We start from the raw sequence: 70,078 nt of genomic DNA, 5'->3' as shown, positions 1-70,078 counted from the left end.
TGTTGGGTTGGCACGGATCAAGACTGAGATTTGTCACTCCGTGTGACGGAGAGGTATCTCTGGGCCCACTCGGTAATGCATCATCATAATGAGCTCAATGTGACTAAGGCGTTAGTCACGGGATCATGCATTGCGGTACGAGTAAAGAGACTTGCCGGTAACGAGATTGAACAAGGTATTGGGATACCGACGATCGAATCTCGGGCAAGTAACATACCGATTGACAAAGGGAATTGTATACGGGATTGATTGAATCCTCGACACCGTGGTTCATCCGATGAGATCATCTTGGAACATGTGGGAGCTAACATGGGTATCCAGATCCCGCTGTTGGTTATTGACCGGAGAGGCGTCTCGGTCATGTCTGCATGTCTCCCGAACCCGTAGGGTCTACACACTTAAGGTTCGGTGACGCTAGGGTTGTAGAGATATGTGTATGCGGAAACCCGAAAGTTGTTTGGAGTCCCGGGTGAGATCCCGGACGTCATGAGAGGTTCCAGAATGGTCCGGAGGTGAAGAATTATATATAGGAAGTCAAGTTTCGGCCACCGGGAAAGTTTCGGGGGTTACCGGTATTGTAACGGGACCACCGGAAGGGTCCCGGGGGTCCACCGGGTGGGGCCACCTATCCCGGAGGGCCCCATGGGCTGAAAGTGGAAGGGAACCGCCCCTAGTGGGCTGGGCGCCCCCCCATGGGCCTCCCCCCCCATGCGCCTAGGGTTGCAAACCCTAGGGTGGGGGGGCTTCCCACTTGCCTTGGGGGGCAAGGCACCCCCCTTGGCCGCCGCCCCCACCCTAGATGGGTTTGGCCGGCGCCCCGCCCCCCCTCCCAAGGGGGCCTATATAAAGGGTGGGGGAGGGAGGGCAGTAAGAACACAGCCTTGGGCGCCTCCCTCCTCCCCTGCAACACCTCTCCCTCTCGCAGAAGCTCGGCGAAGCCCTGCCGAGACCCGCTACATCCACCACCACGCCGTCGTGCTGCTGGATCTCCATCAACCTCTCCTTCCCCTTGCTGGATCAAGAAGGAGGAGACGTCGCTGCACCGTACGTGTGTTGAACGCGGAGGTGTCGTCCGTTCGGCACTCGGTCATCGGTGATTTGGATCACGGCGAGTACGACTCCGTCATCCACGTTCATTGGAACGCTTCCGCTCGCGATCTACAAGGGTATGTAGATGCACTCCTTTCCCCTCGTTGCTAGTACACTCCATAGATGCATCTTGGTGAGCGTAGGAAAATTTTAAAATTATGCTACGATTCCCAACACAAAGCACATGGGTAAATATGGCCCCCTGGGAGGCATACTAATGGCGCACCGTGGCCTATACTAATGGCGCACTGCCTGATGCGCCATTAGTATACCAGATACTAATGGCGCACCAGTGGTGCGCCATTAGTAAAAAATACTAGTGGCGTGGTACTAGTGGCGCGCCAGCAGTGCGCCATTAGTAGGCAAAACTGGTGCGCCACTAGTAGGCCTTTTTCTAGTAGTGTGCATGCGTGGCCTCGCTCGATCCCGTGCGCGTGGAGGCGATTGAAGATCGTTCGGGGCGGCGGTGTTAAGGGATCTTGGCCGGTGATGAAGACCAGGACGGACCAGGACGCCGTTGGAGCAACGGGAAGCTGGGACGGCGGATACAACGCGGGCTCCTCGGATCCGTCTGTTCCCTGCCAAATCAGGTGGCAACGATGGCGGTGCAGAGCATCGGGGCGCCGTGGCGGGGAAGACCTGCACTCAATGCACCCGACCGCCGCGGCTAGGCTCATCGACCACAGCCTCGCCAGCGCCTCCAATGGCTTCCACGTCGTCGAGCTCGGGGCCATCGCGGCCGCGTCGCCCTGTCCCCGGTGGCCATGGTGTCCTGTAGTTTGGGAACAGAGAGAGATTAGTGGGGAGAGGGGGAGAAAATGAAGTAGGGCGTTGGGCGCGGTTGATCGGCTGAGGAGGTCAGCGGCGACTTGCAGGAGCGCGGGCGACGACCGGAGGCAGGGTTGACTCGGGGTGGATCGGGGGGAAGTGCACAGAAAGAGGAGAAGCGAGGAGGCACGATTCAGTTGGAATCGGCCCGAAAATTAGGGAGCTGATCAAGGATGCGGTTGTTTTCGCTGTGCGGGCGTGCGCTAGAGTTTTCGTCCGCCCTGAAACATGTTCTCTTGTTTAATAGTAGTGTAGATAGATATAGACTAGAAGAACGCCAGGGCGTTGCAACGGGGCCACATTAACCATCAAATCCTCACATACACTCTCTCCCTCCCTCTTCCTCACTCTCTCCCTCTCTCTCTAACACACACATATATCCATCTTATTGGGTACGGGACCATAATCCATCTATTTCACACACACACACGCTAGTGCATAACAATATAGATTATGTGTATTATATTTGCCACCACAACTGAGGGAATTAATTTCATGTAAATCGGCCAGCCACAGCTCCAAGAATACGCGGAGGAGGTGGCCCGGGTCGGCGTCGGTGCCGTCCGGCGCGGGCCACGGGCCCGCTTCCAAGTGCGTCTGCGCGCCGGCCACCAACGCGCGGGTCCTTCAAGTGCCGCTTCCACCGCACCAACTCCCAGGGCCACGGCCACGGCCAGGGCCAGGGAAGCCGCCCTTCTTTGCCCCCTTCACCGGCCGCGGCCAACGCGGTGTCGCGGCACCCGGCCTCGCCGTCCTCGTCCTCCGGCACTGTCACGACCCAGTGACGCAGCCCAAGCATCGGCCTCGGAATCAAGAATGCTCGACAACGGAGAGGGAAGGGAAGATCATATACATGTCATAAGAAAGGGAGTTTATTTACTGCTCCCTCGATGTATTGTTTCCTTTGTTTGGAGATTGATTACCATCCGTGAGTTAATGTAAGGTTAATGTGATTGAGCGATTTTTCTGAAAATCAAATATTTGTTTTCTAACTAATGTGATTGAGTGATTTAAGGTAAGGTTAATTAATTTAGATTTGATCTTTAGAGATTGTTCGTGATTGATTCTACATTACTAAATAACTTGCGCCAGTATGGAAAATTCTGATCTGTTCAGATTTCATTCGTTATGTGATAGGGTGACGCGAAAATAAACCGATAAAGTGGGGGTAGGGGATGAAAAAAATCTACGAAAAAACCAGCGAAGGTGGGAGGAGGTACCAAAAAAACCATAGGAGATGAGATGAAAAATAACCTGGAAGCGAGACTATCAACTGCTCCATTAGGAGTAGAGATTTATAGGCTATTTTGTTAACTGGTGCACACGCCTGTACAACAGTAGGTAGCAAACGGTTCAGCCCATGTAAGTTCTTTTGTCCGTGGTTTGTCTATCTGTTTTTCTTTTCAATGTGGGTTTTGCTCGGTTTTCATGTTTTCTTTGCTTTTTTTTCAAAAATCTAAATTTCTGAACTTTTTTCCCAATCTGTGAAGTTGTTTCAAGTACCAAAACTCTTTTCCCAATTCGTGAACTTTTTTTCAAATGCGTGAACATTTGTCAAATTCGTGAACTTTTTTTCCAATTCATGATATTTCTCCAAATTCATGAAATTTTTAAAATTCACAAACTTTTCTTAAATTTGCAAACTTTTTTCGTTTCCTTGAACGTTTTCTAATTTCGATGAACCTTTTTCAGATTCCTTAACATTTTTCAAATTCGTTGTTGTTTTCAATAATTCAAAGAATTATTTTCCAAAATATGCTTTTTTCAAATAATTTATAGTGGGTATATAATATATGTTAATGTTGTACTAAAAGAAGGGTCAAATAACATTGTTTCCTCGTTGTAGGAAACTAAGTGAGCTCGACCTAGGGGTTACTAGCTACGACAATTGTCATTGGTGTGCGAAATCACGCTTCTTCGAGATTAACGGGCGGAATAACTTGTTAAAAAAACTGGATTTGCATTTCAAGCGGGTTGTTGGGCCGACCCGCTACAAGTCGCCTGTGCGCACCACTAGCGCTAACCGGAACTAAAAGCGCCTAATTGGAGGTCTCTAGGTGGTGCCCACCTCTCTGTCGCAAGTATAAGGATTAGATGAATGGCCTTATTATTTATGGGCTGTAGAGTACTATTTTTTTCATTTTCGCTGGGGGGTGGGGTGTGATGGCCTAGATTCGTCCCCTTCAAGCTCCGCCAGTGGCTGGCGTCACTGAAATCAGGTGACCTTACACGATTGTTCGAAGATATGAGAAAACTTGTGTAGTGACATTCTCTATTCAATTCAACTAAATTAATTGTCGATAAATAGTGAATAAATGCATGCATACATTCTAGTGGAAGACCCCCCCCCCTCCCCCGTTCAAGGCCTTGTTCGGTTCCATGGGAACCAAACCTCCTACAGCTTAGATCCACCCCGGGATTGGATTATCCCTATCCCTTCACCCAATCCCCACCAATCCCTTAAACCACAATCCCTTCTAATCCATGCTCCAGTCCTCCTGACGCCCCTTCATCGCCGCTAGGAGATTCCTTCCACGAGAGCACAATTGTTGATTTCCCCCCTGTGATTTGGACAGGGATGGGCGGAAGAAATGCTCGCGCGGGGCTTAACAGAATGCACAGAAACAAGTGGCTAGGATTATTCCCTAGCGAGGGCGATCCCCGTGGGTCCGTGGGGTTTCGGCCCCAAACCTCGCGTAGGTGGGCGTAAACGAACAAAGCCTAGGTCATGTTGATGCAATAGTTAGCGGCAAGCCATGCATGTACGAGGTGGCTGTAAATTGTTCCTTGGCTCAGCCTTTGTAACATCATCAAATACTTTCTTTTTAGATAAGATGAGTTTGCCTGGCTTTAGAGAACTGAAGCCCTTACACGTTTACAAATAGAGGTTCAACACGAATAAAGACAAAGACACATAAATTCGATACAAACCGTTGGTTGTTTGATTTTTGCAAAAAAAAACTAAACAATTCGTGAAAAAAAGTTGGATTGGAAAAAACTTCATAAATTTGCAAAAAAAACATGAATTTGGAGAAGAGTTTAAATATGTGAAAAAGGCCATGAATTATGAAACAAATCGTGATTTTTCTTTAAAAAATTGATTTTTTAAGGATTTGAAAACAATCTAAATTTGAAAACATTTTGGGGGATTTGAAAAAGTTCGCAGGGTTTTGTAAAAAAGTTCATGAATTTGAAAAACAATCAAAAAATATAATAATGAATATGGAAAACGTTTTCAAATTGAAAATTTGCACGCATTTGATAACAAAACAGAAAAGGAAAACCAAACAAATCTGGTCCAAATAAACCACAAAAATGAAAAACCGGACAAAAGTTTTCCAAAACCGAGCCAGAAAGCTTATGGGAGCTTCTTGGTGGTGCTTTATATGGGTCGGGGGGCTGTGTGTGTGTGTGTGTGTGTGTGTTGTACGAATTTGCCTTTCAACGGAGCCTAAATTGCCAAATAGCGAAATCGCTATTTAAGGGGCACCCCTAGCAAATGTCACTCCCACCTCTCCAGGAGCTGACATGTGGCAACCTGGAAGTTTTTTTTTCATAGATTCATTTTTTTTCAAAATGTTGTATCTCTGGAACCGTCCGTTTTAACTCGCGTCAAGATCTTGGAAACTAGATCGCATATGAATACGTTTTGATGAACTTTTTTCACGATAAAACCCAGAAAAAAAGGTAAAAAAAACCCGCAGCCGGAGACACTTTTTTTTTGCCTTTTCTCATTTCGAGAAGCACTGGAAGCAAACCTGTGCCTCCATAAGAAGCAAACCCGTACCTCTCGTGAAAGAAAAGAAAAATTATTTTTTCTCTTTCTGAGAGGCACAACTGCCTCTCGTGGAAGCAGACATGTGCATTCACAAGAAGCAAACGTGTGCCTCTCGTGGAAAAAAAAAATGCTTTTTTCCCGTTCCGAGAGGCTGCCTCTCACGGAAGCAAACATGTGCCTCCATGAGAAGCAAATATGTGCCTTTCAGGCCTCTATCTGCATTAAGATTCCTTGTTGAAATTGTTTACACCAACACTACCATTATGGTACATAATGGTCTGGTGACTTTTCAAACATTATAAAAAAATAAGACTTTGTCCAAAAAATAAGATCAACCAGGACTAGCCCTTGGCGGGTTATGTTTATAGAAGAAGCACCTGCGCACACAATGCAGAGTCTGGGGCTCGAACGATGGTGGGCAGCATGCACACTCGCATAGAAACTCCGCCAATGCTCCCTATCGATCTCTCTCAATGGTGTATTGTTGACCTTTTCTTAGCCACATGCAGTATAGCTGGCCAAACAGGCCAGCCCGCGAGCACGGCCCGCTATGGGCCAGGTACGGCACGGGCTAAACGGGTCGTGCCCGGCACGCGGCACGCCTTTGGCCGTGCCTGGGCCTGGAGCCTGGGCACGCCAGCCGGCACGGCACGACCCGTTTATTTTTTATATAATTTTCAGATTTTTTTATATATTTATACCTAAAATATAGCCCAATAGGCCTAAAAACAGCCCAACATGCTGAATATGTGCATCCCAGTGTGCTAAACGGGCCATCGGGCTGGCCCGTTTACTAATCAGGCCGTGCCTGGGCCAAGGAGCAGCGCCCGTGGGCCGGCACGGCACGGCCCGGCTATTAAACGTGCCATTGCGGGCCGTGCCGGGCCAGGCACGATTAGCACAGGCCAGGCCGTGCCGTGCTGGGCCGGCTCGTTTGGTCAGGTATAACATGCGGGTACTACTCCTACTGAAATTGCTCGTACATATCCAGAGGCTCAAACACATGCTAGCAAAGTAAACAATGCTCAGTAAAATAAATTGATTTTTTAAGCATCATTGCTTATTTTTGTAGGAGGGGAGGCATAAGTAAACGTCCTCCCTCTATAAGATCAGACAATGAATAAGAAAATATTTAATTTCATACCTTCTTCCTCTCCAAACACATTGCATTTTACATGGCCAAAGTCAACCAGACAAGCGTCGATCCTCTACGTTGTCCAATCATTGACTCGAACTTACTTTGCATCTCATGGCCCGCGACATTCTCAGAGCAACAAATGCTAGAAAATGAACTTCCCTGACTCCTTGAGTTGACAAGTGCTAGACATCACTATTTTCTACGTCTCTTTCGAAGTGTTCCCGACTTCCCGCAGAAAAAAAGGTTTATTTCGAAGTGAGGAGCCTTACCTCTCATTTAAAAAAATCATGATACGCATTTCTTTATTTCTGGGAAAAGGAAAGAAAAATAAAAATTTAGGGAAAGAAAAATAATAATTGAATTTTGGTGTTCCTAAACTCCCATGTGGCCCATAGTCCAGTTGGGCTACAACTCGCTTTTTTTTAGGGGCTACACCTAGCTTTATGGTCAAAGTAGGAATAATAAGCCTTAGCCCAGCCCACCAGCGCAGCAACGAGGCCCATCCGTGTTCCCACACGTATAAGACCTAGCACGCGGCCTCCATTCCGAGACCTCTCGCCCGCGCCGCCGCCGCCTCCCTGCCCTCTTTGCCGCCGCCGCCGCCGCCGCCGCCCGTTGTCGCGGACGCCTCCTCCTCGCCGAAGAGATGGTACGCTCTCCCCTCACTCCTATCTACGGCGGCTCTGATCCGTGCTCCTCTGGATGCAGAGTTTCAGCCTTCGTGCCTGTCTGTGTGGGGTGCGGGAATCATCTAGGTTTACGGTCGTGTGAGTGGCTTATACTCGGGGATCTAGAAATAAGGATCCGAAATTACTAGTTTTTCTCGTGGTTTTGGTCTGCTTCGCTGAGAAATCATCCTTGAAGCCGTAACATCTGTCAGATCTGGAGTGAATTTGCCGGCGGCCCTTTTCCTGTTCTAGTGTTTCTTGGTACGATTTGTGGCTAGCTCGAATCGTACTGTATTATTATTGCGTTGTCAAAGAGGATGTTAAGATGTTGCTATAGTTAGATTTTCCACTTATGGGACCGGTTTTACTAATGTGATATGCTTAGTGGTGGAGTAATTGCCATAGAATGGAAGTATGGAGCTTTGATGGTATCCTTGATTTGTTACAGTTATTTATCAGTATGTATGCAACTTCTACCGTTTGCTACAATATTTACCAGTAGAAATCCGAGCTTCAGCCTTCATTTTTCCCAAGCTCGATTGGTTAGCATGAGGCCTTGGGCAGCACTAGTTCTCTCCTCACTATTGTGTGCATTCTATGACATACATTGCTAATTTGCGATGATCTACATCATGCTTGTCATACAACTGATAGTATTATCCTGACGTTTTATGTACGACTGGTCATACATTGCTGTTGCCTGTGTCAACTCCATATGTGAAATTTATACATCTTTTCTGATGCTGCCTTTTGTAGATAGCAGCTCATTTTGCTGTTTTACTATACTTGTGGGAAAATGTTTTAATTTCTTAGTGTTTCTGATGTATTTGCAGACGAAGCGCACCAAGAAGGCTGGAATCGTTGGCAAATATGGTAAAAACATTGCGGCTGCCCAGATCATTGTTCAATGATCTCATGAATGTAGCTAACTTTGTGCTCACGTATCCTTTGTTGTGTAGGTACCAGGTACGGTGCCAGTCTGCGTAAGCAGATCAAGAAGATGGAGGTCTCCCAGCACTCCAAGTACTTCTGTGAGTTCTGCGGCAAGGTAAATCTGTCAATGGCTTTATCGATTACTTGCGTTGTTTTTAGAATGGTAAAGTGTCTGCTGGTGGTTCAACTGTGCTGTCTTATGTTGTATGACAAGTGTTTTTGGCATTTGGCCAGATTGAAATTAGCATATTATCTTTCTGTGCATAATGGTATAGGTTATTTGCTCTTGCTTTTCATGATGATGGTTTAGAGGATACCTACTTGGTTTTAATATGCTGAACTGCTGGTTGGCAAAACATAAAGAATGTATATTGTAGGCTGTTGCAACTTGCAACCCTTTGTATTGTCATGAGTTGTTTGGATTTACTTCATGTTGCGTCTTTTAACCACTGTGGCCTTCTAGATAGGGAACAATGAACAACAGCTTTGATTGTTTTGTATGATGAACCTTTATAACTCTCAAATGATTTAGTTTAATATTACCGAACAGCTTTTGATTGACATGTATATGGATTTTGCAACCTCCTAACTTTAATGCTTATTGCTTCTTTTAACAATTGTAGATTTCTAGATATGGAACAGCGCCCGCCAGTTCTCTTTATTCTAGTCACTTTACACAATTCTAGCCATATGGAAATGATGATAACATCAATAGCTCATAGATAGGTCAATAGTGATAAGCTGTTAGTCTCCTCGCATGATTCAATCTTCTTTTTATGTTAACACGTTCTTGATTCACAGTTTGCCGTGAAGAGGAAAGCAGTCGGAATCTGGGGATGCAAGGACTGCGGGAAGGTTAAGGCCGGTGGTGCCTATACCATGAAGTATGTGCTGATGCCAGTTACACACTGTATATTTCCAAATAGCTCATTGTCCTGCTCTACCATATGTGCTCATTTTGTTGTTCTGCATTTCCAGCACTGCAAGTGCGGTCACTGTCAGGAGCACGATCCGTCGCCTGAGGGAGCAGACTGAAGCTTGATCGCGGTCAATCTGACAAAGGAGCCTTTGGATTTTGTAGTTCAGACGAGACTCATTCGACGCAATGTAGCCTAAATTGACAGCATACAATGTTATTTATCGGCTTGTTGGGTTCTGAGAGTATCTGGCTACGTTACAATGTGTATCTCGTTTATGTTGCTTAGATGATCGTCTGACTGTACTCTTTGTGCGTGTCGTTGATTCTTGAATCTTAATGCTATTGTCATCTGTTATTCGATGAACTAGCAGGGCAGCCTGTGCATTTGCGCGTCTATTTGCATAGACTAGCTGTTGTTCATATAAACTGGAAATGTTTTGAAGAGAAAATTTACTTGACTTGACCGTCAGGATTGCCCTCACATAGTTCCTGGCTCTCGAGGGCTCGTAATCTCCCAGATGTCACGTTCACTTTGCTTGTGGGACAATTATGAAGGTCATCATAGACGCACATTGCTTGGGACAAGTATTAACCTTGTGATACAATTACACAGTTGGGACAATTGCTTATGTATCACCAAGTTAGCCGATCTGAATCATCGATGAAGAGATACTTTGCTGATGTGGATATACTTTGGAGAAAGATGATTGATTTTTAAGTACAAGACCCATGATCTGCTGGTGCTTCGCCCCCCCTTTGTAAAGGAGTATCATGGGCTACTAAAGCAGCTAAATTTAAGGAATAGGAAACAAGTAAAGTTTTAGGAGGAATAGTGGCCATTCAGTAAAGTGCCATATACTATATTCTTGCGAATGAACATTCCTGTTTGGAAATTAACTGTACTTTTTTTTCCCGAGGGTGGAAATTAACTGTACTTGATCATGTTTGATTTCATATGTATATTCACATATATTTTTAGTTTTAGTCCTCATGTTTAAATTTCATATTAACATAATAAACATCAATATACCGTAACCAATTCCTGCAGCAAACGTGGTCGTGGTATCATGTACTCCCTCTGTCCCATAATATAAGAGCATTTTTTTTTACTGGTGTTTGATAACCACATATGCTTGAACTAGTAGCGTGCCCTCGTCGAACCAGGGGAAAAAAAACCCAACGCCTCCACTTCCCACCCTGCTGATTTGGGCATCGTCCTGGTCAGACCACCACCACCACCCCACTCCACTCCGCCACCATGGCTCTCCTCCGGCGGCCACCGCTCGCCCCCAGTCCCGCCGCCGCCGCATCCCTCCCCCACCACCGCCTCCACCTCGCCACCCCACACACACACCTCACCAGACCCCCTCCCTCCTGTCCCCGCCTCCGCATCAGCGCGGCCCCCTCGCTCCGCCCCCTCCGCGGCATTCCATCGACCCGGTGCCATGCGGCGGCGGGAGATCCGGCGCCGGCGCCCTCTCAGGCACCCGGCGGCGCGCGGGCCGCGCTGGTGCGCGTCGGGGAGGCGCTGTCGCTCGGGTTCCCGCTGTGGGTCGCGTCGGCCTGCGCGCTCGCGCTCTGGCGGCCGGCGAGCTTCCTCTGGGTCACCCCCACCGCCCAGATGGTCGGCCTGTCCTTCACCATGCTTGGTCCGTGCCCTCCATCCATGGCTCCCTCCCCTGCTTCTCCATTCCTTCCTTCCTCCTCTTCTGCCTGTACATCTTGGTTGAGATGCAGTAATTCAGACTTCCAGAGGTGTCTCGATGGCTGAATTTTTATGATCGAAACATGGTTGTAATCTCTTTGTGCAGGAATGGGGATGACATTGACGCTTGATGATCTGAGAACCGCGCTGTTGATGCCCAAGGAGTTGGCTGCCGGGTTTCTACTTCAATACACTGTTAGTTCTCCAACTTCTTCAGTGTTTCTTTTGATGATGCAATAATCCCTGTAGCCATACTTTCACTTTTCCATGTTAGATGTGGACATGTGGTGTTAAAAATTTCTGTTACAAACTGCATAGGAATATTATATACCCTAGATATTAAACAAGATTGTCATTTTCATTTTGTTATCCAGCTGCAATGTTGTTGTCCATTTGGATGAACCGTAAATATTCCTTATCTGAAATGTTGGACTGGACGGTGCACGTAAACACTTCATGATCCCTCAGAAAGAAAGAAAGAAAAGCCATTGTTTTACCTGTGGTTTTGTTACTTTAGCGTTTGTGATTTACAACTGTTCTGTTTGCTCCAAGAATCCAAAGTGGCTGATTTATGTACAGGTGATGCCCCTGTCAGGATATCTCATCAGCAAGCTATTGAACCTGCCATCCCATTATGCTGCTGGACTCATTTTGGTTTCCTGTTGCCCTGGAGGTATGCTTGCATTTTCCCTTTATTCATTTATTATAGATTGTCAACTAGTTAAACTGAAAGGGAGCTACTCTCTGCAGGCACTGCAAGCAACATTGTTACCTACTTAGCAAGGTAAAGACAAAAACATATAATGTTATCTGAGAATTGAACAACCTGCATATAGTCACAAGCGTACTGGAACAAAGTTCTGGATCTCTAGTTGCAATCCGTTCTGAGCTTGTTCATATAGTTTTATACGTTATATATTGGAATTCTTCAGAGTATTTCTTCGCAAGATTGTTGAATAACCAAATTTTCAAGCTGGCCTGTCTAGTGTTGAGTTGTTGACTGCTAACAGAAATTGGTTGCATGTGACTCATTAATCCTTTTTTGCCAAGGAATCATCTGAAGTCTGCTAGCAATGTTGTAGTCGGCTTTGACTACAGCACTGCAGTTACTGAAGAAGTGTAGTGACTAGTGAGTGAAGAATTTCGGATTAGATATCACTAAAGGGTAGAGGTGAAGCACGGGTAGGGAACGTATGATTCATTGTTTTGCTTTCAGGAGGTTACACAGTGCTCCTTTTATAGAGCATGAGTCATCCTATTTCGAACCAGCCAACATAATCCTTACTAGGACTCCTCTAACTTGCGACTGCTATTATTACTAACTTGTGTGATAGAACCTACTTACTTCTCCTGGATCTGCGAGCTGAGCTGGCTTCCTTCTGGACTGCTAAACAGAATTCGATTCAAGTTTTGCATCAATATTCTATCTCCAACTCAGACTGCTACCAGATTGGTACTTGACAAGTAACCGACTCAGCCATCAGATGTCTGTAATCAGCATGCCTTTGTCTCTGCACTCTTATAGTGCTTTTGCCAATAGGAGTCCACACCAGTTAACAAGCCTATCCCGCCCATACTGGTCCAGCCGACTAGGATCATAAATGTAGTGTAGCCTAATTTGTATAGTGTAGCCTACATGTGCCCTGCAACACAAGGACACAAACAGTTAACCGAAATGAAAACAAAGAGATCATATTTAGTCATGTGGACGTTATGCAATATTGCTGATTAAGTTCACATATAAATTTACAATGTGGTTTGTTTTTGTTAAGACTGCACATTAAGGTGGAAACAGGGTCAGGTTCCATATGGCCATGTGCTCATGCTTGGTTTTATCTTGATATGTTCATAGCTAAAAAGCTACTTTTACTGGCCAGTAATGAATGATCAAGTGACCCATTCGGTGCATCACAATATATTGTTATTATTAATTTATCCCAAGCATCCTAATAATTTTTTTTTTGAGGAAATAATAATATGGTTGAACTGAACACTTGATGCAGAGTTTAAACAGTGAACAAATTGTTTTCTCATTGACTATTTTTTTTATCTTAGTAAATATCTCTAATTCTTCAGTGGGGATCCCTGTCTGTTATGAAAGTGGATCCGAAACTATATGCATTGCTACCTATAACTATGTATAAAAATGAAAGAGAACACAACTCTATATATCTCTTTATTTTATTCATTAGCATCAAAATATAGTGTAGCCTAATTTGTATCCTTGTGTTGCAGGGCAAATGTTGCTCTTTCGGTGCTGATGACAGCAGCAAGCACTTTTGCTGCAGCGGTAATGACTCACTTACACCGATTAATATATTCCAGCAGAGCCAAATAACCTTTTTTTTTCGTAATGCAGTTCATGACTCCTCTTTTGACATCCAAACTGGCCGGGCAATACGTCGCAGTAGACCCTATGGGACTGTTCGTGTCGACATCTCAGGTGCTGCCAGTTTCTGTATTATAACTTTAAGTTCCCTTGTTCGTGGCTAAGGTTGGTATATCTGAATGCAGGTTGTCCTAGCGCCTGTTCTTTTGGGTGCTCTACTTAATCAGTACATGGGCCGTTTGGTTGAGTCAGTTTCTCCCGTGATGCCGTTCATTGCTGTGGCAACAGTAGCCGTTCTATGCGGCAACGCGATTGCACAGAATGCTTCAGCCATCCTAGCATCTGGCCTACAAGTGGTACTGTCTGTCATCTTCTTGCATGGATCCGGCTTCTTCTTTGGCTATGTTCTTTCAAGGATGCTCGGCATCGATATCGCTTCATCACGAACAATCTCGATCGAGGTTGGCATGCAGGTAATTTTCTGCTGTGCGTTTTTTAAACAGATTTTACCATAGAGTGTGGCCCAGATATCTCCAACTGCATTTTCATCAGTGCAACTAAGGAAGGAAGCACATAATCGATGCTGCGCTCTTTCTCCCATTGCATGCAATTTCATTGTGTTTATTAATTATTATCTTTTTATTTTGTACTCCCTCCGTTCCTAAATGTAAGTCTTTCTAGACATTTCAAATGGACTACAACATACGGATGTATGTAGACATATTTTAGAATGTAGATTCATTCATTTTGCTCCGTATGTAGTCACTTGTTGGAATATCTAAAAAGACTTACATTTAGGAACGGAGGGAGTAGAAGTTTCAGTGTGTGTGTGTATAAATCATACTGATTATCTTGTGAATGCAGAACTCGGTGCTGGGTGTGGTTCTCGCGGGCAAGCACTTCGGCAGCCCTCTCACGGCGGTTCCGTGCGCGGTTTCGAGCATCTGCCACTCGGTGTATGGTAGCATCTTGGCCGGGGTCTGGAGGTCCATGCCCCCAAATGACAAGCAGGGAGCATGATGGATCAGACAGATAGATACTTTAGTAGTTGCGGAACTCGAGTTATGAGTTATTCGGAGCTATCTGTGCTTGTGAGAGAAATATTTGACCATGAAAGCCAAGTCAGCAACGTGCCTGCCCCTTATTCATTTCCTTGCCAGCTTTTCACTTCCCAAATGACCATTGGTTTCTACCTCTACTGTTCTATCCCTTGCATAATTTGCCAACACATCTGCACGCGCACAGCAATTTCTATTTTGCTCACGCTCAAGTAAACCAAACAATGAACTCCTTGTCTTCAGCGATCAGAGCACGGAGCTCGGCTACAACAATATGTCTACCAGTACCGTGGCCTTGATCACTGGAGAACGATTAACCGTCGGGGAGTTAACTCTCTGAATAACGGACAAGCAATCCAAGACCGATGATCGCGAGCGAGAACGCTGGCCGATTATAATGGTTTTCCTTCCACGTTGTGCTCCCATGGGCAAATTGGTCTGAAGGTGTTGCGCTCAGTTTATTTGGTAAGATGATAAATGAAGACATGTGAAGGAAAAAAGTTGAGTTGCGAATGACCTTTTTGTGCAATGTATCTAAATCTAAAGCCAAAGAAACAAAACAAAAATGGATGTATGTCTAAACCAAGGTTCGAACTGGGGACCTTTAGTGTGTGAGACTAACGTGATAACCAACTACACCACCCAGACATGTTGATTTAATCCGTGGAACAAAGTTATTTATCCAAGACAGAAGCAGTCCCCATTATCTGTTTCTTCGTCGAAGCGCCACCACCAGCCTACCAAGGTACTATTTCATCTGATTATAGTTTATTTATCAGTCGCGTATTTCCTTCAGTGGAAACGACGAAAAGATGTGCTTATAAACTCAACACAGTGTAGTTTCCTCCAAAACATGCCGCGTCCCCTCCGTCAGGCAGCAGCCCGGCGGCGCCGACGGTGCCGCCAGGAGCCGCCTCAGCTTCTCTTTCGCGGAGCAGAACCAGCCGGAGAGCATCATCGACCCGGCCGCCTCCGTCGTGGCCAGGAAGGACGGCCGGCAGCCGTGTTTTTTGGAACACAAGCTGGTAATCCACGGTGCCAGAAGAAAAGAAACATCATTCCATTCGGGATTTGCTACTTGGAGTGTGGCTTAGGTAAAATGAGATGCACATCCTTCAGAGTTGGAACTCGGCGGGCATCAACTCTCTTGCGCGTCATACTAAACACGAGCAAGAAACTTAAGCATGAGAGAAGAGAGGAAAGTAAAATTCAGATAAGTTGAATTAATTTCGAAAGGCTTATGCATCATATTAATGCTATTAACTCCATATACCAACCATCATGTTGAAACCACAATGAGTACTTACAATAGCTTAGCATTAGAACATTGTACGCAATATCCCATTAATGTTACAATCAGTATAACGGAACAACAGATCCTCGACATTGCCACCAGGCGCGGGTTGTTGCACAAGTTTAAGGGGCGTCGTGCAATTTTCCGTACCTCCCTTTATGCTGATGATGCGGCCGTCTTTATGGCCCCGGTCAAGCAGGACATTGATAACTTCGCCCTCATCCTGAATCACTTTGGGAAGGTTACAGGTTTATGTACAAACTTCCAAAAGAGCTTAGTTGTTCCTATCCGGTGCGGGAACGTAAACTTGGATGAGACCCTCTCCGCGCTTCCCGCTGCTCGGACCTCCTTCCCCATCAAGTATTTGGGGCTGCCACTGTCAATCCGCCACCTGAAGGCGGCGGACTTTCAATTCCTTGAAGACAAGGTGGCTGCCAGGCTGGTGCCGTGGGATGGGCAAAATATTACCTCCATTGGGCGTGGAGCTCTTGTCAAATCTGTCCTCACCTCCCAGGTGATCTACCACATCATCGCTCTCAAACCGCCGGTGAGTACACTACGTAATATTACCAAGATTGAGAGGGCGTTTTTATGGGCTGGCACAAACAAGGTAACAGGGGCGAAATGCAAGGTCAGCTGGAATTTGGTTTGCAGACCGAATGAGTTGGGAGGTTTGGGGATCCTTGATCTTACCAAATTCGCGAGAGCTCTTAGATTGAGATGGTTGTGGTTTGAATGGGCGGAGCCCTCCAAGATGTGGGTGGGCATGGCCAACCCTTGTGATATTCTGGACCGAGATCTCTTCTATGCATCTTCGTACATCACCATAGGCAACGGGGCGCGCGCTCCTTTCTAGGATTCCCCTTGGGTTGATGGGGATAAGCCCGCCAACATCGCCCCTCTCATCTTCGAGGCGTCCAAACGCAAGAATTGGACTGTTAGGGAGGCCATGCATGAGGACAAATGGCTATCGTCAATTAAGCTTCCCGACCATTGGACCATGGAGCACATTCGGCAGATCGTCACCTTGTGGGCTCGATTGCGAGTCATTCCTATATCGGAGGACACGGAGGACACAATTACTTGGAAGCACACTCTTGATGGAGCTTACTCCGCCACTTCTGCGTACAAGGCGCAACTTCTTGGGACGGTTCGTTCGTCCATGCACTTCGCGGTTTGGAAGGCTTGGGCGCCACCCAAGATGAAATTTTTCGCTTGGCTTGCGATTCAAAACCGTATCTGGACGGCGGATAGATTACAGAAAAGGGGGTGGCCCAACTGTGGGCTCTGCCCGCTTTGCAAACAAACGGGCGAGACCGTTCATCACTTATTCTACAAGTGTCGCTTCTCCACTAGAATTTGGGGGATGATCAAGGGATGGCTCAATCTAGACTTCATCAACACCTCGGTTTGGATGACTAGGCGTTCCATCCACGATTGGTGGATCAACATGTCGGGCGTCGGCGTGCCACACCGGAAAGCCATCGCTTCCCTCACCATGTTAACTTGTTGGACTATCTGGTGTGAAAGGAATGCTAGGGTGTTCCAACACAAGTCTACTCTGCCGTCCGTCCTATTACTCAACATTCAGCGGGAGGCTAAGCTTTGGGTCATGGCAGGAGCCAAACATTTGGGTCTCATAATGCCGGGAGAGTAGTGGCTTTGTATTTAAATCTCCTTGCTTTTCGTTGTAAAAGCAACTCTAAACTTCTTCTTAATTAATCGATGAGGCAAATCTTTTGCCTCCGTTTCGAAAAAAAAAGTATAACGGAACAGAAAATCACATCTAATCCCATAAAAGATTACATTTGCTAAGTGCAATGTCTGAACTGATAGCAACATATGATTATTGACGAAAAAGGGGTTTTCCCCACTTTATATATAGAGCAACCATCACCGAACAAACCAATACAAATACAAATACACACCCCACACCAACACAACACACACACCCAAGGCTAGATACAAGGACGCTGAAAACAATAACACCACCCGAAACTACTCCAAGCAAACACCGGATGAAACACTAAGCACTACTATGAAGTCGTCAGGGCCCTCAACCGTGGATGAGCCACCGCGGTGAGGATGCCGTGCATGACCAACAATGGGCTCCAAGACGGTGCCTTCAGGAAGGGAACGACACCGGAGCGCTGCCACCACCCAATTCAAGGATTAGGCTTTCCCCCGGAGCACCACGGCGACAAGTGAGCTACGGCGACGACGCCTTGAAGAATGGGACGATGCTAGAACGCCGCCGGCGGCGGCCTGACAAGTCAGAGCGGGTTTTCACCCAGGCCAACACTAACGTCACCAAAACACCACCCGAAACTACTCCAAGCAAACACTGGATGAAAAACTAAGCACTACTATGAAGTGATACGTCTCCAACGTATCTATAATTTTTGATTGTTCCATGCTGTTATATTATCAATTTTGGATGTTTTATAATCATTTTATAGTCATTTTATATCATTTTTTGGTACTAACCTATTGACATAGTGTCAAGTGCCAGTTGTTGTTTTCTGTATGTTTTTTACATCGCAGGAAATCAATATCAGACGGAGTCCAAATGCAACGAAACTTCACGGAGATTTTTTTTGGACCATAAGGAACATAATGGGCCCTGGCTGCGCCTGGGGGATGCCCTGCGGGGGGCACAACCCACCAGGGCGCGCCCTGGTGGGTTGTGCCCACCTCGGGTGTCCCCCGGACCGCCTCTTTGCTCTATAAATACCCTAATATTCCCAAAACCCTAGGGGAGTCGACGAAATATTCATCCAGCCGCCGCAGAGTCCAGAACCACCGTGGGTGTTTTGCTTATTGGCTTGCCAAGGGCCTAATGTGTTTTTCAATACCGCATTTGACTATTGACAAGATTTATAATACATAAGATGTATAATGTGAAAATAATATCATTGGAAGCTCCTTTTACATACGAATTTGACGGTATGCTTTGTGTAAGCGGGCGCCCCCCCTTCCTCCTCCCGCCTCCGCCGCCGGCCGGGACCGCCAGGGCGAAGCCCCTCACGGTGGCTGGCGGCGGGGGATCTCTCCTCCACGTCTTGGTGCTGGTGGGCGTGGGGCTCCCTCCCTGGGCGGTGGCGTCGGGAGTGCACAGGGCCCGGCGGCAAGGCGGCTCTCTCTTCGGTCGGCGGCGCACTGCGGTGCTGCGGCGGTGGATGGGTGCTTGGCCCGCGGCGGCTGTGCCCCATGGTGGTGGTGGGGGCCCGGCTTCGGTCCTCCGGTGGTGCTGCGGGTGGTCTTCCTTCCCCGTCGCAGCCGTGCGGTGGTGTTCCTCGGGCAGCGGTGGTTCCGGTGGCGGCGCTGCGCCGGATGGTGAGGAGGCGGCGGCGCAGCCACTTAGTTGTGGGCTGGCACAGCGACAGCGGCGGCGCCCTTCTGGCCCAGATCTAGGCCCTTTTGGGTCCCATCTGGGTCTGGGCGGGCCTGGCCGGCGGCACCGACAGACGGAGGAGCGGCTCGGGCGGGGGGTTGCGGAGACGGAGGCACGCGCACTGCAGCGCGGCGACGGGAGCTTCACGAGCCTTGTCTGGCTCGGTCGGGTCATGGGCCAGGTGTGCTCTCCTTGCTGCGTCCGGTCGGTGACCGCCATGGGCGGTGGAGGTTGTCCCCTCCCGCGTGGCTGCCGAATGTGCCGCTCTTCGTTCCCGGTTGTCCCCTCTCGGCCTCGTAGGTTTCCCTTCGCCGCTTGTTCGTCTGCGACGGCTTCGACGGACGGAGGTGCGGCTCGTGCGGGGGGTTGCGGAGACGGCGGCGCTAACTACAACATGGTGACGGGAGCTTCACGAGTCCTTTCTGGCTCGGCTGGGCCGTGGGCCTGGTGTGCTCCTATTGCTGCGTCTGGCCGGTGACCGCCAAGGGCGATGGAGGTTGACCCCTCCCGCATAGCTGCTGATTTTGCCGCTCCTCCTTCCCGGCTGTCCCCTCTCGGATCCGTCGGTCTCGCTTCACTTTCCATGGTGAGACGGCGGTGGTGACCTAAAGACCGTGGTGGCGCATGTTGGTGGGCGGCAAGATTGGTGGAGTGCGACAGAGCGGTCGGGGCGGTGGTTGTGTGGCGGACGGGAGAAATCCCTTTCGGCTTGGCCAGCACCGACGCGGTGACGCCCGCGCCACTGTTCCTTCCTGAAGGGCGTCGGGCTTGCTTCTTCCACACGCCCCTCCGTGTACCGGGGGAAACCCTAGGACCAATCCGGGCAACAGCGTCGGCATCGTCGCGTTCCTTCCTGAAGGTGTTGCTTGGTATGCGGCGGTCCGAAGTGCTAGGAGCGTGGTGGAAATTCTCGGCGGGCGCAACGGTTGCGGGTCACCATCGTTTTCGTCGATCCGACTCTGTTGTCATTAGTTTCTTTTTCTTCCTCTGTTATTTCTTTTGGGCTTGCTTGTGCTGTCTGCCCCAGCATCAGACTATCAGTTGTATCGTGTGGTTGCTATATCTATATAGCGGGGCGAAAGCCTATTTCGAGAACAGTCGGTCAAAATTAGCCTTGAAAAACGCATTAGACCCTATATAGATGGAAGGAGGGAATACTTAAGTTTAAATAAAGCAACTCGACACACCTGCGTGAAATAGAATAATGAACACTTTCGGTGCTCGTATTCTTATGGCATGCGCCTCTTGGTCATATATTGTTGGTTTCATTTATTTCTAGCCCGTGGAACAGATTCTGAGATGACTATGGGCAAATCTGCAGTTAATGTGTCGGGACCCCGATTCCAAGTCACACCGATCTAGCCTGTAACACCTCATATCACTTTGCGGCCTCACGCACGGTACTCCCACGGGTGTCGCCTTACCATGGCCCGGGACCGTTTGCGCCTTTTGGCTCGCGTATATGACAATGTCGCTAGCATCCATATGACAGAGAACCCGGACCGACATGGCTAGTCGTGAACCCAAAGCGGCACTAACATATGGGGACAGGCATACATGAATCAACATCGAACATGTCGGTCAGCAGCGTGCGAATCCGGGCTGTAGCACTGGGCTAACAGGACCCCGGGAACCCGGGCTGTAGCAGGCTAGGCAGGACTCCGGATGTCACCGCGTGACATTTCCCCGAAGGGACAGACACAGGAACGGAGTGAATCACATGCCGGCCAGTCAAGTGTTCCGGAGCAGTAGTGCTGGGCTAGCAGGACTCCGGTGAACCGGGCTGTAGCGGACTACTATGGCTCAAGGAGGCACTAGACTACATTTCCCCATAAGAGAGGCTGCTAAGGATAGACAACTAGATTGTCGGATCCCACACATACCAAGCATTTCAATCATACACACAATATGCTCGATATGTGCAAATACAACATGGCATCACAACAAGACTCTACGACTCAGAGTATTTATTCATTAGGCTCCGAAGAGCCAGATATTACAAACATGGGTCTCATGACCCAACACTCAGAGCATACAAGTCAAAGCACATGCGGAAGCTCAACATGTCTGAGTACAGACATCTACAAATGGAAAAGGCTGAGAAGCCTGACTATTTACTAGATCCTGCCGAGGGCACAAGATCGTAGCTGAGGTATCAAGCTAAACGTCGAAGTCCACACGGAACTACTAGTGAGACTGACGTCTCTCTGCAAAACATAAAATAAGCAAACGTGAGTACAAATGTACTCAGCAAGACTTACATCAGAACTATCTACATATGCATCGGTATCAACAAAGGGGGTGGTGGAGTTTAACTGCAGCAAGCCAGCTTTGACTCAGTGACTAACCTGAACTACGACTGCAAGTAACTCTTTTGAGATGGCGCACACGAGTCCACATATTCACCAAATCAATACTCCACTATGGACCCGCTCCCGTCTCCCTACGAGAACGCCATCCATAGCACTCACGCTTATCTTGCGCATTTTAGAGTATCCACTTTCACTTGTCTATGAACTGTTATAGGCAACCCAGAAGTCCATTTCCGCGGACACGGCTATTCGAATAGATGATGTTAACCCTGCAAGGGTGTACTTCGTCACACACGCTCTCGCCACTTACCACCATGTACACGTCGTGTACCTCGGCAACCTTCAAGCGGAAGCCTGGCGAGGGAGTCGGCCACAGCCTACCTAAGCACTCAAGTCTCTAGTCCAGGTTTATCGCCTATTCAGATTCCATCCGCAGGGAGTCCGGCCGAGGTTTCCACATACGGCCCCGAACGATGTGTGCAGGGTTCCCGAGACACCAAACGGGCGCCCGGTACACCGTGCCACGTGCCTACCGCATCACAGCCCACCCCTCGGTCAGCGCTGTCCACGGCCTCCAGCATACTACAAACACCAGAAACTACTTGCAACTCCTGGACAGAGGACAAGGGTGATTAAGAAGCCGAGAGGGTCCATTGGTTTCGGGCCCAATGCGTGGTAGTAACTGTATCATGGATCACAAACACAGAACTCAGTTCCTGAGGACGGCTTCAATGAGACAACCCACCATGTACTCCTACATGGCCTCTCACCGCTACCTTTACCAAATCGTGTTCACACACTTAGCTCACACACAGTAGGACATGTTCATCACCATTCCAATTCATCCCCGACGAATCAGACCCGACTCAACTCTAAGCAGTAGCAGGCATGACAAACAAGCATGAATGAGTAGGCACACCAGGGCTCAAACAACTCCTACTCATGCTAGTGGGTTTCATCTATTTACTGTGGCAACGACAGGTCATGCAGAGGAAAAGGGGTTCAACTACCGCAACATGTAACAGTTGAATCGATGTTGTCCTAATGCAGTAGAAGAGAGCAGGAGCGAGAGAATGGAATTGTATCGGAATGAACAAGGGGGGTTTTGCTTGCCTGACACTTCCGAAGATAGTATAGTTCTTCATCGGTGTCATCGATCACGTCGTCGGAATCACGGCTATCGAGAGGGGGCAATCACCGGCAACAGAGAAGGAAACACAATCAATGCAATGCTCAATATGATGCATGATCATGACATGGCAATATGACGTGATTTGTCCTAACGCAACTAGCAACAGAAAGGTTTGGGTTGATTTGAACTCAAGGTTCAAATTCAAATTCGAACTATGAATTCAAATAGTGCATTATCATGTTTTCACCTATACAGCAGGTATAACTTAGTTTGACATGCATGAAAATGATACAGATAGATAGATTGCATTTTTCTGATAATTTTTCATATATAAATTATTTCATTCTGAGCTACGGTTGATTTTATATGATTTTTAGAAGTTTATACTATTTTCTGGAATTTCCTGAATAAACTTAAATCCAGATAGTGCTTTACTGCGTCAGCCTGACGTCAGCACTGCGTCAGCGAGTCAATGGCTGGCCAGGGTCAAACCTGACCCGTGGGACCTGCCTGTCAGTCTCTCAGTGCCTACTAAGTTTAGGTTTAAACTAAACTAACTTTTAACAGGGGCTGGCCCCACACGTCAGTGGGTCAGGGGGAAGTCAAAACCCCGGTCAAGCAGGGTCAAACCCACCGGCGTCGTGACGCCGGCGAGGCCAGACGCGGCGGGGCACTCGGGCGCGGGCTGTGGTGCCCCGTTCGCAGCGTGGCTGGGCTCGTTCGAGAGCCCATACCAGCGCGCGTCGGGCGGTGGCGCCAGTCGGGCCTGGGGTGGCCGGAGGCGATGGCGAGGAGCTCGACCGCGGCGGCCGGAGCTCGGGCGCACTCGGGAACGGGGCTGCGGTGGCCGTGGAGTGGCGTGCTTAGCTCCTACGACACCTACGCGGCGCGGTGAGTACGTGGGTGTGCTCGGTTGGGAGCTATGACGACTGTGGCCACGGCGGCGAGAAGCTCGGGCGGCGGCGTGGTTCGGTGCTCGTGGGGAACGGTGCTACGGCAACCAAACGGGGAGCAGGGTTAGGGGGGAAATGACCGGGTGCTCACCGCGGTCACGAAGAGGTTCTTGGCGAGCTCGGGGAGGCACGGACGGTGTCGGAATTTGGCGGCGGCGATGCACGGCCGTGCGCGGAGACGACGGGTCGATGGCGAGGCGACAGGGCGTCCGGCGATGCTCGCGTTGAGGGGGAGCTTCAAGGCGTCGAGGCGGAGCTCGTGGACTCATCGGCGGGGCGAGGGGTGGCCGGTGGCCACGGCAACGGCGACGGTGTCGACGGCTCCGTTCGGTGGTGCTGCGGGGAGAGAGACAAGGGAGGGGAGGGAGTGCAGCGAGTGAGGGAGAAGTGAGAGGGGGTCGGGGAGGTGCCGTGGCACTCGTGGAGGCGTCCAGAAGCGGCGGAAGCAGGAGGTGGCCTCGCGCGCGGCGACCACACGCCCGGCGTCCCTCTGGCGTCCTTCTGGCGCGAGGTGGGAGACGGTGGCGGCTCTGGTGGGCTGGGCCAGCTCCTGGGCCGTGGTGGGGCGCCAGGTATGTCCAGGTGAGGGGCCCAGTGGCCTTCTCTCTCTCTCTTACTTAATTGTTTCTGTTTTCTAGTTTAATTTGTTTTGTTTTGATTTAGTAAAATACTAAACCATTTTATAAAATCCTGGAAATAATTAGGGGTGCTGTCTGAATTATTCCACTGACCCATAACAATTTCCAACATTTTTGGAGCACCTAAAATGTATATAGCATTTAAATAGCTCCAATTCAAATATGTTTGAATTAATTTCAAAGACCATAAATGCCTTGGAAAAATGTGCATGACCTCTGGTAAAGGTTTTAACCTTTTTCCATAAATAATGAACATTTTTGAAGGGCATTTTGGGTTTAATGAAAATATTTTTATTTTGAACCTAGTTGAATTCATTTGGTGCTAGGGTTTGGTCATCCCCAATTCAAATTCATTTGAATTAGACATGATGACATGAATGCTTTCATGCAACTAACTACAAGCAATTCTAGGGCTGTGACATAATGGTAGCTTGGCACTTTAAGGAATTGAAGGTGATACTTGAATTAACTGTATGGAGATATTGCCTAATCAGTGTACATCAAGTGAATAATCATGCAACAAAAATAATAATTACATGATGCATGTTGTGTTTCGGTTAGGCTTTGAATGGCTGAGACTAATTGGTTTTAAAAGCATTCACGAGAAGTTGTGAGCATACATGTGAATTTGGTTAGTGAAAGATAATGTGTTTATCCTCCAGAGAGAACGTAAATTTAGACGAAAGCAATAACCTTGTTGGCCAACGGTGAGCAGTCTTATACTACCTCCTTTCCGGTTTATAGGTCTCAATTCAAAAATCTCATCAACCAAGGTAGATGGTGAGTGGTGGAATAAATTTTGTAGTTTGCAAAAACATTCAATTAATGCACTCGTTTTCCTTAAAAAATTATATTTACCAATGCATTAATTGCAATACATGCATGCATGAAGTCTATGCATTGGTTAATTTTCTCTCAATACTTGCATTCAGTGATTTAATGCACCTTAAAATCTGAACATGTGGTAGGGAACCATCAAATTGAGACTTATAAAATGAGAAATCGAAAATTTCGAGATAAGCCCTATAAACCGAAAAGGAGGGAGTAAGTCCACTTTCCACATTAAGCACATGGGCAAGTTGTTGTTACTCAACAAAAAGTTGTTATTACTCAGATATATTTGTGTTGACATAAAGACATATGAAAGATTTTTTTTGACGGGATATGAAAGAAAATTTGACAGTGAGCCATAACGAGATAGCTCTTTGTGAGACTAACGTGATAACCAACTACATCACCCAGACATGTCGATCGGTACACAATGTCGAGCTCATTTATATATCTGGTACAAGCACTCACACGATCTGTACTATTTTGTCTGATTATTAGCCTGTTAATTGCGTGTTTTGCTTCAGTCTAGTTCCCTCCAGAGAAAACAAATTTTGGCAAGGTGACCATGTTACAGGACTTTTGCAAAGAAAAAAAAACATGGTACAGGAAATTGACTTCAGTGTCATTGAGGTCGGTTGGCCTCAAGAACGAGGAAAATAATATGGAGTAGGGGTGCTAACTATCCAGGCACAACTGGGGCATTTCTGATGTGAAGTTAGCATCCGCAGTTGGAGCAGGAGACGCTAAGGTGTTTTTTATTATTCTACAACATTTATTGTATTTTTTTATGAGAAACTTCAAATTTATTCATCTTCAATCATGACAGTACAAAAACTAATAAAGATAATAAAAAATACAACCATGACCGTGGACCACCTAGCGACGACTACAAGTACTGGACCAACTAGCCTCGTCATCGCCCTTCCATCACTGTAGGGAAGAAACTAGTAGATAGCCGAGCAGTCGGCGTGCTAAGTCCTCAGTGCACGAGAGCAGCAAGTATCGCCGATGAAGAACGTCGTAGATCAGAAGGATCAAACATGTAAACACTCAAACGAAGACGAATGAAGACCGGATGAAACAGATCCACTGAAGACCAACACCGACGGAATCTTGTAAGATCCAACGAAAACACACCTCCACACGCCTTCCAACAATGCTAGACACGCCATCGTGACGGCGATAGAATGTGGGAGACATTATTCCTACTAAGGGACATCGTTGCCGCCACACAGGCCCAACCAAGATGCTGAATCTAATGAGAACGGAAATTACGTCCCTTCCGCCAGCGGGGGACCGAGATCCTCCGCATCTCCATGGCCCGAAGGCTATCGGAGATGGGGCGGACCGCAGTGGCGATTCCATGTGTAACCTGTGGGGTCAGCTGACCCCACAGGTTTTTTAATTGCAAGCCTAGTTCTACTCATATTTGTGAAAAAAATAGAAGATTTTAGAGAGATTAGTGCATTTGAACCCACAGCCTTTTGGTGTTGGCACCGCCGCTGGCGGACCGGGGGTTTGGCTAAGCACTCGTAGAAGCGTCCCGTTGAAGAGTTCAAGGTTCAATCCCAGTGAGCCATATGAGTTTGCGTTTATTTTAGACTTTTCCCTCGATACCGATTTATGATAGTACCACACCGTGAGGGGTTTAAACACACCATTAAGCATGCAGTCCAACTGTTGAGACGGTCCTTGAGCTGCTGGTGCGCGTGCGCCAATTGTGTGGTGGGAGGGGAGAGGAGAAGAGTCGGGTTCAATGGTTCAATGCACGGCAAGAACCGACCGATCGCGACGAGGAATCCAGAAGCAGACAGGAGGACCAAGTCATCTCCCTCCCGTGGGCCCCCGCCCGGTCCATCGAAGCTCATTCCTTTCCTCCCGGTCCAATTTGGCCGCCGGCTGCCCTCCCCCGAAGATTCCTCCCACCAACACTGTTCACAAAATTTTCTATTTACACGGCTCCGTGAATGGCGACCGCCCGGCCCCAGATGCCGCCCCCGCCGGCTCGCCTTTACATGCCGTGAAGCCGCAGCGATCCATCGCCCCTTCGTCTCCCGCACGACACTAGGCAGGCAGGCAGGCGGGCAGCCAGCCATGAGCGCGAAGGACAACCATAAGCAGCAGCAGCGTGCCGTGGCGCAGATGGTTGTGGCGGCCATGGCGACTCCCTGCCCCACCAAGCCCCTGCTCGTCGCCCTCGGCTTCGCGCTCGGCATCGTCGCCACGCTCTCCCTGATGGGCTCCACGGCGTCGTCGGCCCTCCCCGGCGCCGCCCTCGAGCTCTTCTTCCCGTCGCCCCCCGTCAACGTGTCCACCGAGGTGCGGCGCCGGCAGCCACCACGGACGGTGCAGCCACATGCGGCACCAGCAGCCATCGTCTCGTCCATGCCACCGGTGCCCGTGGCCGACGCTGGCGTTAATAAGCGTGCGGCTCTGCCAGTACAACCACAGGCGGCACCAGCAGCCGGCGTCTCGTCTCCGCCGTCGCCGCCGGTGGCTGATGCCGGCAGCGACAGCAAGCGTCCGGCTCTGCCTGTGCATGCGACCACTGGTGATGAGGACGGCGAGCGGGCGGTGGTCGACGACGACGACCGGCTGATGGCGCTGGCGGCGGCGGCGCCGAGGGCGGTGCGCGTGGGGGCGGGGGCCGCGCCCAAGGTGGCGTTCCTGTTCCTGGCCAAGTGGGACCTGCCGATGGCGCCGCTGTGGGAGCGCTTCTTCGAGGGCCACCGCGGGCTCTACTCCGTCTACGTCCACACCGACCCGGCCTTCAACGCCTCCGCCGCCGCCCCGGACAGCGGCTCCGCCTTCCACCGCCGACACATCCCCAGCAAGGTACGTGCGTGCACATCGTCATCACGATCACATGCACGCCCACTGGATCGATGCCTAGCTTATTTCCCTGCTCACTTCTTGGTAGTAAAACAACAACCAGTGGTAGTAGTCGATTTCTTGGATGCATGAATTTGCACGGCGGCATTCCTCACTCCACGGCATTGACGCGCCTCCCACATGCATGCATGCTAGGCTTTCAAGATGCGTGCATCATGCATGCATGCATGCATGACTTGACCCGCTAATTCGGTCCTGATTTTACACGAAAAGTGAGACGTCTAGTTTGACACGAGATGGAGTGTCGTCGTCGTCCTTGGAGAAGGATAGGAAAGTCCATCGGAGCCAGCTAGGTGTCACGAGGAGACGGTTAACTTGGACTACTAGTGGTACGTATGGTATCACTGTGTATGCTCCGCCGTGTGTCTTGGCTGCGCACGCGATGTGCCAGTAGTTGATTGGCTCCATCGACGCGGCCACATGGGGAGGAAGAGGAAGCGCGGAGTTCCACACGGGGCGCGAGATCGCGCGATGCATTCCAAGATGCTGGAGAACGACGCTTTCGTTTCTGTCTTTCCCTTTTGTTTTTCTTGTGAAAATTGTTATTTCAAATTACACGCCGCTCTCGTTCTTCTCGAGGATGGAAAACGCATCTCTTTTTTTCTTTTACAATTATATGTTACACTATTGTATTTTTCAGAGCTGTTAATTACAACGTAGATGCACACACTCACTCACGCCACCACACACACACACTCACATAATGCTTACTGAAAACCGGATCGAAGCCGCGGACCTTGAAGATTGATGAAATCATCACAGACACCTCACTATGTCGTTAATAGTCAATATTCAATTGATTTACACCATTATGTCCTCTACTATTACCCAAGCTAAAATTATATCTGCTGCTTTGCTTAATTATGTCGTTAGTCCCCAGAACCCCTCCACTATGCCACATCACGTGCACGACGTCCCTCGATCGCCTCGTCGGCCGACCTCGATTATCACCCAGCCAACAACAACAACAACACGTAAAGCACCAGCGCTAGCGAGCGCACGCAGCGGCCTCACGGCACTCACGTGGGCCTGACTTCATCGCCATCAACCTCTCCGACAACCCCACAGTTGCACAGACAGAATCACTTGGACGGACGGACATTTATTTTTTGACAAACCTCTTTCGCTTGGTACGTTCTCTCATTTTCAATGTGCACATGTTGCAATGGTCTCGCCACACGTCCATAGTGGCCCATGTACCACGGCTCCATCATTGATGCAAACGAAGCCAAAATTGTAGGAAAGTGGGTGGTCGTTGTCCCAATGCTCTCCATCGAAGCCGTGCCTTTCTTGCATGGCATGCCTCGTGATCATCGACCTCCCTATCGCCATCAGCGCACAGGGCACCAGCTACTTCAGGGCAATTCACGCGGCCTTCCAAGTTGTCATCAGACTCGAGCTCGTCAAAGGCGAAACAGGAAGGGGATTGATCGACAATATACCATGTGTTAGACAGTTAGAGCATCTGATTAGCTGAATCACGTCCCTCCCGTCCCTCGCGTCGCCCCTAGGGCGACTCGGGGGAGTCTAGGGTTTTCCCCCGCCGCCTTCCCCCACCTCCCCCACCCCCCTCGCCGCCACCGGAGACGACCGCCGGGAAAGGTGGCGGCGGGGTCTTCGGCGCTTCTTCACGGAGGCTATCGGATCCAGGGCGGCGGTCCCTGCTGGCGTGACGTGCAGCGTGCCTGAGGGTTCGGCCGTGAGGACGGCGAGCCGCAGGCGTGCCAGATCTGGAGGTATTGCCCCCTTCCCTTCCATGCATCCCTTCCCAGTCCCCGGTTTGGTTTGGATCTTGCCGGATCCACCTCTGGTGTGTTCTGGTGGAGCAGATCGTTGTCCGGGGGAAACCTTGGCCGCCTTGGTTGGCCGGCAGCGGCGACGCCGCTTTTTGGCGCCGCTTTCCTCCTTGGGGGACGCTGCTGAGGGCACCATCTCTCCACTCCGACCCATGTCCGGGTGAAAGCCCAAGATCCGATGCGGATCGGGCGTCGGCGGCGCCCCGTGCACCGTAACCTTCCTGGAGGCGACGCCAAGGACATTGGGATCGGATGGAAGGGTCTGCAGGTGAGGGGTGGGGATGTGCTGCCTCCCTTTCGGTGGAGCGGTGTTTCTTTCTATATATTCTTGGCGGCGGCTCTTGGCGGCATGGAGCAGCGGAGGCTTGGCGTCAGATGTGTGGTGATGGACACGCGCAGGAGGTCGACGTTGTCTGGCGTCGTGGTGGCGTCGGCGGCAGCGAGACCGGGCAAGGCCGATGCAACAGTAAAGCTCTGAAGATGGATATGTGGCAGGTGGCTGTGGCGGCCTCATACCCGGCAGGCGTCCTGGTTGAGGAGCACGTCGGACTGGTGGGTGCCCATACCCGGCAGGCGTCCTGCTTGGGACCTTAGGTCTTAGATGTTAGGTTTGGTTGCGAGGTCTGTTTGGTATTAGGCCCAGACCATCAGCGCCCCTTCATCAGTTAGATAGGAGTAGCGACAGAGGTTGCGAAGATGGTGGCTTTGGTCTTACTGTTGTACGACTTTGTAAGGTCTTGTGTTAATAATTAATAAATTGGCTGTATGCATCGTCCAGATCCAGAGGCTAGGGGTATTGCTCCTTTTCTAAAAAAAGACAGTTAGAGCATCTACTACAACCGTGCGTCTCGAACACCCCTCAAAGCGTTCGGGCGAACGGCCTGTTCGCTAACCGGTCAAAAAAAAAACTATCTAGATGAACGCCTCAGACTGGCTTTAAATATCTGGGTTAACCGGCACCTCTCATATCTAACTCAAATCTAGGGGGAGGATATGGGGTGGCCCGGGCGCGACCGGATGAGTACGTCACATAGGATCCGACTCACATTTATCCATTCCCATCTGCTCCTTGGACCAAATCCTAGTCTTTCAACTCCACTTCACCGTCAAGCTCCTGTCTGGCGAGCTTAGTACTTCTCCAGCATGGCGTGCAGCGAATCCGAGTCCTACACCTTTCGATTCGTTGACTCGGAACTCATCCCATGTGGCTCCAAGGAGGAGATGGCCATCTCCAGTGCGCTCCACGCGCCTACGAGGAGAGCGCCCGACAGTGGTCGGACTCGCTCCGGCGGGAGCTCATCACGTCCGCCCAAGTGGGACTTGGATCCGGTGAGATGTGCGTCGCCACTGGCGGTGCGTTCCGTCTGGCATCCGAACATCGTGGCAGAGGCGCAACCGCTTGCTTGGCGCTCTGACTCGATGGCTATCATCGATGGCACGGCGTGCCTGCCGTGGGAGGCAGAGGGCGCGGGAGGCCACGGCAGCCCTTCGTGGCGGATGTTGCCAAGCCGGAGTCGCACTCTCTGGCTTTGACCATGATGGATCCATCACCGATCTCATGTCGACAGGCAACATGCAGGCGACGCTCTCTGACGATAAGAATAGGGCATGGGAGACGGCGGCGCTTGAGTCCCGTGAGCCGTTTTGTCTCTCATGTTCTACTCTACCTCGCCGGCGATCGGAGCAATACTTTGAGGGGCGCAGCCGGCTGTCGGACATGGATAAGTGGAGTCGGACGATCCGTTTAGAATAGGTTTCACGTGTATGTAATTGTATGGATTTGAGATTTCTTACTTAAGGTATCCAGTTATGAAAATGAAAATTTGAAGTCTAATTGATCACTGCGTGCGAACCGCTCCATGGGTGTTTGAGGGCCGGATTTGTGTATCCGGCTGTAGATGCTCTTATGCGGTGAACTGACCCAAAGATGCCTGACATAAAAATTAACTGTACTACCAGTAAACATGCAAACCTAGACGCATAGCATAGATCCCGAGAAGAATTATCTTGGGCACTTTGCGTATGGGAACAGTGACAATGCATACGTACCCTTTTCTAGTAAATCTTTCCTCCTGAAAGAAAAGAATATCTTGGGCACTTTGCGTGCGTATGCATGCACGTGTACTTGGGCCTTGAGAATCTTCTTAGTTAATTACTCTCATCTCCCGTAGCTCACGTATGCATGTGTACAAAAAAACCGTATGCATTTGTACACGGGCCTAGAGAATCACCTTAATTTTGCACGATAAATGTTCACAGGGGTTATAACATAGAACTATGTTGGACTTATACACCGTCCACACTGAAAAAATTACTTTGTTTTTCACATGAATGTGCCAATAAAATCTTGTGAAATTACGATACTCCCTCCGGTCTTTTTTAGTTCGCATATAAGATTTGTCTGAAATCAAACCTCGTAAGCTTTGACCAAGTTTATAGGAAAAAATACCAACATTCAAAATGTGAAATCAACAACATTAGATGCGTCATAACTTTAGTTTTCATATTGTATAAATTTAGCATTGTAGATGTTAATATTTTTTCATATAAATATGGTCAAACTTTACGAAGTTTGACTTTAGACAATCCTTATATGCAAAGTAAAAAGGACCGGAGGGAGTATTTGTTAAAATATTACTACAAATATTGTGGTATTGATCTCACATGTTGAAGCATAGCAACAAAGTTTGATTGCGCGTATTCTAGGACATCATCTAGTATTTTAAAAAGGGCTTCCTGTTCTATTTCATTTAACTGAAACCATTGTCTTTTTTGTGTGTGACTAAACTGGAACCATTGTCTTTGCCTACATTGCCACAGAAAAGACTCTTTGCCTACAGAACCAGAAAAATAGAACTACCAAACTAGCTACAAATTACAAGAGTCATACATCATACCTTTAAGAAAAAAAGAGTCATACATCGTATAGTGTATGAAGTTATTTTGACTACAGATCATCGTATCATGATATATTGTTAAAGAGAGCTTATAGCATTTATAATCATACAATTTCACTAAACATGCTGCCATTGTTACACAAACAGGAGGTAAAATGGGGCCACATAAGCATGGTGGAAGCCGAACGGCGTCTCCTGGCGCACGCACTGTTGGACCACTCCAACGCCCGCTTCATCCTCCTGTCGGAGTCGCACGTCCCACTCTTTGACTTCCCCACCGTCTACTCCTACCTCACCAACTCCACCAAGGTGTACATGGAGTCCTACGACGAGCCCGGCGGGACGGGCCGGGGCCGGTACAAGCGTGGCATGGCACCCACCATCACCCCTTGGCAGTGGCGCAAGGGCTCACAGTGGTTCGAGATGGACCGGGCCCTTGCCATTGACGTCGTTGCCGACAACGTCTACTTCCCGGTCTTCAAAAAGTTCTGCAAGCGCAACTGCTACGCCGACGAGCACTACCTTCCGACATTCCTCCACATCCGCCACCCTGAGGTGGCCGCCGGACGAACTGTGACGTGGGTTGACTGGTCCCATGGCGGGCCCCACCCGTCAAGGTTCACGAGGATGGAGGTCACGGTGGACTTCCTGCGGTGGCTCAGGGGCGGGACGACATGTGAGTACAATGGAAAGACCACCACCGTCTGCTTCCTATTCGCGAGGAAGTTCCTGCCCAACTCGCTCACCCGCTTCTTGAGATTCGCGCCAAAGGTGATGGGCTTTGGCTGAAGGACCGATGCATATACGGGACTAGACAAAGAACAATTCAACTTTTAATTTTTTTAGTAGGATACATTATCACACAATTCTTTGACTGATGTTCATGTTTCTGTAAAGCAGCTCTCTGTACTATGTATACTTAAGGATATACGTTCATTTTCTCTAATCCATCCTTTTAGAATTCATTTTGTAATAGCCAATGTACATAACCGTCTCTACGAATTTGGGCCCTCGGGCAAAATGTAAAGCGGGGCTCTGAAAATTGAAAAAATTCATATGACTATAAATCATACCCTCTCTTAATAACATAACTTCAAAATGTGTTACTTCATGCAATGTTCATAAATACATCAAATATTAATGCTAAATTAGTAAAGGCCAGTACTAAACCAATAAATTGACCTCCTGTTCTACCGGAAAACACAATCCGTCTAGTATTTCTGGAAATGAAATCTTCAATTATAAGTTTATAACTCTGTAATTAATCTTCTCCCACACATCATTTTCACGTGCCATTGTCACCAATCCATATAGTATTTCTTGTAGGTGGTGTGGTGGATATTGGTTTGAGGTTGTATGTCTTCCTGTGATTTGTGTACCTTTTCTCCCATCTTAATGAATGACGCGCAATTTTCTTGCGCCTTCAGTAAAAAGTAGAACTTGCCATGAGACGTCATAATTAGGCATATGACCACCTCCTCCTCCGGCGGACCCTAACCTGGAAGAGCTTGGGTTCCTATGTCATACGGAATAAAGTAATGGTTGAAGTTGTTATCAATTCATTTTGAGGCGGCCCTTCCTGCTAGGATGCTTAATGTGGATAACCGCGTAAGGCAAAGCAAAGTGATACATTTTTATGTTTTGATTTCTCTTACTCCCTCCATTCCTAAATATAAGTCTTTTTAGAGATTTTAACAAGGACTACATACGGATGTATATAGACATATTTTAGAGTGTAGATTCACTCATTTTACTTCGTATGTAGTCCGCATTGGAATATCTAGAAAGACTTATATTTAGGAACGGAGGAAGTAATGTCAATGCTCAAGTCACGTGTGCATTATTTTTGTAGCAAGTTAAATGTCAAAGTGCTCTATGCTGGTTCTTCTAGTCATGTATCTCTAATTATGTTCCCGCACAATGCTAGCACAGCTTTTATCCTAAAATTCATGGCTTTGCGCTGTAATTTGGTAGTAGTGCTGCGAAACAGCAAGTGCACATAAAGTTTATACTCTTTCCAGAAGAAGCCCATTTGTTGCTAGTATCGTGCATCACCTTTTGGATTCGCGAGACTCAATTGAACAACATATAAATCGTAGTTGAAAACATCAAAGATGTGTCTGCGCTAATAACATGGCAGTATTTCTCTCTCGAAATCTTGAGCTTACGGACCTCTGTCCAGTTGAGGCCTCGGCATGTTTCTTGTGGAGCTATGTTCAGTGTATATTTGCGACTCAACAAGAACTAGCAAGGGAAAGTCTGTTTTGCACTTTGGATGGACGGTCCACTTCCAAAGAAAAGTCAGGCTGGTCACTGACGACTTCGTCAGGTCGGTCTCATCATGACCTGACAAAGTCGTGAATCTTTGTAATTCTGATGGTAGCATTGCTACGTGAGTAAGAACATCTCTAGCATCTCTAACATACCCCTTAAACCATGGAAATGAAAGCGTGTTTTTCAGTTCGCGGAAAGCACATTTTATGGGTCGATTTGAGCTGCGGCCGAACAGACCCTTCAAACTTTATAAACCGGACCACGGCTGAAACTGCCAGGCACGGACTAAAAGCTTTTATCAGGGATTCCCGAGTCAAACGACAAAAACCGAATATTCACTTATATTTATTTTCCCACGCCTTCTTCTTCCTCTCGCCCGTGTCCACGGTTAGCTAGAGATGCTCTGAACACGCATACATACATCTGATTTTGAGAAATTGAACTGTGGGACGCGCGGGTCGCTGCACAGCATAGACCCAGGCTCAAGCCTTCCATGCGCCGCATCGGCTGGTACTGCTGGTGCGTGCGCTCTGACGCCGTCGTGGCCATGGCGAGCTCAGGCGGTGGAGGCCAAGGGAGACAACGATAAGGCTTTGATCTGGCGAGCAGAGGCGGGGACGCGTGGGGCGGCTGCAGCCCGGACGGGTGGGGCTGCTTCCCGGATGAGCACGGCGGCGGCCGGGGATGGACGGGCGGCGGCCCGGACGGGTGGGGCGGCTTCCCGGATGAGCAGGGCGGTGACTGGGTTCGGTGGGGATGTTTTCCGCGCCCCATCAATTTTTTTTACATGTCGGAGTCGTTTAGGGGTTCTATTCGGGTCGCTTTTTCCGCCTAAAACTGTAAACTGGCGGTTATTTTATAGTTTCATGCATTTTAAGGGGTCTGCTAGAGATGCCTAATACATTCCCTAAAGAAACATGACAGTATTTTTTTATTATTCTAAGAAGAATTACACAATTTGGTGACAAAACCGACACAAGTAACAAAACCGAAATTGGCAGAGGGTGGACGACAACTAAAACTAACATGAAACAGAAGTTATGGTTTCTTTTGCTGCTCTATCTACAGATCGGTAGGAAGCACCCAGAATGCTCTATCTGACGCCGGAGCTTCATCAAGTTTCTGCAGCTCTATACTTCCATCCTTTACGTCAAACACCTGCAATGTTTTCCGGTGACGGTCCGGGAAATAGACGCAATCCTGCCGCAAACCACAACTGCCGTCACCGGAGAACGAGGCGCCAAATTCATAGATGGACAAGAGGAACGTGCAGCCGCCGAGGTCGTCCACTTCGCACCATTGCCGCTTCGAGAAATCCATCATGTGAACGGTGGCGCCATGGTACGGCTCCGAGGCATTGACGCCGAACAGGCGTACCATATAGAGCTGGTCACTAGATTCCACCAAGAAAACGCTCCCATGACACATACCAATGGTATCCTCGACGGCGATCGAGCTGAAGACCGGGGCAGCAAGGCCGCCGCAGAAGTCGATCACATCGAGGCTGGTCGACGTGCTGTTGAAGTAGAACTTGCCGCGGCACGCCGCGATCGGGCATATCACCACCTTCTCCTCCGGCGGATCCCAGTCCGGAAGAGCCATGGTTCCTATGTCGTACTCATACTTCTCCCACTGGCTATCCCCGACGTGACAGAACCATATGAGGGGGGCGTCGGGCTGGGCCCAGGAGCACGACGCATCCGGGAGCGGTGGGCTTGTCGGACAGCAGGCAGTTGCACTCTATTGGCAGGTCGTCGTCCACGTCGAGTCCCAGGGGCGGGAGCCTGATCTTGAGGCGGCTCTGGGAGCTCCACAGGAAAGTGGACAGGGAGGTCGGGTCCCGGGCCAACATGAAGCCACGGGCGGTCGGACATATGATCATGTTCTCCAGCGCGCCGATGTCACCGCCGGCGGCGATGGGCTTCTTGTCCGACAAGCTGAAGAGTACCGTGGATCGATCATCCACGCTTTGGAATGCGAGGCACGGCAGCGGCATCGGGCTCGTCGACATCGGCGGGATTCAAAGATGTGTATCGCCCGGTGTGAAGAAATCCTTGTGGCTTTGGCGGAGCAAGTGCCAAGTGGTGGGTTAAATAGATCGAGTTTGGAAAATCCCGTATAGAGGAGGCTGGATACGAATCATGATCGAGATCGAAATAGGAACGGATTTGCTATTTTACAGTCGAGTGAATTACAATTCGCTGGCCGTTCGATCTTGCGCGCGATTCGTGCTGAGAGCTGGGTTTTGTTGGGCGGTTTCTACTTGTCGGGCACGGTTTTCATTTTGGGTCGGCCCGTTACCGCCCGGACGCTGTCTTTTCCCTTTTATTCTTCTGACGATGAATTGGCATTTTGCTTTCTCATTTCCTTAGGCGTCACTGTTTGAAATGGGCAAGGCAGAGAGAGAGTGAGCGCTACAGCAGCGGAGAGGAAGAGGCGATTTTGATCGTATTCCATTGCGATTCCAAGCTGCACCTCTCCTCGAGCTTGAGTTCCGCTCCGGTGATTCACCTCCCCTCCCCCCCCCCCCCCCCCCCCCCCCCCGCGTTCAATTTCATGTTTCTGTGCCCCTTCGAGATTCCCCCGGATCTAACGCAGGCGGTCAATTCGTTGGTTCCCATTGATTGCTTCAGATGTAGCAGTGGATCCCCTTGACCCTTTTGATATTTTACTGCTGTTCGATTTTGATATCATCCCACTACAGTGGTTGTTGATTGATCCCCGTGGGCATCTAATAGTGCGCTAGATCCCCCATGATCATTTAATTTTTGGCTGGCCCATTTGATGTAGATGTATGTGAAGTTTTCTCAGTCTCCCGATTGATTTAGATGTCTCATGATCTCTTTTGTGGATGTAGGTGTTAGATCCTACTTGCTCTGAATTTTTCTGTTTCAGTTTTGTACTGAGTTACTTTAAGGTTCCAATGTATGTGATTCGTGGTACTTTAGTTGCTTACAGTGTATTGGTTCTGTATTTTCAGTTTGGTGCTATGTAACTAGTGTTGTTCACTGTATTTGCAGTATGACTTCATTTCTGCATGAACATTTGCTAGCTATCTTGTGCAGGGTAGGTAGGTAGTATTTTCACTACATTTGTAGTATCTTTTTTCTTCATTGCATTTGCAATATATGTCGGGTACAGTTCTGTTTTGTGCAGTTCCATCCTCGTAGAAATGATGGTCAAGCCTTTTTGACCATTAGCTTAGTACCATGTTTATTTCTGTCATTCTCCTGGTGGCGAGTTCAGAAATTTGCAGTATCTTTTAAAATTGTATTACCCCAATGAGTTCCATAATTTTTCATTAGTGCAATTTCCATAATCAAGCAGGTTAAGTTCCATAGTATTCAGTTGTTTCTCTTATTTCTTTTTATGCATAATTTGCTTTTCCTTTTGTTTTCTAGCTCATCCAGTAAGTGTTGTTGACCTTTGTGTATCATGTTTATGTAATCTGTCTGAAACCTCAGATTCTTTGGATTAATGTTTTTGTGCCCAATGACTCCGCGGAAGATGATTCGTTCATATGTCGCCGGTAGTTATTTTTGTCTAGCTTTTCTTTTCTTTTTCAGTTCTCTCTTTCAGTTTATTTAAAATTACACTAGGATCTTTAGTGCAATTACGGTGCACATTGCAGAGTAATCCTAGTGTTGTTACAGTGTAATTTTCATGGTAATTACAGTTCAATATTCAGTGTAATTAAAGACAGATTCTGAGTGTACATTACAATGAAATTATAGTGTATTTTCACTGTAACTGAAGTTTCTTTTCCACACTGTAGCTCTTAGTGGTTTTTTTCTAGTTCGTCTATGTTAACCTTTTGTTAGGGGTTTGTCTATGGTTGGCCTGCAAGCATTGCAGAACCTTTTCTTTGGGGTTTGTCTTCTTGTTGGGGTTGGTCTTGTTGCGTATTATTTCATCCATTTTTAGCACCATTTTAGAACTTTATCTTATTTTTAGTGTGTTGGCAATAAAAATACTGAAATTTCAGTGGTTGTTAATGTTTGACGTTTTGTGGAAGAAATCTGACCGTGCACAGGTTTTTGTACTTGGTCAGTGTCATTAGTCAGTGCACTAGTTTTTTAGTGCAATTACAGTTTAGTAAGTCAGTGCAATCTTCATTGTAGTTTACTAAGCAGTGTAATTACAGAAAATGCATCTGTGGTTACACTGAATTTCAGTGTTCTTTTGGATAGTAGTTACACTGAATTTACTGTGCATTTGTACTGTAATTACGCTGAATTTTATAGTGTTGTTACAGCGTAATTTACATGCTAGTTTACGCTGGATTTTACAGTATAATTTCAGTGTGATTCACTGTAATTACACTGAATTTTTTAGTGTTGTTACAGTGTAATTTACATGGTAATTACAGTAGAATTTCAGTGCAAAATTTAATTGGTGTTTTTAGCTCCTGTAATTTTTTCACTGAAACAATGGAAACTGAATTTCACAAGATCGCACTGTAAACTGAATATTCTAGTGTAATTTGTAATTTTAGCTATTGTAATTTCAATATTGTAGGTGCAGGTGTTTTTTGGTCCAAGAACCGGTTCCAGTGAAACCAATGCGTTATGGGTTTTGGTTTATTCTCTGTCAAGGTTTTAGACTTCACATCAGTTGTAGATTTGATTTAAAGATGTGTGTAAATTTAATCTCCTTTGCAATATATGTTCTCTTATTCTAACATTCTCTTATAATACTCATGTTTGTTTCCTTTGCAGGCGGACGATACTAACTGAAGAAGACATGTTTCCAGGAGTAGCTCATCTGCGTTGCCGTGATCCGAGTAGTTGTTTCCTGTCTATGTTTAACAGTGATGTGTTCTTCAATTAGTGGGTGTTTATGTTGTTAGGAAGATGGAGGTGCATGTCAGTTGAAATTTCTAGTGACATTTACAGTAGAATTACTTGTGAAATTAAACTGTAAATCAATGTAATTCAACTGCAATACTACGGTATTTACACCGTAAAAATGTTACTGGAACTCAACTGTAGTATTTATGGTGTAATTGTACTGTAAATCTACTGCAATCATACTGTAAAAATCTGTATTTACATTGAAGTTCTACTGTAAAATACACTTTGATTATAGTAGAATTACACTGAAAACTCTGTATTTTGCACTGAAGTTCTATCGTAAAATACAATTGTATTTAGACTGTAGTTCCACTGACATTTACAGTAGAATTACTTGTAAATTACACTGTAACTCAACTGCAACACTACTGTATTTACACTGTAAATCTACTGTAAAATCTCACTGGAACATGTAGTATTTACAGTGTAATTCTACTATAAATTACAATGTAAATCTACTGCAATTACACTGTAAAGCTCACTGTCATTTGCACTGTTATTCTACTGTATTTTTACAAGAAATAGCCTAAAAATAGATGGTTCTACTGTTATTTGATCATTGTTGAATTACTGTTGTTTGTAAGCAATGCCTGAACTTTGTATTTTAAAACTACTGTTGCTGCTGTCAAACTACTGGTGTTTGACATTATACTGAAATTTCCTCTGATCTAGTGCTGAATTCCTGAATTTCTGTTTTATGTTCTGTCTACTTTCTTTCAGACGATTTCACACACTGTTGATGTTCGTGTGTACTGTGTTTTCCAGACTCAGCCCATATTAGAACAAGTTCATATGAGAAGAATACTGGAACGGTAATGCACGGCAGTTTTTTTTTTTTGATGAACGCAAAAGAGGTCGTGAGGAGGAATTTTCGAACATATGTCCCCTGAGGTTCATCTAGCAGTTTTTCTTCCATGTGAGTGTCTCTGAACTTGGTGATTTTGACCTCCTGCTTGCTTCTTCCTTGGTGATTAGATCGATTGACACGAGATCCCTCCTTCCCGCATGTTTCTGTTTTATTTGGCTTATTATAATTCCCTCGCAAGTTCAGGTGCTACGAGATCCCTCCAGTGTAATCGGGCCGGCTTTGGTGGATGGACAAACCCGTTAGGCTGGTAGCAAATTTTGACATGGACATACAGGTGACAGGGACAGACAACCGTTAGGTTCCTATTGGCCTAAAAATCTGACTGAAAACGAATTGATTTTCAGTCGACTGTCAATTAGACAGTCCCAATAGGAATTCACGTCGGTCACGCCAATCCCTAGCCTCCCAAGCGTGATGATGTGTTTCAGCCGGTACACAATGCATGGCCGGTGTCAATTTTGGCCCATGGGCCTAAGCAGGAGCAAGCACACCGTCGACTAAACCAGAATAAACGGGCCAATGGTCCACTTCAGGTCTCTGTCTCTCTCTCTTGGAAAACTCTTGCTTTCAACCGGCTGATCTCTCTCTCTCCCACAAATCGTTTCCTACGTTTGACACATGCCACCTAACGACCGAGACGGCACCCCGTTCGCCTTGCTCCTGCGGTGGTGGAGGCGGCGAGGTTCAATTGTGACGAAGTGTAACCCTTTGCTCTAAGTGGACGTTCAGCCTTAACCAGTGTCCACTAAAACTATCAGCATATCAAAGCAATTTTTTAGAACAAAGGACAACATAATGTGCCTCCGAGATCTGATGGGGCATTGTTGAATTATAGATAGGCTTTGGTCCCATATAAACAATAATTCATGGTTGGTCTATAAGGCTCATGTGGGGTGCATGACATGGTGAGAAATTTAGTACCCTACTGCGAGTGGAAGAGAGTTGAGACCTCTTTACAAGGTATTCTCTTTCACATGCTATTGCCGCTTGAAAAGAGGAATGATACACGCGCTCCTCCTCTGTCGCCCGTCTTGCCATGCCATGCATCATACGCGCTTCGTGTTTCATGAATGAGCCGAGCCGAGCTTAGACCTATGTCATGCATGCACTTTATTTTTGCCGGTCAGGAACAGTTAATTAATCAAAGATATCCGAGAGGTTGGACCGTGAGTTGTTGCCTACTTAGTCGTGGGCCTAAGCCCTGGCCCACAACTCCCTACCCAACAACCTATATACTGGAGGCGTTGGCAACGCTAGCCGATACACACTCTCTGCCTCCTCGCGCATAACCCTAGCCGCCACTACCGTCCCACTTAGTGTTGATGCTTCCGGCAATCCCATCCTGTCGACCATATGGCATGTAATGATATGTACATTTACTTGGATATTAGAATGCTATTTTACTGTGACATACATTTATAACTAGGGTGGAAAGTGAAACTAAAAGTTATCAACATAGGAACTCTTATGGGCCTCTCTATGCGCTGGGGTCAAAGGTAGTCTCTAAGAGAAGTTCCCAAGAACCTATTGCAAAAATCACATTATGTAGTTTGCCATTTTTTTTCCAAAAAAATTGCATTTTGTTTCTTTTTCCGGTTTCCTTTTTTCTTTTGATTGTTATTCTACATTTTTTTTTGTATATGTCAACAACATTTTTCTAATACACATCTACATTTATTCAAATTCTTGATTACATTTTCTAAATGCATTATTAACATTTTTAACACATGGTCAGCATTTTTCTATACACATTTAACATTTTCCAAATGCTTGATTAACATTTTTAAATACTTGTTTAACATTTTTCAACTGCTCAATAAACATTTTTTTATATACATGATCAATATTTCTTGATTTTTTAATATATGATCAACTTTTTTCTATGCACATTTAACATTGTTCAAATATTTGATCAACATTATGTAAATACTTGTTCAAGTTTTTTAATAAGAGATCAACATTTTTTATATACACGTTCAACATTGTCCGAACGCTTGTTCAGCATTTTTTAAACACCTTCTCAACATTTTTAATACTTATTAAACATTTCTTAATACTTGTTCAACATTTCTCAAATACTCGCTCAACATTTTTTAAATACTTGTTGAACATTTTTTTAGATGGTTGATTAACATTTTTATATACATGATCAAGAAATTTTATCATTTTTTATTACATGGTCAGCATGTTTTTATACACATTCAACATTTTTCAAAGTGTAAAGAAAAGTAAAAAATGGAATCAAAAAATTTAATAAAAACATGGAAAAAACAGAAAAGAGAACGATGCAGTGTACCTACCGCGAACTGGGCCGGCCCATATCCTCGCGCTCTTCAGTGAGTCAGAAGACTCGACTCGCTGAACGCGAGACATAGCAGCCCCCCCCCCCCCCCCCCCCAAGCGATACATATCAATTAATGCTCTTAGCAAGCACCCCATTAGTCACCTACGTCTTCCACGTCTAGAATAACTAGCACACCACTTCTTCTAAAAAAAACTAGCACACCACACCGAAAATCAAAAACGAAATACTGACCCTAAAAAAAGTTAGTAACACACCACACTTTTTTTAATGGCATACCACACAGTGTTGGTTACGAAAAATCACACCACATGTGTGTTTGCGTGTGCCCGATAAATAAACATGTATGTAAAAGAACTTATCTCCCATATATTGAAAAGGTAAAAAGTGAAAAAAAGCCATGCATCACAAGAACATAAACGATGACGTATTTATAAAATATACTATGATATTTTTATAAATACTCGATAACCATTTTTTAAAAGTATGATGAATATTTTCAAAGTACACTCTGGAAAATTTATGTATATTTTGTTAATATAGATATGAATACTTTTCATTACACCAAAACTTTCTGAAAGTACACGATGATCACTTTTTAATACACGCCAATTTTTTTGATACATGATAAACATTTTTAAACACAAGAAAAAACACTTTTTTAAAATATACAGTGTACATTGTTTAAAACATGATGAAAAAAGAACCGAGAAAAAAAAATAAAAAATAAAGAAACGAGATAATAAAAATAAAATAAAAAGGAAATGAGAGAGAGAGAGAGAGAGAGAGAGAGAGAGAGAGAGAGAGCCCTCATTCTGGTTAACATGGCCAGGTGTATTGTATTATTTTTCCAAGATATAAAAGAATATTAAACTAGGGAAATCAACATGGCTCAAAAATCCAAGGAAGGAATAAACCCTGATAGACCTGTTTAAAATCAACAACACGACTGAATAGAACCTTGTGCAAATAGGTATTTCAACACCGCCTTCTCCCCCTATACTACTGGGCTGGCCCGGATCGAGGGCTCTATAAGCGAGCGCTCGCTATATCTTGCAGTGAGAGAGATATAGCTTTACACTTTTAGCCTTCGAAGGACACTTTTATTTGATTTTCGGCCGATAGCTCAATGGCGAACTAATAGAAACCTTTCTGGTTTGGTGAATTGGGTCTTCGGAAGTTCCTATAGAGAGGACGTATCCAATGCATCAAACCTGAAAAAACACACTTTAATCTACAATTAATATAAAATTAGATTCAAATTTGAGCCACAACTCAAGAAAGAAAAACAACAAATTCAACTTACATTTTTAATGAGATCAATTCACGGCTTCCGAATAACTAGTGTTCCTTACATGATTTCACTTTTCTTATTGTAGAATTGTGGATTGAATTTAGACTTGTTATTTCATGGCATTGTAAATATATTTTTGTATCTCTGTACTAAATTAAATTAAACCTAAGGAGACATTGTTTATAATTTTCAATGTTTGTTTTTCATATTAGGTCGTTGGTCCATTAAACTTGTCAACTGCCAATTTACCCCTTCCAATGAATATATAATTTATAAACTGCATTTATTTAGGAACAGTACTCCCAAGATTATTTTAATAAATGAAATACGTTCTATTGTCTATGTAAATGTCCATGTTAGTCAAATAGTGTTCATGGGTGCTTAATAAAATGTACTTATGTGAAAGAAGTTAATGTCCACTCACATCATGAAAATCATTTCAACATAAAAACTTTGTGTAAGGACAGAAATCATTTTTTATATGTTTCACCTCACATTGGAAACTTTTCATGTATGTCAAACAAAATCTTCACGTAAATTAAAAAATGTTCAACTCTTTAAAGTGTCCGACAGATAAAAACTTCTGATGGATAAATACTTTATTTTCCCATAGAATATGTGCACATGACTCATCTACCATTCTTAAGAAGTTGCTCCCCACTACAAGGCATTCTCTCAACATGCAGGTTGTCCACCTCAGCTTTGTGCCATGTCAGCAATTTTTCACCCACTCATGCATTCCATCTGAGCTCTCTCTTTCTTTCAGATGTGACCCGATTTTTCTATCCATCGGCAGAATAGGAACGATCTTTCCCATGCATCCACGTTGGCCACTAGGCGTCTATCAATGCAACCATTTTAATACCGACCATTACGTGTGTTTATTGGAGTCATTTCCCTTTCCATTGGAAGCATGTCTTCTCCTCTTCCAATCTCTCCTTGATATAACTGTGGATCAACCTGATCGAGCCGAGCGCCCGCTGCCCCATGTGCGTCAAGTTGTTTGCGTCCATCATCTTGGGAAGCTCCCAGGGACCTTCACACCTAACTGACGACTGGCGCTTAATCCTTGCCGATGTAGACGGCCTCAAGCTCGTGGCGGTCGGATTTGTTCTTCCCAATTGCAGCCAAGCACCGCGATGTTTATCTGATGTGCCGCTGACACGAGTTTTTTTTTTTTTGTGTGTGTGTGTGTGTGTTCCGTAGTCCCCGTTGTCTTCCTGCCGAGGTTCTGCCGGCGTCCGGTACAGGGACGCGCACACTCCTGTCCAAGAAGTGGAAGAACCAGGCCTAGCGGAAAGGAAAACACCGATACACCTATGTTCTTTTCTCCTTGAGTATGTGGCAGGCGCCGGAGAGCACTTTGCAGACGGGGCGGCCGTAGAGGCCAGGCTCCGACTCATCACCGCCGCCAAAGCACTCGAGGAGGACGCCGACGCGAGTGGCATGCATGACGTGGTCGTCGAAGAGGCTGGCGAGGCCTGGACGAAGGAGCCGATCAAGGAACGGCCGGGGCAGAGCACCTACAGCGGCACGTGGACGAAGCACGAGCCAGGCGGACCTTCCGAACCGTGGCGCTGCTCCCGGACGAGGAAGCCGAAAGGGAAAGGGAGGAGCATTGGCAGGCACCCCCTAGCCAGCGGCAGAGAAGGAAGGACGGCTCGGTGGCAAGGGCGCGTCAGCACTTGCGCGCGGCGGCGCAAGAGGTCGCAACGCTCGCCAGGATCTCCATCACGACGATCTCCGGCAGCCTCACCAGCGAGAGCGCCGCGCTTGCTTGCATGCCACTACTATTACACGTCTGTGTATGTCGTCGCTGGTACTAGCATGCGCACGCATGCATGACTAGTTCCTTGCTAATTACCCTAAGCTACGTAGCCAATGGACCCTAGCTAGCTAAGAGATACATGCATATCATACAAACTTAGCTACGAATCTAATTGGTATACTCAAGAAAAATATGTGAAATTCTTTGCCTCCTCTAACCAAGAAATGTTAAGCAATCTAACTAAGACATGTTTCAATTTCTTTTGTCATGAATTTTCCTTCATTGGTTTATTTCCATTTGTACTGAATTTTCTTTCTTCCTTGCCAAAATAAAACTTCTTTACTACTATCTATTTTTTGGTTATTACTACTATTAAATATTTGTACCACAATTTTATTGAATTTAACTTCTACCATTGCGTGCTAAAAAAATCCCGCAGCAACGCGCGGGGTATCATCTAGTTAAAAATATGTTGTGCAAACAAAAGATACTCCCTCCCTTCCTTTATATAAGGTGTGTTTGTTTTTTCAAAAGTCAAACGAAGTTATGTTTGACCGAGTTTTTTTAGAAAAATACCAATATCCATAATATAAAATTTATATCATTTGATTCATCATGAAAAGTGGTTTCATATTTTATCTATTTGGTATTTTAGATGTAGTTAGTTTATTCTATAATGTTGGTCAAACATTCAAATGGTTGACTTGCACGGAAAATAATACACCTTATATTCTGGAATGGAGGGAGTAGTAAATTACTCCATTGTGTTAGATTCTATTTTATTTTTATTCAAGAAACATGGCATAGTTTTCTGTACATAGGCTCGTAAGCATAAAAGAATGTCTTACATGGATATTTTTGTAAATGGCAGCAACAAAATCTAGTTTAGGACTAGACAAATATAATAAGAAAAGAGTGAAAAGGAAAAAAGAAACATTACATTGTGTTATGTGTTAGATGCATCATGCATGTGCCCCGTTACTTGACGCTTTGGGCAATCATGGACAGCTTAATCAGCCACGCTGATACTTGCAAGGTATGTATGCGAGTTTACGCGCTGCCGTGCACACTCCGCACGGATTCATCATCCACCAGCTCGATTAGATAAGTCTTGCAAGCCAACAAGCAACATTTTTTGCAAGGTCTATATATGACCATCGCTTGATCGATGCCCCCAACACTCCAGCAGTTCAGTTTTTCAGTGTCGATCAGTTGAAAAGAAGGAGAAAACCGAAGAACAGTTGATCCGCTGGACATGTCTCCTGCCAGCTCGTTCGCGTCGCTCTGCCGGCACAGGCTGATCCACATCCACTGCACCACCCGCCTCGGCTGCGACAACCCGCCTGCCACGGCGGCGCATTTTCTGGCGTTGGATCGGCGGAGATCGTTTTCGTCCTCTGGCCTGCGCCGTGGCATCAGAGGAACCAGGAGCAGCGGCGGCGGCGCAGGTGGCACAGGACGACCTGCTGCAGGTTTCTCCACCTGGTAATCCAACCAATTTTCTATGATCTTGGTCCGGTTTTTGTAATGGTCGTAGTACAGCTTACATTCGTAAACTGCCCTTGCAACTCTCTGTTCTTCTTTTGTCAGGGCAAGACTGGCAATTGGCTCCACTGTTGCTGTCGCGGCGCCGTTCCTGCACTCCAAATCGGCGTCGATTCTGCGGATCGGAAGTAAGCACGTCAACCAATTAACCAAGTACTCCCTCTGTAAACTAATATAAAAGCGTTTAGATCACTACTTTAGTATTCTAAACACTCTTATATTAGTTTACGGAGGGAGTAACTAGGAAGATAGAATCCATGGATATTAACATTTGTCATGGACTGGTTCCGTTAAGATGAGGTGGAGATGGTGAAGGACGCCGCCGAGACCGCGGCGGAGGTCGTGGAGGAGGTGGCCACGGTGGCCGAGAAGGTGTCGTCCGAGGTGGCCGGGCATCTGCCGGAGGACGGCAGGCTGAGACGCGCCGCGGTGGTGGTCGAGCACGCCTCCAAGGAAGTCGCGGAGGAGGCTCATCTTGCACGAGACATCATCCACAAGGTAGTCCGATTGCTTTTTTGAGTTCTCTTGCAATCTTAAGCAACTGCTTTTGGTCGACTGGAAATGAAGTGATAGTGATCGCGTCGGTGACTTGAAGCAACATCCCAGTGCTGTTTTGTTGTTTCGTAGGGTGCTTAGTTACCACCCTTATAAAGCATAAGAAAACTCTAAGATTACAATGGCGGCTGTATTACTATTACTACTCTCCTTCATCACCAAGCTAAATGTTTATGTAGGTTGACGAAATTGAGGAGGACGTCAAGGCAATTATTGAACCGATTATGGATCATGGGAAGCACCAAAGGAAGCATTTAGAAAAGTAGATTTTTTTTTCTTTGTAGCCTAGATTCATCCGGGCCGCTCATGGGACCGCGGAGACAACAGAGAAGCATTCTATAAAACTGCATTATTCATGTCAAATTCATTTTCACAATAAAAATAAGTATATGGAGTTATGGACATTGAAAAATCATGGGTATCCATATCGTTGCTTGTACGGAGATCTTATCTTAGGAGTCGAGAAATATTTTTTCCTGTGCTCGTAGTATGCCCGAACTCTCGAGGCCATGGTTTGCAGTGTCATTGTAATGTAGTGATGGAATATATCAACCCACTCCTATCCCACAAACTCTTGCAAATGGTAGTTGCAACAATGACAACACATTTACCAAAATAACAAATATAATGTAAAAAAAACTAATTACACATTGAACCTACAACTGATCATTAGATCTTTGTTGAAAAACTAATTATTAGATCAACTAACGCCAATAATCTAACTAGGTAGCATGGACACTAATATAACCAAACGATATACATAACACAATATTCTAGGCAACACGACCGATGCCACATCTTTGTGTTGTATAATTTTTATCTATATTATTAAATACTTTGTGAAACATTTTTAATGCAAACTAATTTATTTATTTTCACCTGCATTCATGTGATTTTTGTTGCCAATCAAAAAGAACTCTTGCAAAAGCATATATAATGATACCAATGCCAATTCTCCATCTAACCTAATAAACAACAAGAACACCACTAAACAATGCCAATTTTCCATTTTGTGGTGGAGGAGGGGCTGGAGGTCCAATGGATAGGCTGGATCAATTGTAGCAGAGCTGCCACAGTTGGAGGAGTTTGCAGTGGAGGAGGTCGGTGAGGTGGATGAGTGTGGCTGCTAGGGTTTGGAATGGATAAGGGGGAGGGACGGGGCGGGGCCGGGGGGTGGGTGGGTATGCAATGGAGGATAACTCAAGGGCACGATTTCATTCAATGAATCGTCATGGGTAAAGGCTTCCTAAAAGTCTTCGCGTACGCATACACGGCGATTTTTGCACACAAAAAAAGGTCACGTATGTGGCAGTCATCCACGGTGATTTCTTTCAGGCCTAGCCATCTGCCAATCATCCCATGCGGCTTAATTTGTGAAACTGTCGTGAATGCATCATTTGTGACACAGTTCCTTAAATCATTGTGGATGGAGTTTCGTATTTGACCTGACTTGCGCTCGAGTTGCGCTCAAGTCCTATTTGGCGCTTAAGATGCTACTTATAGGCTTATTTGCTAACTAGCGCATTGCAGCACGAACATAGCACATGGGCCAACCCATGTAAGTTCACTTTTTCGTTTATGGAAGCATGTGCACCATACTATTTTATCTCAAAAAAATGTGGACCATACTGTTTTGTGAAGCATCTAGAAGCTTCCAAACCATGCTTTATGGTTTTCTGTATTGCTTTTAAATTTTGATTTTATTTCCCCCTCCTTTTTTACTTTTTCAAATTTGCAAAGTTTTTCAAATTCATGAATATTTTTTATTTTTTTAATCATGTCTTTTAAGTATTCATGAATTGTTTATCAAATTCTGGAATACTTTTCCAAATTAATACACCTTTTCAAGTTATGTGAACTTTTCTAAATTTTATATATTTTGTAATTATAAAATTCTAACAAATTTTCAAATTCATGAACATTTTTGAATTTTGAATTCGTTGAAATTCATGAACTTTTTTTAGAGTTCATGAACTTGTTCTCAAATTCGTGAATTTTTTCAAGATTTGTGAACTTTTAAAATTTGCAAACTTTTTTCAAACTAGAAAAACTTTTAAAATACATGAATATTTTTTGAATTCATGAACTTTTATAAAATTCATGATTTGTTTTCGGAATTTGTGACTTTTCCGCAAATTCGTGAATCTTTTTCAAATTCATGCACTTTTCCAGTTTTGTTAACTTTTAAAAAATTGGTGAACTTTTCCAAATACGAAGTTTCTTTTTCAAATTCAAGAACTTTGTAAATTTCATTAAATTTTTTTAGAATTCGTGATTTTTTTCTCAAAATCACATTTATTTTAAATCATAAAGTTTTTGAAGTTTTCTCAAATTCTTGTACTTTTTGAATTATTTTCAACTTTCATCAAATTTATGAGTTTTTTCAGAAAATTAAGAAAATTAAAAAAAAAATGATTTTTTGAACTCTTTTTCAAATTTATGTACTTTTTATTGAAACCCATGAACTTTTTTATATCATGAAAGTATTCATAATAACAAAACTGGTGGCCGGACCTTTTCCTCAAGCAACAACACAACACAACCGAGAAAAAAATACAGGACCGAGAAAGGCGGGTTGATTGAGCGAACAAACATCGAGCAAGGCGAGGGAGCGAAGCTTAATGGGCCTCTGCCCACTCCCGCTCACATGAGCGCCACTTTCTCGGTTCGACGCTATAGGCGCTAACATGGCGCTCCCAGAGTTTCACACAATTTACATGAAAGTTGGATGTGTTGGAGTGCAAGGTTCAGCCCTCTCGCATCAGTTTGAAATTTTGGAGCAAATGGCTGGTGCATGAATTCATTATGGTATCCGAGCCAAAACGTCTTGAGTTCAAGACTCTACCAACACAATATTAAAATAAAAAGATTCTGCGGCCTACATCGATCACACATCTAAGGAATAAAATAGCCTAGACTTGCAACCAAGAGGTTCCAGGTTCAAAATCCAGTAAATGCACTAAATAATTGCGGCCTACCCCCGCTTCCGCTGCCCACGTTATAACTCCAAAGTGGCATAGAAGTGAGGAGGAGTGTTGGAGTTTAATGTCCAACCCTCTCCCATAGTTCGAACTTTTGAAGTAACTGGCTGGAGCATGAATTCAATAGGCTTAGCTCCTGCAGCGGGCTACCTCCAGCCTCTGGCGGTGCATGGGCCGAGGAGGTGGTACGATATACCGTGGCTTTGGAGCCCACTACCCTCTCATAGCTCGCCCTCATATACATCACCTCCTCCTTGATTCAATGTAGAGTTGCACTCAACTTACATGAAACTTGGTTCAACGTAATTAATGGTCCTTCCAAAAAGATTTACCTCAAAATACTACTTGACTTCTAAATGCAAAGGTTTATCATTACATTACATATATTATTCCCTCCGTCCAATAACATAAGAGTGTTTTTACACTAGTATAGTGTGAAAAACGTTGAATATCCATTTCTGAGTCCATACTCATCTGCACCCGGTGAAGAGCAAATTCACAAGAACTACTAAAAAAAATTATTTTTGCATGGAAAATAATTTGATGCGTGAGGTGTGCTCCAAATTTCAGATCATTTGGACATATGAGTAGCTCTCAGCAAAAAAGACAAATTGGGTCAGAACAATACATGAACAGTAAACTTTTTCACAGACCCAAGATTTGTCTTTTTTGCCAAGAGCTACTCAGATGTCCAAATGATATGAAATTTGGAGCGCATCTCACGCATCAAATTATCTTCCATAAAAATTAGGGATTTTTTTTAAAAAAATCTAGTATTTGCTTTGAATTTTCTGATCATCACGGGTTCAGTTGAGCCTGGGCACCTCATCTGGAAAACATTCTTATATTATGGGACGGAGGGAGGGAAATGCACTGGAGCACCCGGGTGCCACGCACCCCTATATGGAAATAGCATTATAAAAATATCTGGAAATTTCAAAAAATTCTGAAATTTTAGGATATGAAACCTAGGTGCCCACTGTACACTCGTGTTCATTTTCATGGGGAATGGGTGCATGTGGTATCTGTGATGCAGGAATTACGGTCCTAAATACGTTATATCCAGTTTTTTTCTATATGCATACAATGTTTTTGTCTTTTATATTGACAGTACTACGAGCATTCATTCCGCACGAAATTGGATACAGATGTACAACGGGCACCCAGATTTCATATCTAAAAATTTCAGAAACTTTCAAAAATTTCAAAAATGTTTTTATTGCTATATTATAGGGATGTGTGGCACCCGAAAGCCACACATCCTCATCCGGGGGAGTAGTTCTAAAAAGAAAGACACTACGTGCATAACATACCAGACAACCATATAGAAAGGCGCATATATTCCCCTTTCTTACAAATATTTTACTGAAACTATTTGTTTTTTATTCTTAGAAAAAGACACTACATGCATAACATACCAGATAACCATCCAGCAAGGCGCATATATTCCCCTTTCTTACAAATATTTTATTGAAACTATGCTAGAACTATACACATGAGTACATTGCCACAACACAGTTTACTCTCAAGTCTCAACTCTCCCAAGGCTCCAACTGCAAGCACGGTTCAATATGAGTGTGGCTAGATCTCACTCAAGTGATAGAATATATAAAAATGAAGAAAAAAATTAAAAGAAATTTTTACATGAATCTTCACGAAGGTCGAACAATCCTTTATCAGTATATATACTACTCCCTTGTACTCCCTCCGTTCCATATCACTTGTCGCTGATTTAGTACAACATGTGTGGCACCCGAAAGTAATATGGAACGGAGAGTTAGACAATAGAATGATTGCCCTTGATCTCTGGTTACAGTACAACAGTCATTACATATAGAAAGCCCAAGGAAGTAGGCACGCAGGCCAGGGCATTAGTTGAGATCCTAAATTCTAGGGCTGGACGTGCCAGACTATTACAACAGAAATATTTACATGTTAACACCCCCCCTCAGCTGGTACGCCGTTGGGTAGGACGTTCAAGCTGGACCTAAACTCCGTGTAGATCGGCGAGGGCAGACCCTTGGTGAAGATATCCGCAAACTGCGAGCTCGATGGGACGTGAAGAACCCAGGCTTCACCAAGAGCAACTCGATCGCGAACAAAGTGAAGGTCGATCTCAACATGTTTGGTGTGCTGATGTTGTACTGGATTGGTTGAGAGATATGAGGCACTGACATTGTCGCAGTAGACAATGGTGGCACGAGAGGGCGGACGCCAAAGTTCATAGAGGAGTTGGCGGATCCAACAGGATTCAGCAACGCAGTTAGCGACCCCGCGATATTCAGCTTCAGCGCTAGAACGAGACACTGTGGGCTGACGTTTGGAAGACCAGGAGATCATGTTCTGCCCAAGGTAAACACAAAAACCCGAAGTGGATCGCCGTGTGTCGGGACAGCCGGCCCAATCAGCATCCGTGTAGGCAACAAGATCGAGCGAGGAGGCTTTGTATAACTGAAGACCGAAGTGGGATGTACCACGCAAGTAGCGAAGGACTCGCTTGACGAGTTGCATGTGAGACGCTCGAGGCTCATGCATGAAGAGACAGATCTGTTGCACGGCATAGGAAATATCCGGTCGAGTAAGGGTGAGATACTGTAAAGCGCCGGCGATGCTGCGGTAAGTGGTGGGGTTGGGAAGTGGATCACCGGAGCTAGAGGATAGCTTGGCGGTGGTGTCGACGGGGGTGGAAACAGGCTTGCAATGGAGCATGTTGGCGCGGTCAAGTATCTCTAGTGTGTATTGTTGTTGGCTGAGGAAGAGACCGGATGCATTTGGGTTGACATTAATGCCGAGAAAGTGATGAAGCTCACCCATGTCAGTCATGGAAAACCCCCGTTTGAGAGAGTTAATGATGTGGTGGAGAGTGTGTGGCGTGCTGGCTGTGAGAATGATGTCGTCCACATAAACCAAGAGATATGCAAGAGACGTGCCGTGGGTGAGTATGAAAAGAGAGGAGTCGCTCTTGGAAGCACGGAAACTCAGTGTCAAGAGAAAAGCCTGGAAGCGATGAAACCACGTACGGGGAGCCTGCTTTAAGCCATAGAGAGACTTGCGGAGGAGGCACACATGATCCAGTCGCGACGAGTCGAGGAAGCCGGATGGTTGAGCACAATAGACCGTTTCCTTGAGATCGCCATGAAGGAAGGCATTTTTGATGTCAAGTTGATGAATGGGCCATGCACTTGACTTGGCAATGCTCAACACAATACGGATGGTTGCAGGCTTGACCACAGGGCTGAAAGTTTCACCATAATCCACACCTTCCTGTTGTGTGAACCCCCGGACAACCCACCTCGCTTTGTAGCGTGCCAAGGATCCGTCGGGATTGAACTTGTGACGAAAGATCCATTTGCCAGTCACCACGTTGACACCTGCAGGCTTTGGAACCAAAGACCAAGTCGAATTCATAATCAAAGCATTAAATTCATCACGCATTGCTTGCAACCAATTTGGATCTTTTAGGGCAGAACGATAGGTAGGTGGTATGGGAGATATGGCGGAAGAAGAGGTGGTGGCTAAAAAAAGTCGCTTGGGCAAACAAAACCCAGATTTGGCTCTAGTGCGCATTTTGTGTGAGTTTTGCGGTGGTGCAATTGGTATTGCATGCTTGGGGTGACGTGGTGGCGTGGTATAGGCTGGATCAGAATCAGAGGCAAATTTGGTGGGGCTATCGGGCGGTAGGTGGGAGACAGGCGCATGATCCGAGGAGGATTCGGTGGGAGTGTGCACGGGCGTGGGATCCAAGGCTGGGCTGCCGCTGGGTGGGGAGGCAGGTGCGTCAGAGGCGGGATCCCGAGAAGATCGCGGCTGACTGGTTGGCGCGTGCGACGAGGGCGAGCTGGTGGGTGCGTGGGAGGTGGGGCCACTCGTGGACTGTGGCGCGGTGGGGGTGGAGGGGCCGGCGCGGGGATTGGTTGCATTGGTTGGTTGGCGGGGCCGCGCGGCGGGGGGGATTTGGTGGGGCCCGTCCGAGGTTGTTGGGTCGGTGGGATCCGGGACGGAGCGCTGCAGCTGGATCGCGGGGACCGGATCTTCTGCGGAAGGGTTAGCGGAGGGCGAGGGTGTGGGAGGCTCATATGGAAACGTGTGCTCGTCAAAAACAATGTGGCGAGACACGATAACGCGCCGGGAAAGGGGGTCGTAGCACCTGTAACCCATATGTTCGAGAGGATAGCCGAGGAAAATGCAGCGTGTGGACCGTGGAGCAAGCTTGTGTGGCGTGGTAGCGGAGAGGTTGGGGAAACAAAGGCAGCCGAAAACGCGAAGGTGATCATATGTGGGGTGAAGACCATGAAGGCGGTAATATGGTGTTTGGTTGTTAATGGCACGCGAGGGACGTCGATTGAGAAGGTAGGTGGCGGTGTGGAGGGCTTCGACCCAAAAGGGAGGGGTGAGTTTGGCTTGGATTAGGAGTGTGCGAACTATATCATTGGTGGTGCGAAGTAAACGCTCGGCCTTGCCATTTTGGGGAGACGTGTGAGGGCATGAGAAACGGTAGACTATGCCGTTGGTAGAGAAGAAAGAGCGTAAATCGGAGTTAATGAACTCGCCACCGTTGTCGCATTGTAACGCTTTGATGATCACATTGTATTGCGTTTTGACATAAGCAAAGAAACGTTGTAGGGTAGTGGATGTGTCGGATTTGTGGCGTAGAGGAAACGTCCATGAAAAATGAGAGTAATCATCAAGCACAACGAGATAATATTGGTAACCAGAAAAACTCACAACCGGAGAGGTTCATAAATCACAATGGATTAAATCAAAAGGAGCAAACGTGCGACTAGTGGAAGAGGGAAAAGGTAAACGTGGTTGGCGCCCAAGTTGGCATGCACTACAAGGAACATGAGGAGATTTATTACATGAGGTAAGAAAAGCATTGTCTAAAGAGCGAAGGGTATGAGGACTAGGATGGCCGAGCCGACGGTGCCACACATCACCATCGGAGACAGTAGTGGAAAAGGCAGTGCGCCAAGCCTTGTTGCTGCCGTGAAAGGGGTAGAGGTCGCCGAAGCTAGCGTAGATCAGGATGACTTTCCGTGTGCAAAGGTCCTTCACAAGAAAACCAAACGGGTAAAACTCTATAGAGCAAGAATTATCCTTGGTAAATTAACGAACGGAAATAAGGCTGGTAGTGACATGAGGTGAGAAAAGAACATCACGTAAATGAAAGTTATGAGGGGAAAGGCGTGTGGAGCCAGTGGCATGTATGGGGAGATGAGATCCATTGCCTACAATAATGCTTGATAAATTATGCTTAGAAGGAGAATTCGAGAAGGTGAGGTTACCAGAGTTGCCGGTCACGTGGTTGGAGGCGCCGCTGTCGAGGTACCATTCGTTGGAGGAGGGCCCGGGGTTGGAGAAGCCGTGGGAGCTGTAGGCGGCGTGAAGCATGGCGAGGTGATCCCAAGACGGCGGCTGGTGTGGCGAGGGCGCGTGGTACGGCGAATACTGCACCGGATAGGCGTGGGCGTGGGATCCCGGACGTGGCCCAAGCACGCCAGCAGAATTGGAAGGAACCCAGACGGGGCGTGGAGGAGGGATCGCCATCCCATAGGGGGCGAAGAAGCCCATGTAGGGGTTGTAGGCCGGCAGGGCGTGGCCACGACCGCCCGAGTCGCCGCGCCCATGGCCGCGCCCGCGGCCACGCTCGCCACCATCGCCTTGACGAGAAGGGCCATTGCCACGACCGTGCTGCAGGTTGGAGCCCCGATCCGAAGACCGATCCGCGCGCTCACCGGAGCGGGGGCCGGATCCGCCGTTGTTGGGGAAGCAGGAAGGCCCGGAGGAGCCGCCAGTTTCGGGGGTGCCGCCGCTCCCGTGGACAGCGAGCACAGTGGCGCTGGTGTCGGAGGCGCGCTGAGCCTGGTTCTCCTCGGCGAGTTTGACGCGCGAGAAGACGGTCTCGAAGGGTGGCAAGGGACGGTGTCCCCCAGAACCACACGGATGGTGTCGAAGCGCCCGTCGAGGCCGTGTAGAAACTGCGTGGTGAGGTCGACCTCGGTGACGGCATGATCAATGTCCGCGAGACCGGCGGTGAGAAGCTTCATGCGGCGCGCGTACTCGTCGACGGAAAGGTCACCCTGCTTGAGATTGCGGTACTGCCGGTTCAGAATCATGTAGCGGGCCGCACGATTGGCAAGGAAGTAGTCTTGGATCCGAGTCCAGAGAGCATAGGTGGTGGTGGCGCCGATCACATGATCGATGATCTGATCTGTAAGGGTGGCGTACATGGCGAGGACGACATGGGTGTCAAGCTCGAGGTAGTGGCTGTCGGCGTTGGGAGGTGGTGGATGCTGGATGAGGTAGGTGACGCCGTAACGAAGAAGGACCATCAGGAAGAAAGATTTCCACTTGTGGTAATTGTTTTCAGCAGGGTTCAGGAGGAACTTGATGTGGCTAGTGAGATCCACGTTGAGGATGGGGTGGCGAGCGGGTGGTGCCGGCGGCGGCGGCTGTGGGTTGGTGGAGGAAAAGAGAGGAGCAAACTGGGAATTAGGGTTGGGAGAGGTGCCGATGAGGTGGGCAGAGGCAGTGCCGAAGACGAACGGCGGCGTGGATGTGCCGGCGGCGGTGGCCGAGGACGAGCCGGAGGAGGCCGTCGAGGAGAGGGAGGCCGGCGAGGAGGCGGGCATGGTGGCCGCGGAGGAGGAAGAGGAGTGTTCGGCCATGGAGAGACCTGGAGACACTGATACCAAATTAGACAATAGAATGATTGCCCTTGATTTCTGGTTACAGTACAACAGTCATTACATATAGAAAGCCCAAGGAAGTAGGCACGCAGGCCAGGGCATTAGTTGAGATCCTAAATTCTAGGGCTGGACGTGCCAGACTATTACAACAGAAATATTTACATGTTAACACGGAGGGAGTAGCACATGCACGTTACACGCATGTCAGTGAATGTCACTGCGTACACACAGACAGTGAATCTCAATCCCCTCTGGTTCTCAGCAGGAAGAGGCTGAGCTCCTGCGGCGGGCTATCGCCGGCGGTGCGTGGGCTGATGAGATGGTACGACACCGCGTCCTTGGAGCCCACCACCCTCTCGTAGGTCGCCCTCATATACATCACCTCCTCGCTGATCCCTTCTTGCGGCTCGGCTGCCGGCAGCGCCCCGACGCCGGCCGTCATCGTCCGCATGCTCTCCAGCACGCCCCGCTCCCACTCCGTCGGCGGCCGCCGCACGGCATGTCCGGCGTCCCGGCCGTTGCAGGACGCCGTCCAGACGTTTCTCGGGCGGGAGCTGCCGCCGGCAGCAGCAGCATTTTCGCCGGCCGCACCGGGCGCGGACGACCTGCCGCTGGAGCGGTGGCACTCGAGCGCGATGCGGAGAAGGCCGGACGCCATCTCGGCGGCGAGGGACTGCATGGGCACGGAGAGCTCGAAGAGGAACGGGGGCGGCACGGCCGGGTCGCGCTGCACGCAGAAGGTCACGCGGCCGCTGCGGCTCCCGAAGATGGTGCCGACGATGACGGCGCAGTGCTGCGGCTGCTGCTGGTGCCGGCCGTCCTTCCTGGCCACGACCGAGGCGGCCGGGTCGATGATGCTCTCGGGCTGGCTCTGCTCCGCGAACGAGAAGCTGAGGCGGCTCCTGGCGGCATCGTCGTCGCCGCCGGGCTGCTGCCTGGCGGAGGGGACGCAGGCGGCGAAGATTGGCGCGAGGCAGCCCGTCGTCTTCTTCTTCTCCTTCTTCTTCATGCTGCCCCGAGTTTCTTCAGATGCCGACATCCGCTTCTTGTGTGCTTCAGATGCTGGCGGGCAAGCGAAGATCGATCTTATTGTGAGCTGGTGCCAAATGAGTGAGTGAGGCGATGATATATGTGCAGCGTCGGCGTGAAGAGCCATGCATGTAGATGTGGACGCACGGCACAAGAACATTGGGATCCTAACTTAATGCAACGTGCGTTGTTATAGATGTGTCTTTTTGGACAGACGCGTCATGCCAAAATTTGTGTTCTTTGGAGGAAACTACACTGTGTTGAGTTTATAAGCACATCTTTTCGTCGTTTCCACTGAAGGAAATACGCGACTGATAAATAAACTATAATCAGATGAAATAGTACCTTGGTAGGCTGGTGGTGGCGCTTCGACGAAGAAACAGATAATGGGGACTGCTTCTGTCTTGGATAAATAACTTTGTTCCACGGATTAAATCAACATGTCTGGGTGGTGTAGTTGGTTATCACGTTAGTCTCACACACTAAAGGTCCCCAGTTCGAACCTGGGCTTAGACATATATCCTTTTTTGGTTTCTTTTGCATTAATTATTACGTTGCGCAGAACGGTCGTTTGCAAGAGCTATCTCGTTAGTTTATTTTATTTTTTGCGCAACGAGCTATCTCGTTATGGCTCACTGTCAACTTTTGCTTTCATATGTCTTTTATGTTAACACAAATATATTGAGTAATAACAACTTTTTTTTAGTAACAACAACTTGCCCATGTGCATAAAATGGAAAGTGAACTTATAAGACTACTCGCAGTTGGCCAGCAAGATTATTGGTTTCATCTAAATTCATGTTATCTACGACGACGCATCCGGTAGCCTCCTCGTCATTGCGTCCTCGTCCAGTCACGCCGTCCAGTTGCGTCCTCGTCCAGTCGCGCCGTCGCCATGCCGCCATTCGGTAGGCCTCTACTGGACGTACTTCAGGGGCTGACAAGGCCGAAGCCAAACACCGACAATGCCTCTGAGGATAGGTTCATGAGTGAGCCCAAGAAGAAGAAGATGAAGAAGAAGAAGAAGAAGAAGACCATGAGGTGGCCAAAGGCAGGGGGCGCGCCCGGGGGTAGGGCGTGCCACCCTGGCTTGTGGGCCCCTCGTGACTCCATTTGTCCTAATTCTTGGCCTATAAATTCTCATATATTCAGAAACCCCCGAAGCAAGACCCGAAACAATTGTTCCGCCACCGCAAGCCTCTGTTCTTCCGTGATCCCATCTGGAGCCCTGTTCCGGTATTCTGCGGAGGGGAAAACCATTGGGAAGGAAACCTTCATCAACCTTGCTGCCTCCATGATGATGTGTGAGTAGTTCCTTCGGGACCTACGGGTCCATAGTAGTAGCTAGATGATTTCTTCTCTCTCTTTTGACCTTCAATACAATGATCTCCTCTGAGATCAATCCGATGTAATTTTTGCGGCGTGTTTGTTGAAATTCAGTGAATTGTGGGTTTATGATCAGATTATTCATTGATATTATTTGAGTCATTTGAGATCTCTTTGATTGTGTAACTTTATAGTCTTGTTTTTCTCTCCGGTCTATTTGTCTTCTTTGGCCAAGTAGATTGATTTATTTTCAGCGGGAGAGGTGCTTCTTAGTAGGTTTAATTTGGCGGTGACCTTGCTCTCTGACAGGAGGGGTGACAAGGCACGTATTGTATTGTTGCTACTTAGAATAAAACGATGGGGTTTGGTCATATTAGTTGATCTTATTTTGTGTACATTATGTCATCTTGCTTAATGCATTACTCTGTTTGTTATGAACTTAATACTTTGAGATGCATGTGATACGTCTTCAACGTATCTATAATTTTTAATTGTTTTATGCTATTATATTATCAATCTTGTATGTTTTGTATGCAATTTTATATCATTTTTGGAACTAGCCTATTAACCTAGTGCCCGGTACTAGTTCCTGTTTTTTTGCCTATTTTATTGTTTCGTAGAAAATTAGTACCAAACGATGTCCAAACGTGATGAAACTTTACGAAGATTTTTTGTGAACCAGAAGGGACCCTTGAAGCTTCGGGAGGAGGCCAGAAGATATATGAGTGGGCCGCAAGCTCACACGGCGTGCCCCAGGGGGGCGCCACCTTAGCTTGTCGGCCCTCGTGGCTCTATTTGACCTAATTCCACTTCCATAAATCCCCAAAACCACCAGAGCGAGACCCGCAACTATTCCGCTATAACAAGCTTCTGTTCTTCCGCGATCCCATCTGGAGGCCTTCACCCGTACTCTGCCAGAGGGGGAATCGACCACGGAGGGCTTCTACATCAACCTTGATGCACCTCACATGATGTGTGAATAGTTACCACAGACCTACGGGTCCATAATGATTAGTAGATCTCTCTCTCTCTCTCTCTCACATCTTCAATACAATGTTCTCCTCGGAGTTCTACTTGATGTAATCTTCTTTTGCGGTGTTTGTTGGGATCCGATGAATTGTGGGTTTATGATCAGATTATTCACTGAAAGTAATTGATGCTTTTTTGAACTTTATTATGTGTGATTGTTATAGCTACGTAATGTTTTCCAATCTATGAGTTTTCTTTGGCCAAGTTGATGATTAGATCCAACTTTCAAAAAGTGTTTAGTATATTAAAATTGTTTCGTTTTTAAAGATGTTTAAAAAATCAAAAGTTCTCCTTCATTTTTACAGATGTTCTAAAAGTTCAAAAAATGATTATATTTTCAAATAAATATATAAATATTCTTGTTTTTTCAAAATCAAATGAAAAACCCAGTCAAAAATAAATGAACCAAAGGAAGCCAAAAAACGCACTAGAGAAACCAACCATGCTTTGCTACCATGCACAACCCTAAATTGGCCGGCCAGTTGTGGCCTCTGTGCGAAAGGGAAACATCTTGTTACATCCTATAAAACTTAATAAGGCCTTATCTATACTACTATATAGTGTACCAGTTTTCAAAATGGATCTAGAGCATCAATCATAACCGTTGGCCTCCAAAATCCAAGGGCCAAGATCAGCAGGATTCTCCATGAACAGTAGAGTGATGTTACCTTTGTTGTATTCTATAACAGACATGTGGCCCTTCTAGAAAAAAGTCCCATATGTGGTGCCTCATGGGCTATATTACCACTTGAGCGAATGACAACTTGAGCCCAGAAAAGATGGTTTGGGAAGAGAAAGTGGGGAAAGAGAAAATAGAATAACATAAAGTTTTTTAAATGAACCTACAGTTTTTTAGATGTGAATGTATATTTTATTCATATGAATATTAAAAACAATTGCAGGAGGAATGAATAGTAATTCCTACTAATTAATATCTGGATTAGTATATTACTATATTTCTTTTTGCTCGATCTATTTGCAAATCTTTGACCTTTTTTATTCCATTTATCAAAATCACGCCATTATACTTTTTTTGAGTCACATTCCAAAATCCTTCCGTTATATTAAGACACGCATTGCACGTGCATACATACTAGTAGTGATATATACTCCGATATTGGAAAAAAAACACACACCCCTCTGCCCGTTCAGTTTCTTTAGTGGGCGGGCCCAAGTAGGCATTTTTAATCTATTTTGCAAAGCTTCTAGAAGCTTTTTGATATGATTTTTTTCTTTTTCTATTATGTATTTTCTTACTCGAGTTTTATCTAGAATTTTTTATTTTTTCTTCATTTGTTTTTTACTAACTATGAATACGTTTTTAAATCCGTGACCATGTTTAAAATTCATTACTATTGTTTGATTCGCAAATAACTTTTTAGATTCGTGAAGATTTTTTTAGTTCATGATCATTTAGCAAATTCACTGACATTTTTTTGGACATATATTAAATTTGTGAGAATTTTTTAAAACAATTGAACATTTTAAATATCCACGAATATATTTTGAATGTACGGTTTTGTTTTTAGAAAAACTATAATCGGTTTTTCCACAAGCTAGATGCATGTTTTTCACTAAAGTGAGTGAAAGAATAAAAAGAACGAACCAATCGAACTGGTAAGTCTAGCAGCTAGTGCTATTTGGTGCTTAACCCGTCAAGTACAGCGCAATTCGTATGCAGTGCCCATTTACTTTTCCGCTAACGTGGTTCAGCCCATATTTCTTCCTGAAATCTTAAACGCGCAGCTGCGCTCGTTCGTCATGGCGGGCGCACGCGCTACACGACAAGAAATTCTATGCTCCTGTCTCCCGCCTCTTTCTCGCACGTGGTTCCAATACCAGCCCACAGAAAGGAATTAACGCACAGAAAAAGGAGTTGGTCCACCGTGTCTCAGTGCGCCCATCCATGTCGTGATTTCCCAACAAGATCTCACGTTGCATGCATTTAATTTGCGTTTTCAAAATTTCAAAAAGCTATAATTTTTGAACCGATCATCGAAACTCAAATTTGTTTTCACGGCTGGGTTCCACGCGACGAGCTCTTCAAAACTAGATCCCATATGAGTATGTTTTGACTAACTTTTTTTATGAGCAACTTTGGGTGAAACGGAAGCAACTTCAGTGCTATAGGAAAGCAACTTACTGCCAGTCTGCGTAGGATGACTGTGTATCATCGAAAATCCCTTTGAAGTTAGCTAGCTTCACCTCTAAGTTTCCTACCATAACTAGTTTAGTTTTGCCTCTAAGTTGATAGTATTGTAGGCAATTTAGTTTTCGAGCTAGGCTAATATTTATCCTAAGCTGCCTGCCATGACTAGCGAATAGTTTAACATTATCCTTAGTTGCATAAAATACTTTTTGGTATGGTAAGCAACTTAGTTTCATAGATATGCAACTTAGTAACACTTATAGACAACTTTTCAATGTATTGTAGGCAACTGAAAAAGTAATGTCAGGCAACTAAGCATCACTGTTAGGCAACTTCAGAGTGTTTGTAGGCAACTTAGGAAAACAATAATAAGCAAGGGCACAATATTTACGTGCCGTGACTAACGAGTAGCTTGACATCATCCTAAGTTGCCCATATATGGAAAGATTCATCTACTATAGTATGTTGATCTTTCATAAACTCGTCTGACCAACCATATGAACCCAACGATGACATAACATGCATTAATTTCAGTACAAGAAAATTCCAAAATATAACTTTCAAACTGCATGTTGGAATTATGACCCGTTTTCATCATTGGGTTCCTCGTGATGAACTCTTCAAAACTAGATCCCATATGAATATGTTTTGATGCTTTTTTAAAGCAACTTTGATGCTAGATGAGGCAACTCTAGTGCTAAACTGGAGCAACTTTAATGCTAGATGAAGTGCATTGTGTGTGTTAGTGATTCACCTACTAGCCTACTAATAGTTGTGTGCAATAGTCTAATGGATGGTTATCATGGTTGTTGAGTTGCATACATCAAAAACTAAGTTGTCGATAGTTTAGTTGCCTATGATACTGCGAAAGTTGCTTACCGCAGAGTGGAAAGTTGTCTAACACGGCTTCTAAGTTGCCTGCCTCAGAAACCAGGTTGCCTATATTGCTACGAAGTTGCCTACACACCCCAATTGCCTAAAATAGTATGAAAGTTGTCCATCAAGGGACCTAACTTGCCTACAATGTTGAAAAGTTTTTGTGGGATATAAGTTGTCTATCATGATTTCAAATTTCGAAACTATGTGGAGATGGATGGTGTGATAGCATTATTCTTTCCTTTTTTGGGGGAGTCTATCGGCCAACGCTACCGAGCACGTGGGTGTTAGCTAGCAATGTCATGGGTGTTGACTGGTTGCATAAGTAGGGACAGATGATAATTTGCATAGGGGGTGATGAGAAGTTTCATAGGGGGCGGATCAGACAGTTGCCCACAAGCCTACACAAGTTGTTCATAATTTTTGCATGAGTTGCCCGTGAAAATTATTGAAATCTCCAGATATAATGATGGAAAACACACATGAGTTGCTTGTTGAATGCACTGGAGTTGCACAAAAACACCCCAAAAGTAGCTAACTTTTTTGTGTGATACTCAGGTTTCATAACGATCTAAAAATGCCAGTCATCTGAGCATCACCGATAGGTAACTTCATAGTGTTTTAGGCAACTTAGGAAAAACACAATGATAAGCAGATAATTGTAGGCAACTAATTTGCCAAGTTAGACAACTAAGCAGTAATGATAGGTAACTAATTATCAATAGCAGGTAACTGGACATCAATGGTAGGTCAATTTCATAGTATTGTAGGCAAGTGGGCATCACTGATAGGCAACTGAATATCCATGGTAGGCAACTGAGCAACCATGGTAGGTCAGTTGTGATTATTTTAGCATTTTTACACAAACCAACCTAATAGACAGTCCTCTAGGCAAAAAATGAAGTTGCTTTCCTGTAGCACTAAAGTTGCCTCTATCGTACCCAAAGTTGCCTCAAAAAAAAGTTCGACGAAACCTATCTATATGAGATCTAGTTTTGAAGAACTCGTCGCGAGAAATCCAGCTGTGAAAACGAAATTAGATTTCGATGCTTAAATCAAAAGTTATAGCTTTTTAAACTTTTTGGACCTCCAAATAAATGCACGTGAGACAAGATTCCTTTTTTATGGGCTACGTCGGGCGCACCAGCAGGTCTTTCCATATTTGAAAGAGCGCTCGATCCCACCAACGAGCGCTCGCGCGCCTGCTAGCCACGTCCTGAAATTAATCCTTACTTGTAGTATCATACAATAATTGTTTGACATATTCATAACAGAAAGGGTGATCATTTGGTAGCTTATAAAGCGAAGCTTTCATGCACTTCAGTACAAAAAAAAAAGAAACTTTTTATCGGAGCACACGAAATGCCCCAAATATATGCTTGTATCATTTAGTGAAGTGGAAGGCATTTTTTACTTTTATATGAAAAGAGTGACAATAGTATATTAGATCATAACACCTGCCATTTCATGTTACAAAATGAAAATCAATTTTCTAATTTATAGGCATGATACCGCGTATCTATATTCGAACCTATACAGAAGTGAAAGGCATATATATCCATTTTGGATGTAGTAAGAACGATGGTACTTTTAGCATAAAAATCAATCTTAATGGCTACCAATATTAGAGATGCTATTACATGCATGGTTGCCACTTTGGTTGGAAGCACATGTATAGATAGGTAAGCATTTGTTTTTTGCTGGTATATAGATAGATAAGCATGCATTAATTAGTCTAAAACCAACGGCGCTTATCCACCCAGTGCGACGTCAGGTGTTGATGGGTCACGTGAGCGCGGGGATCGTCACGCTCACGCCTCAGGGGAAGCTTCGCGCACGGGGACAATTGTGGGTGTGCATTAGCCGAGGCCCTAGCTAGCAGCATTCCGTTAATCACATACCTGTGGAGGCTAGAGAGCACGAGGACAAGGCAGAGAGTGGGAGGGGAGAGTGAAACGGCAGCCAAGGAGACAAGGAGGGGGCTGAGACGCTGCTCCCGACGCCCCTCCAAACCCAGCCCCGCCGAAATGGACGTCAATCACATGATGAGGTAGCCCTCTTGCCGCCGCGATTTTGCTAGCTCTTGGGGTTCTTCCTTCCGGTGCCGTGTTCTGGGTTGTTCGTTCCTTCCTGCGGAGAGATCGGGTCCGGGTTTATGTTTTCTTTCTTCTGATCGAGTCCGGATTCTTTCTTTCGCCCGACTGTTTCTGTTTGTGCTCTTTTGTGCGGATTTCCAGATCTTCGAATGCTCGGGGTCCGCACTTCAGTTTTGCAGTTTGTAAACACGTTTTATTTTTTCTTGTACTGATTTTGGTTTACAAATCCTGGCCTCGCGTTTCCTTGCTCGGGGAACAAGTTTTGTTTGCTCTTCGTTTCCTGCTGCATCCAAATGTTCAATGGTTCATTTGGTGTTGTTTCGTGTGCAGGTCCCAGAGAATCAACCCGGATTCCCTCGCTGATGGCGGAGTCAGCGGCGCGAGCAGGAACCCAGCGGCGCCGGCGCCGGCCCCCAAACCGAGCAAGGACGAGCGCGCTCCGGACGTCGTCGTCGACACCTCACGCCTCGCGCCTTACTTCCCCCGCACCTCGCTCGAGAATCGTCCGGCGTCCTCATCCGCTGCCCTCCTGAGCCACTATCGCTACAACGTCGCCATGGACACGTCCCACTCCCAGGGACCCGACCTCGGCGGCGGCGGTGGCGGCGGCATCGCCTTGTCGGACTGTCCCTTGCCGCTCCAGTGGTGGGGCCACGGGAAGCGGTCGCGCAGCCGTCGCGAGACGCCGGTGCCCGAACCCGAGCTGACGCGCGCCGAGGTGCGCCGTCAGAAATCCCTCAACTACAGGAGCCGCAGGGCGGCGAAGGCGAAGGCGCGAGCGGCTATGGCGCCGCCGGGCGCCCGCGGTCCCAACCTCAGCGCATCCCCATCGCCTCCTCCTCGCGCCGGCACCCTCTGGCTCCACGGGTACGACGCACGCCCCTCCCCTTGGGCTATACTATCTGTTTTGTCGCAGTTCTATCTGGCTCGTGTTGCATGCAGTTCTATCTTTCTTTACAGCATCACTCTATTGCACTTTTTTGGACTCATCCAGCACCATGTTTTGTTTCCATGCTAAGCACTGGCATCCATCACATTAATCATCAATGCATCACATTAAACAGTGACATTAATAGTTTTCGTTGTCCTTGTTGGTGCCTACTCAGGATAGATAGATCCATGTACACATACATATATGATGTTCACAGCCATCTACTCCTACTGGGCATGCAGGCTCTAGACACTTACAAATATATTGTTCGGTTGCTAGTAACCCACAAAGAGGGAAAGTAGTTTTTTTATGTTCATTTCATGTTATATCCAAAAGTTCGACTTGGTTTTGTTGCAATCCAAATATAGCTCGCTAACATCGTCTCTCGAACGTTTGTTTGATTTTGTTTTCTGTGCAGGTACCCGGGAATCAACTCGGATTCCCTCCCTCTCGCTGATGGCGGTGGTGGCAGCATGATCCTTAGGCCAGTGTCACCAACGCCGGACCCCACACAGAGCAAGCTCGAGCGCACCCCACTCGTCGTCGCTGACACCTCATGCCTCACGCCGTACTTCGGCCGCACCACGCTGGAGAACCACATGACACGAGGGCGCCCGGCATCCTCATCCGCTGCCCTCGTAAGCCACCATATCTACAACATCGGCATGCACACATACCAAGGACCCAACGTCGGTGGCGGCCTTAGCAGCGACATCGTCCGCACCTCACTTGAGCAACACAAATTGTGGGGTCACGCTCCGTACCCGCCCCAACCGGCGTACTCACCAATTGCCCCTGTGAGCCACCATCTCTTGAACAACGCCATGCACACCTCCCAGGGATCCAACGTCACTGGCGGTGGCGGCAACACCATCGCCTCACCGAATGCCCATGTGCCGCTTCAGTGGGGCCAAAGGAAGCGCCCGCGTAGCCGCCGGGAGGCGCCTGCACGCACTCCCGCGCCTAAACCGGAGTTGACGCCCGCCAAGGCGCATGTGAAGCCGATGGTGTCATCGGGCGCCTGCGAGCCCAACCTCATCACCTACCTGTCACTCCCTCCTCCCGCTCTCACCCTCTCTCTCCGCAGGTACACAAATCCCTCCGCCTCGCTATATTGTCCATACTCATCATCATTACTGGCATGTTTGTCGCAGTTCCCTACTGGTTTGTGTCGCATGCAGTTGTATCTTCCTTTACAACTTCACTCAGATAATTTTTTTTGACTCATCGAGCACATTAAATGGGGCCCGCATGTAAGAGGTGGAGAGAGTGTGTGTGTGTGTGTCACTCAATTACATTTTTTGGACTCATCCAGCACATTGAGCATGTTTAGTTTTCATGCTAGTAGCACTGAATCCATCACATTAAATCATCAACCCATCATAGGGGTATCTCGCAACGAAAAAAAGCATTAGTGACCCATTCACACCAATGCCATTAATAGTTACCATTGTTTGTGTGTACGCGGTGCTGGACGGATGAACCGGTGACACCACTGCTTAATTACTATATATACTCTACTCAAGAGAGATAGATACATACACACAAATATGATCCTCGTAACCATCTTATTTATGTACTGGCTGGGCGTCTACATACATACATAGACTATGTTCAGTTGATAGTCCTTTCAACCCAACCAGTGTGCTGTAATCGTTCGATTGACCAAAGACAAACCTTTTTCTAGTTGGTCGTGTCTTACTTGTTGCGTCATACTATTTGTTGCTAAGATGATGACAATGATGAGCAGCTCTGCGGCGGAGCTTCACAACACCGTTGGCGAGCAACAGCCAACGTTGAAGGAGGAGAAGGTGATGCCGCCGCCGAGCGCCCTTGGTCCCATCTTCTCGACCGTCTCTCCTCATGCTGCCACCCTCTCGCACCACAGGTACGCACTCCTCCCCGCCCACTAAGCATACTGTACTCGACATTCTCTATATACGCAGGCAGCGCCCATGGGTCGTCGACGACAGCGTCGCGTCTATTCTTCATTTGTTTGTGTTGTGTCGTCTCGGTCGGGTTTGATTCACGGGTCCATGGGATCCGGTTAGGGCCGGCCTGGTCTTTTTTTTCTTCTATTATTATGGGTTCAGGTCCGCTCTGGTCTCGTTTTTTTAGGGGTAAAGAATTTATTCAATCAAAGGAAATCAAACAAAGTCAGGAATCTCATCTGCAACAGCCTGCAGCACCTCAAGCCATTTTTATTCATACGAATGCTAACCCCTTCCTTTGCTAACCTATGCGCTCCTTCATTAGCCGATCTACGCACTCAGCTCACCTTAAACTCTTGCTGAGTCTGTAGTAGCTGGTTGATCTCCGCCACCAACGGACCTACAGCCGACAGGTTTCTTGCCCTTACCATTGATCATCGCCGCCACTCCCTTGCTGTCCAGCTCAAGATGGATCCTCTCTACGTTCTGCTGCATCGCCAGTTTGCCTGCTTGCCTGCTTGCCAAAACCTCAAGCATCTCCGGGTCGGAAGTGCTTGGGAGGAACGAGCATCCACCATGGTCTCGCAAGACCACTCCGTCCTCCGCCGTAAACCTGCAGTTTTAGGGTGGCTTCCATCTGTCCACCTGTTTTGGCTCCATGGTCCTGGCTGTTCTTTGGTGAACCTCAGTCGTCCACTCCCTCATATGATCATGAACCCGCTCCGCCACAGCTTTCGCGTCCGCAATTCTCTTCCCATCGCGTGCCTAATTCCGAGCAAGCCACAGCCTGCACCATTGTCTCACGTTCAGCGTCACTAGCACCGGCGAACCACTCCTGCAGCCACTGTGAAACGGCGCTGTGGGAACCATTAAACTCCGGCGGTGTGGCTACCGGCGCAGCCTTCTCCTGTCGGAGCACTTTCCAGAACTGTTTCGAGTGTGGACTGCCCCAAAAGCGGTGAAAAATAGATTCCTCTCTCTCCCACAGGCAGCACAAA

At 46.7% G+C, this 70,078-nt stretch overlaps 6 protein-coding genes, 1 long non-coding RNA gene and 2 other non-coding genes across 11 annotated transcripts in view; 7 read left to right on the top strand and 2 right to left on the bottom strand.

The window, feature by feature from the left end:
* The first annotated feature begins 7,333 nt into the window (after positions 1-7,333).
* On the top strand, positions 7,334-9,717 carry LOC123183015 (60S ribosomal protein L37a-1). Of its 2 annotated transcripts, XM_044595736.1 has the most exons (5): positions 7,334-7,482; positions 8,335-8,374; positions 8,461-8,549; positions 9,236-9,318; positions 9,413-9,717. In XM_044595736.1, exons 1-5 carry the CDS (start codon positions 7,480-7,482, stop codon positions 9,474-9,476), a joined length of 279 nt encoding a protein of 92 aa, XP_044451671.1. In that variant the 5' UTR covers positions 7,334-7,479; the 3' UTR covers positions 9,477-9,717. The 2 variants fall into 2 exon arrangements, with proteins under 2 accessions (XP_044451671.1, XP_044451670.1); XM_044595735.1 differs by lacking the exon at positions 7,334-7,482 and having other exon boundaries at positions 8,308-8,374.
* Positions 9,718-10,516: 799 nt separating this feature from the next.
* LOC123183014 (probable sodium/metabolite cotransporter BASS1, chloroplastic) lies at positions 10,517-14,563 on the top strand. The gene is made up of 8 exons (XM_044595734.1): positions 10,517-11,002; positions 11,165-11,253; positions 11,638-11,731; positions 11,809-11,842; positions 13,294-13,348; positions 13,418-13,501; positions 13,573-13,860; positions 14,252-14,563. The coding sequence occupies exons 1-8, from the start codon at positions 10,612-10,614 to the stop codon at positions 14,405-14,407; spliced, it is 1,191 nt and encodes a 396-aa protein (XP_044451669.1). The 5' UTR covers positions 10,517-10,611; the 3' UTR covers positions 14,408-14,563.
* Positions 14,564-15,019: 456 nt separating this feature from the next.
* On the bottom strand, positions 15,020-15,093 carry TRNAV-CAC (transfer RNA valine (anticodon CAC)). The gene has a single exon. It is a non-coding gene; the product is annotated as a tRNA-Val (tRNA).
* Positions 15,094-26,949: 11,856 nt separating this feature from the next.
* Positions 26,950-33,549, top strand: LOC123183013 (glycosyltransferase BC10). Its single transcript, XM_044595733.1, has 2 exons — positions 26,950-27,834; positions 32,732-33,549. The coding sequence occupies exons 1-2, from the start codon at positions 27,094-27,096 to the stop codon at positions 33,371-33,373; spliced, it is 1,383 nt and encodes a 460-aa protein (XP_044451668.1). The 5' UTR covers positions 26,950-27,093; the 3' UTR covers positions 33,374-33,549.
* A 3,629-nt stretch (positions 33,550-37,178) lies between these two features.
* Positions 37,179-39,963, top strand: LOC123176137 (uncharacterized). Its single transcript, XR_006488383.1, has 2 exons — positions 37,179-37,360; positions 39,577-39,963. It is a non-coding gene; the product is annotated as an uncharacterized lncRNA (long non-coding RNA).
* A 7,084-nt stretch (positions 39,964-47,047) lies between these two features.
* On the top strand, positions 47,048-48,455 carry LOC123176120 (uncharacterized). The gene is made up of 4 exons (XM_044590499.1): positions 47,048-47,428; positions 47,534-47,616; positions 47,784-47,986; positions 48,223-48,455. The coding sequence occupies exons 1-4, from the start codon at positions 47,199-47,201 to the stop codon at positions 48,307-48,309; spliced, it is 603 nt and encodes a 200-aa protein (XP_044446434.1). The 5' UTR covers positions 47,048-47,198; the 3' UTR covers positions 48,310-48,455.
* A 9,127-nt stretch (positions 48,456-57,582) lies between these two features.
* On the bottom strand, positions 57,583-58,881 carry LOC123176110 (protein MIZU-KUSSEI 1-like). The gene has a single exon (XM_044590494.1). The coding sequence runs from the start codon at positions 58,867-58,869 to the stop codon at positions 57,955-57,957; it is 915 nt and encodes a 304-aa protein (XP_044446429.1). The 5' UTR covers positions 58,870-58,881; the 3' UTR covers positions 57,583-57,954.
* A 303-nt stretch (positions 58,882-59,184) lies between these two features.
* On the top strand, positions 59,185-59,258 carry TRNAV-CAC (transfer RNA valine (anticodon CAC)). The gene has a single exon. It is a non-coding gene; the product is annotated as a tRNA-Val (tRNA).
* Positions 59,259-66,015: 6,757 nt separating this feature from the next.
* The window catches only part of LOC123176091 (uncharacterized), an 18,647-nt gene continuing 14,584 nt past the window's right edge, over positions 66,016-70,078 (top strand). For both annotated transcript variants that reach the window (XM_044590482.1, XM_044590488.1), the window contains exons 1-4: positions 66,016-66,172; positions 66,549-67,085; positions 67,568-68,236; positions 68,900-69,037. In XM_044590482.1, the coding sequence (XP_044446417.1) occupies positions 66,150-66,172; positions 66,549-67,085; positions 67,568-68,236; positions 68,900-69,037 (1,367 nt within the window). In that variant the 5' untranslated portion in view covers positions 66,016-66,149. The remainder of the gene's footprint in view (positions 66,173-66,548; positions 67,086-67,567; positions 68,237-68,899; positions 69,038-70,078) is intronic.

This window comes from Triticum aestivum, chromosome 1D, assembly GCF_018294505.1.
Source record: "Triticum aestivum cultivar Chinese Spring chromosome 1D, IWGSC CS RefSeq v2.1, whole genome shotgun sequence".
Classification (NCBI taxonomy): domain Eukaryota; kingdom Viridiplantae; phylum Streptophyta; class Magnoliopsida; order Poales; family Poaceae; genus Triticum; species Triticum aestivum.
The sequence above is the reverse complement of the archived record's forward strand: the minus strand, read 5'-3'. Positions and strand labels throughout refer to the sequence as shown.

Coding starts and splice junctions, on each gene's coding strand:
- LOC123183015 (XM_044595735.1), top strand. CDS start 8,323: ATGTATTTGCAGACGAAGCGCACCAAGAAGGCTGGAATCGTTGGCAAA. Junction 8,375..8,460: donor TGGAATCGTTGGCAAATATG/GTAAAAACATTG, acceptor TTTGTTGTGTAG/GTACCAGGTACGGTGCCAGT. Junction 8,550..9,235: donor TCTGTGAGTTCTGCGGCAAG/GTAAATCTGTCA, acceptor CTTGATTCACAG/TTTGCCGTGAAGAGGAAAGC.
- LOC123183014 (XM_044595734.1), top strand. CDS start 10,612: ATGGCTCTCCTCCGGCGGCCACCGCTCGCCCCCAGTCCCGCCGCCGCC. Junction 11,003..11,164: donor CCTGTCCTTCACCATGCTTG/GTCCGTGCCCTC, acceptor CTCTTTGTGCAG/GAATGGGGATGACATTGACG. Junction 13,349..13,417: donor CAAGCACTTTTGCTGCAGCG/GTAATGACTCAC, acceptor TTCGTAATGCAG/TTCATGACTCCTCTTTTGAC.
- LOC123183013 (XM_044595733.1), top strand. CDS start 27,094: ATGAGCGCGAAGGACAACCATAAGCAGCAGCAGCGTGCCGTGGCGCAG. Junction 27,835..32,731: donor GCCGACACATCCCCAGCAAG/GTACGTGCGTGC, acceptor TTACACAAACAG/GAGGTAAAATGGGGCCACAT.
- LOC123176120 (XM_044590499.1), top strand. CDS start 47,199: ATGTCTCCTGCCAGCTCGTTCGCGTCGCTCTGCCGGCACAGGCTGATC. Junction 47,429..47,533: donor GCTGCAGGTTTCTCCACCTG/GTAATCCAACCA, acceptor TTCTTTTGTCAG/GGCAAGACTGGCAATTGGCT. Junction 47,987..48,222: donor CACGAGACATCATCCACAAG/GTAGTCCGATTG, acceptor ATGTTTATGTAG/GTTGACGAAATTGAGGAGGA.
- LOC123176110 (XM_044590494.1), bottom strand. CDS start 58,869: ATGGCTCTTCACGCCGACGCTGCACATATATCATCGCCTCACTCACTC.